A 72089-nucleotide genomic window follows, 5' to 3' on the forward strand; every position below is an offset into this window, starting at 1 on the left:
AACCTGAAAAGAAAATAATGTGGGCAGGATTTCTGTTGGAAATCTTCACAATTTGGTTTCTAATGTTTTTCTTCTTCTTCTGTTGGATGCAAAAACAAACAAACAAATAAATAAACAGACAAACAAACAAACAAACAAACTAATAAATAAATAAATACATAAATAAATAAAACGGATCTGCCAGAACAAAACATTTCTAGTAGGACTGTATAGATTTTAATAGTACAGTAATGTTTTAGGACATTAACAGAAATGTAAAGGAAATCTGTACAATATGACTAAAGCTGTGATTAGGATTATGCAATATCCGAAAAGAAAGGTGTTTAATAATCATACACACACACACACACACACAAACCCAATTCCAAAAAGGTTGGGACACTGTACAAACTGTGAATAAAACCAGAATGCAATGATGTGGAAGTTTCAAATTTCAATATTTTATTCAGGATACAACATAGATGACATATCAAATGTTTAAACTGAGAAAATGTTTCATTTTGAGGGTAAAATAAGTTGATTTTAAATTTCATGGCATCAATACATCTCAAAAAAGTTGGGACAAGGCCATGTTTACCACTGTGTGGCATCCCCTCTTCTTTTTATAACAGTCTGCAAATGTCTGGGGACTGAGAAGACAAGTTGCTCAAGTTTAGGAATAGGAATATTGTCCCATTCTTATCTAATACAGGCTTCTAGTAGCACACATATTATTATAAATCATTAACTACAATAATTTGATTTCAAATTAATCTAATGATGATGATGACGATGCTATTATGACTGTGTCTTGTTGTTAGAATGATATGTAATCAGTTGCATGTCGATCATGTTTCTTCTTCTCAGGGATGCTGTCTCCTGGTCTCCCATGATTCTCCACTGCAGTCTCCGCTCTCGGCGCAGTTTGGCTGTATTTGTGAATTTCGGCACAGCTCTCCGTTTCATTTTTGTTCTGCATGCATTTTCCCACAGCCGGCTCCAAATCTATTCTCACACATCAGACCTGCAGCTCCAATCCAATTCTGGTACCTGAAAGTAGAACTGGCAATTCAGTGGTGAGGTATTGATTCCTCTCTGTCGTGATAGCTGCTCGTTGCTCTTAACCTGATATGGCCATCAGAGCTTTACTGCAGGCGTACAGGCGCATCTGGAGAAATCACTATGCTAGCTCGCCTGGAGAAAGCATGATGCCTCACTAGTCTCTAGCTCTGACTCTAGTGGTATCATCCCCACAGAGTAGTAAGCTGTTATATTTGAGAGATTGCTTCAGTTTCGAGTGCTAAAACACACTATAGGCTATGGGTTGGGTTTGGCTGAGTCCCATCACGCAGCACTTTTCTGTAGAACTGATAACCCCAAATGGTAAGCTTTCAGAGAAAACAAGATGTGAATATAGCGACTGGATTGAACTGTGGTCATGCTCTCAGTGAAACTTCTAAGAAACAGCTAAGAGTCCATCAACAATACATCAACACTGCAAAACTATTAAGTTCTTTCTCAGTATTTTTGTCTTATCTTCAAGTAAACATGTCTAAACATTCACAAATCTAGATACATTTACTTGAGAAGCAAAATGACAAGTTAAGTCGTTGACTGAAAAAATAAATAAAACAAAATCTAACGTAAGTGACTTTATGCTTAAAACAAGAAAAAATGGGGTAAATATATATATATATAACATTTACATTTAATCATTTAGCAGACGCTTTTATCCAAAGCGACTTACAAATGAGAACAATAGAAGCAGTTAGGTCAACAAGAGAACAACAACAGTATACAAGTGCCATGACAAGTCTCAGTTAGTCTAGTATAAAATGCATAGCCCGGTTGTTGTTTTTGTTTTGTTTTTTGTTTTTAATTATTGTTATAGATGAAAAGACAAGAAAAGGAAAAGTGTTAGTTGGTTAAGTGCAGGCGAAAAAGATGAGTAGGGCTGTGTAAAGAATCAAATGCGATTTTCATGCACATCTCATCAGTAAAGACGCTCCTTTTATTAGAAGTATTATCTCCAGCACGTGTGTTCAGATCAGGGTTGCCAGGTTTTCACAACAAATCCTGCCCTGTTGCTTCTCAAAACTAATCTTGATTCCAGGAGGTTCCCAGATCACTTTCAAAATCGACAAAGAATCGCCACCGATTTTAAAATCGATTTTGTGTAGATTATCAGTGAATTACAGCTCTGTGTAGTAAATGCCAACCAATGTTGCCAAGTCTGTGGTTGTTTTTCATGTCCGTGGGTCGCTTCGACAATACCAATAACGTGATATTTAGCCTCTAAAATGCGAATTTTAGAGTCTTTGACTCATTGAGATTGTGAGGTCATTCCACCAGCGGGGCACAGTCCAGGAAAAGGTCTGTGAGAGTGATTCTGAACTTCTTTGGGATGGCACCACAAGGCGTCATTCACTTGCGGAACGCAAACTTCTGGAGGGCACATAAGATTTAACCAATGAGTTTAGGTAAGTTGGTGCTGTGCCAGTGGTCGTCTTGTAGGCAAGCATCAGTACCTTGAATTTGATGCGAGCGGCTACTGGTAGCCAGTGTAACCTGATGAGGAGAGGAGTAACGTGAGCTTTTTTGGCTCATTGGAAACAACCCTCGCTGCTGCATTCTGGATCAACTGCAGAGGCTTGACAGTACATGCAGGAAGAGCCAGGAGAGCATTACAATAGTCCAGTCTGGAGAGAACAAGAGCTTGGACAAGAAGTTGGGTTGCTTGCTCTGACAGGAAGGGTCTAAGCTTCCTAATGTTATATACGGCAAACCTGCAGGACCGGGTCGTTGTAGCAATGTGGTCTGTGAAGCTTAACTGATGATCCATCAAAACTCCTAGGTTTCTGGCTGTCCTCGAAGGAGTAATGGTTGATGAGCCCAGCTGTATAGAGAAGTTGTGATGAAGCAATGGGTTAGCTGGAATCACCAGGAGTTCAGTCTTCGTAAGGTTAAGCTGAAGGTGATGGTCATTCATCCAGCTAAAAATGTCACTCAGACAGGCTGAAATGCGAGCAGCTACCTTCGGGTCCTCTGGCTGGAATGAGAAGTAGAGTTGGGTGTCATCAGCATAGCAGTGAAAAGAAAAGCCATGCTTCTAAATGACAGATCCTAATGATGTCATGTAGATGGGGAAGAGTAGTGGTCCAAGTATTGAGCCTTGAGGAACCCCAGTAGCAAGGTGGTGTGACTTTGAAACATCACCCCTCCAAGACACACTGATCTTTCAGAGAGGTAGGATTTTACCCACAGGAGTGCTGTTCCAGAGATGACCATCTTTCTGAGGGTGGACAGGAAAATCTGGTGATTAAAGGTGTCGAAAGCAGCAGACAGGTCCAGTAAGATGAGTACCGAGGATTTTGAAGCTGCTCTTGCTAGTCGCAGGGCTTCAGTAACCTAGAGCAGAGCAGTCTCAGTTGAGTGGCCACTTTTGAAGCCAGATTGGTTGCTGTCCAGGAGGTTGTTCTGTCCAAGGAACATAGAAAGCTGGTTGAACACACACTTATACTTTTTTATTTTATTTTATTTTTATTTTTTGCAGTGTGGACATGCAGAAAGTTCAACACACCTTCAGAAAGGCATTTTTGTCCCTCATTGGCCCATCCTTTCGGGTCAAAAATCAGTCCTCAAATCGTAAAATAATACAACTTAAAGTCTTAAAGAGGCTCATAAATGGCACATGTAATTTCTTCATTAAAATGTACTTATTAGTCTGCAAATAATCTTATGTCTCTAAGCTCTCGTTCAACACATCACTGAAAGGAAATCACACATTTCCAGCTTAAATTTGAACGTCTCATGAAACCAGCCTCGTCTAATTGCTTCTTTCAAGCTTTTTGAAAGAGTTCATGTAATATTTTTGGAACAGAAAATATCTTGCAAAATTATATTTGTTCATCACAGATGTGGAGCTAAAGACCCGCAACAGCTCAGTTATTTGACAGCTAAATCCAGCTTGGAAGATTGTAAACAATGCAGTGATAAAGTGGCCATTAATATCTTTTTTTTTTGGTGGATAAGATGACTCTTACAAAGTGAAAAGAGAAGAAATGCTTCTGGATTTGGATCAGTCTGTGAATGATTCTTGGATTGTCTTGAGGAGCATTGCTCAATAACCATGAACTTTGGTAAACCATCACGTAACATAAGTTCTGGTTGTAAAGCTGTAAATCACAAAAACACCTACTGAGGACTTTAATTTCACAGCTACTTAAAACAGACGGTCCTGCTCTACTCCTCTTCAGTGTGTTCTGACTTCAACTCACGCACAGGACTGAAAAAGGAAGGACATAACAACAGTGAAGGTAGTACAAATAAAATGTTACATTTATTAAAAAATATATATTTTTTATCTTTTATTATATATATATAAATATATATATATATATATATATATATATATATATATATATATATACGATTATTATATTATATATATATATATATATATATATATATATATATATATAGATATATATATATATATATATATATAGATATATATATTATATATATTATATATATATTATATATATTATATAATATATATATATATATATATATTACAGAATTTTTTTTTATAAAAAATTTGTCCACTTATCAGTATATAAGTAATTAACAGTCATTCAATCGTAATATATGGTATATGCATTTAATATAATATTATTTATTTACTAAGATGTTTAATTTATTATATACAATTCATTAATATAATTACTATAACTTATTTTGTTTATAAGATGTTCTTGTATAAGTCTTACAGCTTAAACGCAGTCATGTCTGTTGCTGTAAAAAGATTTTCGATTTTTGTTATCGTGACATGTTTATGACTCTTAATAGGCCATTTGCTGCACATACAAATGTTCAGTTGTTTAGCAAGATGACAATGCTTGCAACATTTTATCTTCATTGGGTTGTTTCACCCCACAAGCTGCTGTGAAAATGAAAAACAATCAATTTAACTCTGAAGGAGTGAAATTAAATTGAGACTGTTTGATCCATAAGAACAATTATGTGGCTTTTCTGTTTTGTCATGTGAGTCTGTTCAAGCGAACATTCTTTTTTTTAAATACGCCAGTGTTTTGTTGAAAAAGACTTGAGTTCAAAGTAAAGATGGAAGACAATATAAAGTGTAGATTATGGTATTATCTGTCTGAAAACAAACAGAATAGATGAATGCAGCATGAAGTTCTTCTTTTTGAATGAATAGAGAAGAAGCATATAAACATGCGAAACACAAATTGGGTAACACACACACGTACAAAATAATACAGTATTGAGAGAAGTACCAAAAATCTTTTGTACATTAGCATTTGCATTTCATACACAGACTCAAGGACATGTGCTTTGTATGTCAGAGATGTGCAGGGAGATGAATTATAGGATGCTTATGATTGTGTGTGTGTTCATCAGATGAGAAAGCGGCACTTCTCAGGGCTGGAGTTTTCCCTGATGGTGTTGTTTTCATTGGTGTTGGTGGTTGCTGTCGCAATGATTGTTTTACTGGCCACTGGGGAACCAGGGACCATGAAAGAAGGTAAGTGACCAGACCCCAATAATTTGACTTCCAACAACTACAGAGGCTCATACATAGACACAAACATGCATTCATAAACTCTGCAGGGATAACAACACATCTGGATGTTAGAAACCTTTGGAAAGACCAATAGGCTAATTTACAAAAGTATTTCTATGTAAATAAGTTTTCTTTGAAAATTAAAATAATAATAATAATAAAGGTTCTAAAAAAGAAGAATAGTATAAAAGTTGTGTATGTTTTTCTTTCTATTTTTTTTTCTTTTACAAATATTGTTCGTCTCTTCTGACTTCTATTTTTTTAAATGTGTTGAGCGTTTGTGAGTTTTTGCTTAAAAACATAGTATTTATATATAATTCAGCTGATTTGTGGTCAGAAGTGCATTTTTATGTTTTAGTAAAGGAAGTCCAGATTGTATTATTCTATAATGACTTTTTCAACATTTTCACATTTTACATAAAAGTATATATATATTTATATATGTACTTATTTTCTTTATGGATTTTTAATTTTTCGGACCCCTTAGCAGATATTTATTCTTGTTTTAAACTTAATTTTTGATTGCTGACAGTGTAGAACTGCTTTAAAAGATAAAAAAACAAAACAACAACAACATTTAAAAAATGAAAATGGTTTAAGATCCACCCTGTCAGAATTATGATTTTATGACAAAAGAAAAACAACCTATCTTATATCCATGTTAACAACATTGTGAGTTTAATCATTTATCCAGAATAGTAGGAATGAATTGTCTAATGTTTAACACAGTTCTATAATAGAATATCAGTTCAACAAAGTTATTTTCATACATTCATACATAAATGCATACATGCATATATTCACCTTATGTTCAGTTAACTGTGATATTGTGACCAAAAAAAAAAAAAAAAACATTTAATAATGTATCCAAAATCGTTTCCTGTATAGAAAGAATGACCTTTCTTATGCTTTACTTAGATATTAAACACAAAATATATTACCTTACTTACTTATATATATATATATATATATATATATATATATATATACTGTATACTTTTATATATATACATAAAAGTGTGGACCAAGGGCAAACATACTGTGGGACTGCAGCTCTTCAGGAGCAGTGTATTACCTAAAAATGAAAAATAAAATAAAACAGCAGCCGCCTCATCAAGGACAGTGAAACATGTGAGTCTTTGATGTTGCACTAAAGTATAAAGAATATGTCCATCCTGATTGTTATCAAGGACACCCAGCAGTGACAAAATAAAACACAGAGTGCAGAGGCACTGGTTAACGGCTCGCACGGGGCACGAGCTCAAGCACGCACAGACTGCCTTATTATGACAGCTGTCACTCTCAATTTCAATTTACCGCCCTGATGTTGGTAAAGTGCTTTTTATTTAAAGGGGACAAATTGAGCCTGGGACAGCTGGTTTGGGTGAGGAGAGTCTCTATGCTTTCAGATGACCTTCTTTTAGGGGTGCAAGGGTACCGATGGAGATCAGGTTAAAAAATGAACAAACTGATTTTTCGAAAACATGTGCAGTAGCATCTTTTTAGGAGAAATGTGGTTGTGTTTAATATATGATTTTGGTCAATGATTACAGAATATTGTCTGTATGATTATGTTATATGTACATTTGAAGAATTCTGGCCTTGTATGTTTATGGTGTATGGCAATAAGCCAGTGTTTGATTACTAGATTGTACAACAGTTAAGGGTTAAGTTTAGGTTAAGTATTGTGTTGAAAGACATTACTGTTAAATAAATCACATATAGTTACCAAGCAACTCGTAGTATTAGTAAAGAATTCATCTGATGTGTGGTCACAAGTGCATTATAGATTTTGATATATATTAAGAAATTAATTCTTTAATTTAGCAAGAATTGATTAACTTGATATATAGATAATATATATATATATATATATAATTCGTATTTTCACCTAAGCCTTTATATTCGAAAAGTAATCCAAAAAAAAAAAAAATATATATATATATATATATATATATATATATATATATATATATATATATATATATATATATATATATATATATATTGTCAATTTCTCCTCAACTTTTGCTTCAGGATCAGATCCAGACATCGTCCCAGAATGTCCCAACATTCCAGAGGGAGAGAGAGTGGACTGTTTCCCAGATGGCAGCGCTTCCCAGGTAAACTGCAGTGGATATGGCCCACATTCCATACAAACTCCCAGCATGCTTTGCTAAATCTTCATATGTGTCCTTACAGCAAAAATGTTTGGAAAGGGGTTGCTGTTGGAGCCCCTTGAGTGAGACAAATGTCCCCTGGTGCTTCTTCTCCAAAAACCACGGCTACAGCGTGATCAGCGAAAGCAAGCCAGACAGCACACGTGAGTTCAGCCTGTACCGATGTCGTAATAAAACATTATGATACGTATCATTGGCTTTTAGATAAGTCTTTTTATTGGCTCTTTTGCCATGAGCCAGTTATTCCAAGATTATTTTGAAGTTGGGAGTGGTGTATTGCCACAAGATATCACCATTGTGCAAGGTTATATCAGGGGAATGGTGTCTTTTAATGATGTTATTATATGGTGAAATTTTGTGAAACTAATTCTACTGGCCATGGTTTTGTAATGAAAAAAAAAATGATAAACTGTTTTCATAGAAATCTTTCAAGGCTTCTTGTTAGCTGCTTTTAATAAGGGTTGGGGATTGCAGTAAATTCTTTATGCAACTTGTACATGTTTTTGTGATGAATATAATGATATATTAATTTGGATTGTCGAGGATAAGTTTGCTTTTACTTTTATGAGCAATCAGACTTACTAAACACATAGCCATTAAATGAGAGTCTCGAGCCATTTCTTTCAGAAAATGTTCAAATCTGCTTTCTATTGTACTTTGAAAAGTTTCCAATTGACCATGTAGCAAGTAGAGCAAACATTTCACAAAGACCTCATGGAAAATGTTTGCTTTGCTGCAGATATTGAGGCCAAGCTGACAAGAATGGATGCTCCATCTCTATTTGGAGCTGATATTAAAGAGTTGACCTTTTCCGCTGAAATGCAGACAGAAAACCGTCTTCGATTTAAGGTCTGTTTACGAACCGACACAAATAGCCGAAGCATCATGTAAACACGTCTATAATGCTGTGCAATGTTCTCTTTGTCTACCAGATCACTGATGCAAATCAAGCAAGGTTCGAGGTTCCTCACGAGCATGTGCAGTCACTTTCCGACACCCCCAGCGGACCCCTAAAATATAGACTGGAGCTGATCCAGAAACCCTTCGGGTTGAAAGTTTGGAGAACAACATCCCCTGAAAAACTTTTGTGAGTGGGGAGCTCCTCGTCTTTTCTCTTCGTTTTCACGCACAGATCATATGTCGACTCTTTGTTGTGAGCTTAGTGCTTTGCTAACAATGCAGCACGAGTGTTTCTTTGACTAAATGAAGAGCAATCACAACACAAAAAGACAGAAATTAGAGGCATAAATAGAATGAGGGAATCCGGCGAGGTCTGAAAGAAGCCTGGAGCAATGCAAGAGAGCTTTTTGTAAAGCAGCCGGTTTTCATCTTGCTGTCTGCGTGCCGTTGATGGAAATTGTTTTGTTTCCTTTTGTTATTGTCTGCCGTCATCTGTGTGTTTTTGTGTACTGTTGAAAAATGTCAGGAAGGTTATGATCATTATCAGGCCTGCTTCATGAATGTTGCATCTGTCACCAAAACAATTTATTTCAGTGACCTTTTAAAGAAATATTAAAGAAATCAGGGTAACACTGCATATTGGATGCATATACACTCTAATAAGCATTTGTCTCAGTTACAGTTTACATCTTTTTATAATGAAATAAATTTTTAACCAACAATCTACATGCAGTTGGAAGAACGTAATTCATAACACATTTGTAAGTCATTTGCTAAAATAATAAGATTTGTTCCAACTAATTACGGTGTGACCCTGTGATAGTTTTACCTCTTTAAAATCAGTACAGTAACCAGCCTAGCATATCCTAAATGTAACTTATTTAGCATGTAAATCTAAAGAATAAGAAATATATTACAGTGTAGTGTTTACCTTACTATTCAGCACAATAAAACCCTTCAACAACAAACTCATAACAGACAATTTCAAAGTTACTACAACTTAATTAAAAACAGTTAATGTAATGATCAACAATAGTATGTCAACAGAACTGAACAAAATAATGTTTGAAAATTGAAAGTTTAAATGTAAACATTTAGAATGTAACTTCAGCATTTAAAAGTCACCGTTAAAGACTGGTAATATACAAAAAAGTTTAAAAGTAATCAGCTAACTGTTAACTAGTGGTGGGAGAAAAGCTCGATGCATCGATGCATCGCGATTCGTTATCTAACGATCCAGAATCGATTCTCAAAAATTCAGAATCGATTCTGTGTTCAATTCAAATGCGAGCGCTGTCAAGACTCACGTGACCAAACAAAAAAGACGGTGATGGACGACCGTTCATATGCTGGTGAATTAGCTTCGTTTAAGATAAAATGGACAAACTACGACTTGCACCATCTCATTTAAAATCGGATGTGTGGCAACATTTTGGATTTTCTGAAGACACCGAAGGTGTCGTTGATAAAAGCCATACTGTGTGCAAAGTCTGTAGCGCCGAATTCAAATATTTTGGCAACACGACTAACATGCAGAAACATATTACGCGGTTCCACTTCCACTCTTCCAATCACGAACACTCCCGGTTACATTCAAAGGACCCTGGATCAAGTAGCAAAGTTTCCTCCGAATTCTGAAAAGGCGAAACGAATTACCCGATCAGTGGCGGGTTTTATTGCCAAAGATCTGCGCCCGTACTCGGTTGTGGAAACCAAGAATTTCGCACGATGTTACAGGTACTTGAGCCACGAAACACTTTGCCCTCACGTCGTTATTTTAGTGAGACGGCTGTCCCCGCACTCTACAGTGAGTGTAAAGATCACATTTTAGAATCCCTAATTTTCCCTGTCATACAAATTGATAACTGTTTATTCTTAATGATTGTTCATTGCAATTGTATGGCTTACCATTCATTCAGAGTTTGTTAATCCTGAAAATAACTTTGTTAATAAATTAAAAGTATTGAAAAAGAAATATTAATAATCATTTTAATTTGGCAATACTGTCAAACAGATATTCTAACTATATACAAAAAGCATAGTAACTCCAATTTTGGTTAAAATAAAAAGTTTAGAGTATTTTTTGCACAGCAGGATAATTAATTAAGAATCGTTTTGGGAATCGGATCGTTCCTCCCAGAATCGGAATCGGATCGAATCGTTAAGTGCCTTAAGATTCCCACCTCTACTGTTAACCTTTGACCTTATGGCTAGTATCAAAGGAAATTCTCAATGTTGTAGCACCCGATTTTCATTATAAAGCAGTTTTGTTTTACATTGAAGCACTAACTGTATGATGGCTTTTGCAATGCTCAAACACTGCAGATGCAAGAGCTTATACATCAAAGATGAACATAATGATCCGAATAAGACACTGATTCCACATGAAATGTTGTCCTTATTAAAACTTTGCCCAATGAGAAGTAGATCTTACTGCCAAAGAAAAGAGCAATTTGCCATATAAAGTACAGAAATTGGGCATTTTTATGAAAATTGTTTTTGCTTCTGTTTTTTAAAGTCATTTCCTTTTACGTGACCATAGTCATATCTTCATGTGTGTTGCAAAACAATCAGTAATCCGTAATCTTTTGTCTGATAAAAAGCCAGATTTAAAAGCCTAATAATGATGTTTTTATTCATGACTAAAGAGGTTTAAGCGTGGACTGATAGATCAGAAGGAGTGGATGTGTAATAAGCTCATTAATCTTATCTGTAGTGATGTTATTTTTAAAATGCCTAGTAGAGTTTTAGATAAGAAGATGCACACGTAACAGAATGATTCACAGCAATAAGTTTAGGTTTTGAGAACAGGAAATTGTTTTCGTGGTTGCAGCAGATGATCTTTAGATGACCCATCTATCAGTGTGTATCATTTATTCTGGTGTGTTCATGTGGTTTTCATGTCTCTATTGGTCAGTGAATATATTCTTGACAGGTTTCATGACATTCACCCACGAACTGAACTGTGCAAAAACTTGTTCTTTACACCATCTCTTCCTCTCTTGCTCTTTCAGGTTTGACACAACCATTGGGCCACTGGTTTTTGCTGATCAGTACCTTCAGCTCTCAGCTAAACTCCCCTCTCACAATATTTATGGCCTTGGAGAGCATGTCCATCAGACCTTTCGACATGACACCAACTGGAGGACCTGGCCAATCTTCACAAGAGATGCTTTTCCCAATGGGGTGAGTCATAACATTTAGATTTTCACTATTCCAAAACAGTATGACTCTTCAGTAAAAATACAAGTTTTTAGGCAAGTTTTTTGAAGAATATCCTGGCCACTCTGTAGAACTGGGGATTTGAAGCTTCAAAAAGAATGCAAAAACATCATAAATATAGTTAATAAAACTCATTAACCAAATTACAAATGCTGAAAAGACATTTGACTGATATTAAAATCCTTATTCTCTGAGAACTGATGCTAAAGAATCATTGAGTCATTGAGTCTGATTCACAAACAAATAATTTAGAAAAACATTACTACTTTTCTGAGGAGGTCTAGGTTCGATTTACAGCGAATAATTACTTAAAATAATGTACTTATTTCAGACAACTTGAAATAGTGCAATATATATTTTATTTATTTATTTATTGTTGTTGTTGTTTTAGAGCTCAACTGCCCTAATTATAGAATTTATTTTAGTTTTTTTTTTTTCATTATTATAATTTTTTCTATAAATGCATGTTAGTGTGTTCCAGAGAAGAAAAAAAATGAAAGAATAACTGATGACAGAAATATTATTTGTAGTGAACTTTTCCTTTAATAGCTATTTCTAACTGATCTGACTTGTATATATTACTTTAGTTTTTTTATAATCCTGTAATCAGATTGACTTTGCCATATTATCTATTATAAACATATCACATGTAGCACTTTTTTTTATACAGTGTAACATCTGTGAGACCAATTTCTGGATAAACTGATTAAAAGATTGAAATTTACCATCACAAACCTTAATGTCTTTTCTTACCGCAGGGCACACACAACCTGTACGGCCATTACCCCTATTTCACATGTCTGGAGGATGCAAGCGGCCAATCCTTTGGTGTTTTCCTCATGAACAGCAATGCTATGGGTAAACAGACCCTCTCTTTTGCATTGTCACTCACAAACCTGAGCTTTGCCGTTGGCTGAAGTCATAATAATCTTTAATAAAATTATCTGTGATGTCTGTGCACAGAACGTATAGTGTGTTTGTGGGTATGGAATGGCTGCTTTTGTTAAAGGTTAGCAAATTAGAGCAATTTAAGTTGTTTAGATCTGTCTGTTCATGGCTGTGTGCAGAAGTGACAGTCCAGCCTGCTCCGGCCGTAACCTTCCGGACTATCGGTGGGGTTCTGGATTTCTACATCCTAGTTGGAGAAACACCGGAAAGAGTGGTGGACGAGTTCACAAAAGTGAGATTTGCGGGCGGATAGAAATAGAAACACTTTGACTCTTGTAGGCAAAGTTGTAAACACTTTAGAAATGTTTTATTTATTTATTTATTTATTTTGTACGATAGAGATGCAGCATGATGGATAGTACTCATGCTAGGACACGGTAAAACTTTTACATGGAGGGAAATCTAATAGAGTCATTTTAATTCCATTCTGGTAATTTCTCCACATTCCAAAAAGATTTAAAGCAAAAATCTTAAAAAATCTTATAAAGTAGTAAAAACACACACAAAAAACACATATATATATATATATATATATATATATATGTATATATATATATATATATATATATATATATATATGTATATATATATATATATATATATATATATATATATACATATATATATATATATATATATATATATATATATATATATATATATATATATATATATATGTATATATATATATATATATATATATATATATATATATATATATATATATATATATGTATAGCTTGTAAAGGAATTTTGACAAAAAAAATAAATAAATAAATAAATAATAATAAAAAAAAAAAAAAAGAAAAACATGTCTGAAATGCTTGATTGTGATTCTGGTCACTTGTGGCATTTTACATTCAAATGTCTTAGTAAAATAATGACTTAAATATTTTAAATTATAAGTTGTAGCAATGATCTATTCTAATCATAAAATATAAAAGAACATTTAAAAATCACATCAATATTTGCTGTCAATTTCAATTTATTTTTGTGAGCAAAAACTAAGCTTAAAACTAAAACCATAATAAAGGACTTTAAATGTGAAACAAAATAAGAGGCAGCTAGTTGCCGAGACATAATTTCTAGATCTGAAATAACTAAAACTAAAATTTACATTTCAATTAATAACAAATATATAAACCTAATTATATATAGATAATATAAAAAAAATACAAATAAAAAATAACAAATATAAAAGACAAATCCCATAATAAATAACTAAATAACTTTCATTTTAATTAAAATAAAAACAGAAAACATAATAATAATAAAAAAACTATTCAAAATATTAAGAAAACAAGGTTTACCACAATTCCACAATAACACAGTTCCATTTATGTATTTATTTATTTACTAGTTAGTAGCCATAATAAGCAGTTATTGATTAAATTTGCTGACAGGGTGATGAGGATCATGCCATGACCAAAACTTTATCAATGCTAATTGCCATTAGCTCTTGCCGAAAGTTGAAGCAAAATCATAAAGGCCTAAATGAGGCTTTCAGATAAGCCTGAGGGGAGCCCTGTGATGTTCAGCGTGTTTAACACTGCTTTATGTGTCTCCAGCTGATTGGCAGGCCTTTCATCCCTCCGTACTGGTCTCTGGGCTTCCAGCTCTCTCGCTGGGACTACGGCAGCCTGGAGGAGGTGAAGAAAGTCGTGGAGAGAAATCGACAGGCCGGCCTTCCGTATGTAAGTGCCAGGAACAGAAGCAGGGTCCTCGCTTTGTTCTACAAAACTTGATTCCACCCAGTACTTCAAAGCCACAATCCAGAACATGGAACCAAGCCTACCGATTCATGAATAATGACTCCACATATGTGCATTTCACCTATACACAGAGTTAGAAGCGTTTAGCACCTTATGGTGAGGCTCTAATTGCCAAAAGATGGACTGAAGCTCAATGTTTGATGTAATTCGAACAAAGAGGGCATTAGGATATTGCATCTCCGCCTGATTAGCATTAGAAAATTACTGGCAGGAGAAACTCACCATCTGCTGATAGTTGAAGGAAGTCAAGCCTTCCAGAAAAATCAAAACAGACAAGAGTGAATCTACAATGTCAGCATGCAAAAGAGGCATTTGCCATCGTAAAGGCTGAAGGTGCTGATTCTAAAGGACAAGACTGCAGTGAAACAAACATTAACAACCTGTTTATGCCTTTAAAAATAATGATTCCAAAAGGTAGTTTTCGTAGCAATGCCATAGAAGAGCCATTTGTTGTTCCTCAAAGGCCTTTCAAGAACTGATTAGTTCTTAAAAGAATCATTATTTTTCTTAGCCTAAATAACATTTTAAGAAACTTTTACACTTTTGTGCAACAGAATGTTAAAAGTTCTTCATAGAACCATCAATGCCAATAAAGAACCTTTATTTTTCCATAATTAGACTTTAAAGTGAGACAGGATACTCAAAGAGTGGGAAAAAAAAATCATGTTATTAGTACTAGGACTGAAAGCTGAATCAGCATCATTTTGTGTTCCAGGACGTCCAGTACACTGATATTGACTACATGGAGAACAAAAAGATCTTCACCTATGATATGGAGAAATTTGCAGAGCTGCCTCAGTTTGCTGACTACATGCATGATAAAGGGCAGAAATACATCGTCATACTGGTGAGCCATTGAGATTGCAGCTTCATTTATGCTGAGATCCAGAGTTTTATAGGTTACCAAGTTAGTTCTGAGTTTTGGATGAGCTTTGAGTCATAAATTTATACAAAACTTTTTCTTCTTGGTAGGATCCTGCCGTATCCACAGGTCAAAGGATAAACGGACCCTATGAAGCACTTGAGAGGGGAAATGCAGCTAAGGCTTGGGTCACTGAACCAGATGGAGAAACACCTTTACTGGGAGAGGTAAGATCCTCAGAAGATACTCCTGATCTTGGCATTACATTGGTTAATTGTTAATAGGGTTAAGGATTGAGAACTGGATAAAAAAAAAAAAATAAAAAATGCTTAACTAAATGATTTACATTCGTTTGGTTTTAGTTATTTTTTTAGGACATCTGAATTTGTACACTGATGTAGACACTGCGTAGTGAATTGCATTGCATTGTCTTTTCTAGTTGAAATACACAGCGTGAAGAGGTAAATCACATACAGTAAAACCTCTTCACGCTGTGTATTTCAATCAATTTACACTGATGTTTTGATCAAATAAATCCAGCCTTTGTGAGCAGAAGGGACATACGTAAGTATAAATAGTTATTTTGAAATGGAAAATTTTTACTACAGTACTTACTAAAAAGAGCTGAAAGACTGGGGTTGAATCAGAATTGGAGCCAGAATCATTACATTCCTTGCAATTCCCAATGACTTTTTTTTTTTTTTTTTCCAATTAAATGTTATGAATTGGCCAGTGTAAATTTATAACATTTAATAAATAACTGTCTCCCAATATAACTTTTGGGAGACAGTTATATTGGACTTAGTGCAGGAATTATCATTGTACTGTATAAAAACTAGAATGAAGCAGATATAAGATAAGAGACATAAGTGAACGATTGAATGAAGAACAGCTGGAGTGATTTGCCATGAGAGAGACCATTAATTTACCATCTGTAACCTTGAGTTAGATCATATGTCAGTCACCCCTCAGGGCAATAAGGCACATATCATATGTCGATAATATCACTTGTGATTATTTAGCCCATTAGGCACAGGCTAATTGCTTTTTTATGGTTTTATTTCAGGTCAGTTTTTGCATTGATTTTGCATTAGAGATTAATATCATGCTTTCATGCAGCTCAGAGCCAGTGAGATCAGAAAAGAACTCACTTAAAAACTTAAAGCCATAAATAACAAGAAGCTTGTAGACAGGCTGGGCTTTTTGCAGCTTTAAATGTCATCTCTGGCCAATTTTGATGTTAGTGAGTGAATCTCTTATTTATTTATTTCATTTTGTATTTGTGTATGTTTTTTGTTTAAACTATTTTCATGACAATTAAGCGTTGTTCTCCCATCTCATGTCACAGGTCTGGCCAGGGGAAACCGTGTTTCCTGATTACACTAACCAGGCTTGCATTGATTGGTGGGTTGATGAAATTTCCCGGTTCCACAAGCAAGTCAAGCATGATGCTCTCTGGATTGTAAGTAACCCGCAGAGATCATTACCCATGAGCAAATATTGAACCTGATCATTTTACGTCTTGGTGTAAAGGTCACGAAAGGTTGTGAAAAATTTTCTGATTCCGATCTCCAACTTCCTAGTCTCCAAAATCAATACTATTTATGCCACTGCATCGATATGCATTAATCATGATATTCGAACAAAGCAAAGCTCTATAAACATCTGATCTAGAATACAATATAAGACGCAAAAGCTTTTAAGTGAGGCTGAAATCAAAATCGACCTTGCTAACAGCAGCACTTCATCAGTCTCCTATTCGATTCGATTATATTCAAGTTCACTTGTATAGCACTTTCACAGTACATATTGTTTCAAAGCAGCTTTACAAAATATGTATGTTACAAATATTACAATCAAAAGAAAAAAAAAAAAACTTATTTTACACCATCCAATCATTTCTTGATTGATAAAATAAAGTCCAGCCCTATGATTCCAATTCAGAAGTGCATCATTTTATGAAAGCAAACGCTTGTGGATGCCATTTCATGTTGACTTTAAAGCCTTCCTAAAGGGTTTTGGTTTCATCTTGAGACAATTAGCCGCCTGAATTAGGGAGCACTGAACTAATTTCTGTTTTATTTATAAGGACATGAATGAGGTGGCCAATTTTGTGAAGGGAGGCATTAAAGGCTGCGCTGATAACAAACTCAACTATCCTCCATTCACCCCAAGTGAGTCTCAAATGCATCTACAGATAGATGTATACTTTCTCTTTAGCGGTCTGGGTTAAAATGCACCCAAGAAACAAGAAGAACAATTTTTTTTTTTTTTAAACACATATTGTTAGTATTAGTTATGTCGTGATGATATGATTCAAGTAATCTAATTTCTAACATTACACTGGATGCGAGCGATGCGATCAGGAGATGCGTCAAAAGAGAGTAGAACCCATTAAGATCCTTGTCATTTAGCATCACTTTTGTAGAGAAGACGTCCGTCCTCATCATTTCTATTCAACTCTACAGGTATCCTCGATGACCTGATGTACAGTAAGACTTTATGCATGGACGCTAAACACAAATGGGGGAACCACTATGATGTCCACAGTCTGTATGGGTACTCTATGGTCCTGGCCACTGACAAGTAAGTGTTGGTTTTTCCGCGTTTTGTATGCAAATGATCTCTGTTATGATTGACAGATGCTGCTTTCAAGTCAGAATGATAACTGCAGATGGATAGTCAAATGTTAATGTGCTCATGGCTGTGACATCATAATCATGATGATTTTGGAATTATGTTTTTGAATCATTTCGTAGTGGTCTGGTTGGCTGAAGAATGTTGTGAATGTTAGTGTATATCTACATATTTTAAAGTACTTTTTATTAAATTCTCTTTAGCCCTCTATTGCACCATGTTGCCTCCGGATTACAAACTCATTTTATCAGTTTTTCCAGCACCTGATTTATTTAAGTTGAAAAATAAATGGTTAATAATGCATGGATTGTTTTTAATAAACCAATAAAAGGATCTTGGTCAGACAACATCCTTGAGGTCATTTTTCTTTTCTTTTTTTCTTTTCTTCTTTTCTTTTCTTTTCTTTTCTTTTCTTTTCTTTTCTACTTCAGGGTGCATATTTTTACTTTGAAGCACTGTGATATGAGCTTCAAGATGCACTAGAGAATATCAGAGTTATGTAATGTTTTCATTTGTTTTTGTATTATGCATTCTTAAACACCCATACCTTTCTTTTTAGTATTTACTTCACATTTAATTCAAAGCTAAGTATTATATGTACAGTATGTATATAAATTATCATTTATAATTTTTATAATCATTTATAATCATTTTTAATCACAATAATAATAATAATAATTATTATTATTATTTTATTCTAATAACAAGATTATTATTATTCAGCAATTTATTTTAATTTCTAAAGAATTTAAAAAAGTTATATAATAATAATAATAATAATAATAATAATAATAATAATAATAATAATAATAATAATAATAAATGAAGTCAGTTGAATGCAAACAATTATTTTTCTTTTTTTCTTTGTGCATGCAGTAGCTGATTAAAAAGACAAACTAAAACAGTTTAGAATTGATGTATTTGATGAATGAGGGACAGCACACGACAGGTTTGAGTCAGTCACAGCATTGGTGACTCAAGCACCGTGACTCAGTGTTTCACTAAAGTATGGCCAGTTTTGTCATATGGCAGGATGTTTTCCTCAAAGGGGGCGAAGAGAGTTATTAAAAGTATTGTGCTTGATCTTTTTTTCCTCTCTTTTCATTTTCAGCAAGAAATGTGTTTTACTCATCTTGTAATTTCTACATCATTGATTTCCTCCACTCTCCTTCCTCTACGCCCCCTCTCTCATTCTGCTTAACTCCCACATTTAACTCCTGCCTGTGTGTTTGTCATCTTTGTGCATTCCTAGGCCACCCAACGGCGTCGTGTCTTTGTTATATTGTGGTGCCAATCCTCCCGATGCATATAATATTGTGTTTCTGATTCCAGGGCATCAAAAGCAACGTTTGGGACGAGCCGTTCCATGGTCTTCACCCGCTCCTCCTTCCCTGGGGTGGGCAAATACTCTGGGCACTGGTTGGGAGATAACGGCGCCAACTGGAATGACATTAAGTGGGCGATACCTGGCATGCTAGAGTTTAACCTCTTCGGAATCCCTTATGTAAGTGGTTTGACTCCAAACTAAATGTCGTTTCCAACATGGGTAATCAATGGCCGACACAACACAACAGCCCCACTGAGAGACATGAACAGTGTTTAGAGAAAGCTTTTGGTTTTGATTGAGTTTCCATGAAATGCAATGAGAAATTGAATGGACATTCAGACTCCGTGTTCAGGTTGAATTGAGTTAACATTGACTGACCGACTCAACAGTCAGATCCAATGAATTTATCATGGGATGGATGATGTAAACATTTATTGCTGCACTATAATACCTAAAGTAATATGCACCATATATGTACTGTTATAATAATAAAAGGGAACAAAAAGTATTAAAATAAAAATAACTTGATTTACCCTAAAATATAAATCACTATTACAGCACATATCTGGTGCATATTGCTTTAGTGTCTTTTAAATATCAGTAGATTCTCATGTTTGGTTCAGTCAAGTATCAACTTTGTTTTAGATGTCATACGTATAAGTAGAATTTGTATAAGTAAAATGGTATAAAATATTATAAATAAAAATGTATAGAAAATATAGAAAAAACTATGTATAAACTATATATATATATATATATATATATATATATATATATATATATATATATATATATATATATTCAAATTTCAACTTAATGAAATTTCCTTGAAATTCAACTAATCACATTATTAAACACACACACACACACACACACACACACACACACACACACACATATGTGTGTGTGTGTGTGTTTAATAATGCGATTAGTTGAATTTCAAGGAAATTTCATTAAATTTAATCTATTTTTCCCTAGTGCATGATTAAAAAATAACTAAATATATTATTGTTATTATTATATTATTATTGCATAATAATAATAATAATAATAATAATTATTATTATTATTATTATTATTATTATTATTATTATTATTATTATTATTATTATTATTATTATTATTATTTAGCTATATCTTCCCAAATAATTTACAATATATATATTATCATTTGAATGCATGACAATTGAATCAAATATTTATTTTGTTCTAGTGCATGCAATAGATGATTAAGAAACAAGTTACCAACTAAAATATATATTTTTTAAATGATTTATGAGAAGATGAGGAGACAGTTTTGACTTTATATATAAAATACTGAGAGCCCATTTGATCTCCATTTAAGTGCCTTGCATTTTTGTGGGGAAATGTTTGAAATAATAAGGAGTGATTTTTTCCTGAATCCCTGAATCTCATGATGTTATTCTGCAGATCGGTGCCGATATCTGTGGGTTCTTTGACGACTCGACAGAGGAGCTTTGCACACGTTGGATGCAAGTGGGCGCATTCTACCCCTTCAGCAGAAACCACAACGCACAAGGTTATGCAGTACGTATTGCCCTTAAATACTCATAAACATCTCAAGGTGTACGAAGCGTCATCCTCTTCAAACATCTCTAGCCCAATGGCAAGGCTCTGAATTACAAACGTGTCCTCTCTCTTTAAATGCTATTTGTAGAAGATTTATTTCTCTAATCATTATTGTGAGATTGGCGTGAGAGAAGCAATCAGACCTCCGGAGCGAGAGTTTGAGAGGCCAAATGAGGATGAATGGAAAATTATATTCTTGGTGAAATTAGATGAATAAGATTTGACCTTTTAGTTGGAGAGTAATCATTCCACGGCTGTCTCTGCGACCGATGGCTCTCCGCCATGATGAACATATTATCAGTATCCACACAGTAAAATCCATTTCTCTCTTTGCTCTTCAGCTTTCTCTCCCTAACTGGTTTTATGTCTCTTTCTAACAGGACCAGGACCCTGCATCATACGGCTTAGACTCTCTCGTGTTGAACACCTCCAGGCATTACCTGAACATTAGATACACGCTCTTGCCGTACCTCTACACTCTGTTCTACAAGGCCCATGTTAACGGAGAGACCGTAGTGCGTCCCATGATGCATGAGTGAGTTTGGACGCACATGCAATGAATCCTAAAGAAAATATTACAGTTTCCATAAAAATTTGAAGCAGCACAACTTATTTTAACATAATTATAATTATCATTTTTTATTATATAATAATAATTATAAGTAATGTTTTTTTTCAAGAAGCAAATCAGCATATTGGAAAGATTTTTGAAGGATCATGTGACACTGAAGGCTGGTGTAATGATGTTTTCATTTTTCAAACGGTTTATAAATAACAAAAAAAAAAAAAAAAAAAAAACAAATCCCAAAATATAGCTTTTTTTTGTCTTGTTTTTTCATGTTCTGTGTTTCGTTTTGTTTTTTTGTCTTGTCTTGGCATTTTTTGTTGTTTTGTTTTGTTTGTTTGTTTCCTTTGTTTTGTTTATTTGATGTAATGTTTTTTGTCTTGTTTTGGCATGTTTTGTTTTGTTTGTTTGATTTATAGTTTTTGTCTTGTTTTGGCATGTTTTGTTTTGTTTGTTTGATTTATAGTTTTTGTCTTGTTTTGGCATGTTTCAAATTCAGATGTCAGGAGCAACTTAAAAACTGTTTCTTGCTCTGCAGGTTTTATTCTGACAGTGAAACCTGGGCAGTGCACAAACAGTTCATGTGGGGAGCACATCTTCTCATCACACCTGTGCTGGATCCGGTGAGTGAACACACACACACACACACACACACACACACACACGCACTGTTATATGACTTCCTGTAATCCCATGTGGATGACCTGCTCTGGGACAAATGTGAGGAAGATGGGACTTTTTCTCTCTCTTTTCATTTCCATCGCCTCCTTTTCTCTCTTTCTAATGAGATCGTCGACCTCATTATGAAGAAATTAGAACTGAATATAGATTGCGGCCATGTGAAAATGTGTGATGAATTGTTTGAAGAGTCTAATGTGGCTTCATGCATTTTATCAAGAATGTGACTGAAACAGACTCTTCATGTTCAAAGAGCTTCCCATGAGATCATGGCAAAAGGCCCATTTTGAGAAAGTTTGATGCACATACGTCAAAAGATGCCTGCTTTGGGGTTTTTCAAATCTTCAGAGAGCGCATGTGATGTAAACACTTTAATCAGCGGCAAAATCCATATGCATCAGCTGCATAAAAGATTATGATAATTACTGGACCATGTGGAACGAAAAAAGTTGTAAGGTGCTATAACAAGTTGAAGGGAAGAAAAACTGCTGTTGTTTTTCATCTTGCAAGAATTAATTTAATGACACCCGACATCTAACTTGCAGATCAGTTGAACTTTGATCTTCTCAACATGGGTTTTGACTAGGGAAATCTATTCCCACCTTCAGATTTTTTTGTCGTCTTAGCCATCTTTTTTAAGTGCTCAAATGTTCTCACTCATTGCGTGCTCTCAATTAAAGAGTCAAGTATGTTGGTGAGCTTCAAAGAGGGAGAAGCCACCGCTGTGTGAAGGTCAGGACTACTTTCAAATAAAAAATAATAATAATAATAATAATAATTATCTTGTTCTCTGTATGACCAGGCACAAAGAAAGACTGACAGGTCTGTGGCTTTGAGAATGACAGAACAGGCTTTATATATTTAAGGCCAGTTTTACTAATTCGGAAAAATATAAGACTAATTATCTGTATTTTCCTATACATTATCGTGCAAAATGTTGGGGTTGGTGTGATTTAATAATAATAATAATAATAATAATAATAATAATAATAATAATAATAATAATAATAATAATAATACATGCATAAAAAGATGCATTCAGTTAATCAAAAAGGATAGTAAAGGCATTTATTTACCAAATTTTTATTGTTCGTACAGGTATAAATATTGTTTTCTGCGAAATATTACCGTATTTTCCAGACTGTAAGTCGCACTTTTTTTTCATAGTTTGGCTGGTCCTGCAACTTATAGTCAGGTGCGACTTATTTATCAAAATTAATTTGGCATTAAGAGACATGAACCAAGAGAAAACATTACCGTCTCCAGCCATGAGAGGGCTCTCTATGTTGCTCAGCGCTCCTGTAGTCTACACTGAAACCATAGAGCGCCCCCTCGCGGCTGGAGACGGTAATGTTTTCTCTTGGTTCTTGGTTCTAAATAAATGCGACTTATAGTCCAGTGCAACTTATATATGTTTTATTCCTCATTATGATGTATTTTTGGACTGATGCGACTTATACTCAGGTGCGACTTATACTCTGAAAACTACGGTAGGTGGCACAAATGTTTTCAGCAACTGATAATAAAAATAAGCAAATTTTTGAGCAGCAAATCAGCATTTAGAATGATTTCTGAAATATCATGTGAATAAAAATCTTTAAAAATAAATAAAAATAAATAAATAAAAACAATTAATCCCAAACCTTTGAATAGTAGAAAATATGCTTTTTTTTATTTAATTTTTGCCTGTTATCCCTAGGATTAGGTTAAAACAAGCACAAGAAACATCCCTGTGTGTTGTCTGATAATTTATAACAAATATAACAAACCCATGTACAGAAACTAGTAATATATTTATTAACCAATGATTATACTTCTTATATGTTTGTATTTACAACTTCAAACTTGGCTCAGTCAATCAGATTTTAGAGTCTAACTATGCATTTGTATTTTGTATTTTTTTTTAACACACACTTTTGTTTTCTTAAAGTCACTCATGGTCAGGTCTTCGGTGCACAGTGCTTTCAGCTTGATATGAATATCATATTTGAGTGCCACAACCTGAAGTGTACCATGGGTTTTCCCTCAAGCACAGGAATGAATCCTTTTTTTCTTTTGGTTCGTTTGCTGCTTCGCTTTCTGTCAACTTCTTACTCTCCGATATCTCACTCATATTTTCTCTTTCTGAAGCTTGAAAAACAATGACAGGAACACCTAACCTCTCAGAAAAATCCCATCTGAAGATAGTCTGCCCATTAGTTTAATGAAAAATGCAAATGATCAAACCATCAAAATAATCTCTATCTTTATGTACAGCTGATTTTTCTGTGTTTATTATTTTTTTAGGGAGTTGAATTTGTGGAGGCCTATATTCCAGATGCCATCTGGTACAACTTTGAAACGGTAAGACCATCCTCTGGCATGTTAATGTGAATGTTCATTTGTGGGTGAATTATGTCTTTAAATTCAGCTTGAAACCATTGTCTTCTTGTTCCTGCTGTGAGTGTGAGGCAGAGGCTTTCCTTTAAGCATCTCTAGAGTCTGGTTAGTGCTGTAATAGCCAGATTAACTAGCACCGATCAGATCACTGATAGGATCGATCCCTTGCGTCTGTGTGTTGCGCGTCTCAGAACGGGTTGATTACAGAAGCCGTGATTGGCGAAGCAGGGCCCTGGCAGAGCGAGACAGAGTATGAAGGAGAGGAGCGACACGAAGAACCTGATTGGATCTGAAATGACTTATGGAAAGAGCAGAGACTCAGTGTCTGTCTCGTCATCTCGCCATTGACCTAGTCACACAGACAGAGAGAGGTTGTGAGGGGTCTCAAGCTAGAGATAGTGTGTGAGGTGAAAAAACATACTGAAAGTAAATCTTTGTTAAGCTCAGTTACTACTAAAACATAGCGACAACTTGATGATATGAGTGTAAATTATTATGTGATCTCTGTCAAACAATGTAAGAAGCTTTCAGAATGTCCTAGTCACTTTTTATACCGGTGTTTTGTTGTAAGTTTCTAGTTTGGTAGAAACTATAACTCTGTTCCTAAATCCAGCAATCCAAAATATATTCATATCAAAACTTTATATTTTATATTACATATATTTAAATTTTTTTATTACATATATTTTACATATTTACACAATCAGTACAAAAAATTATTAAACAATAATGTATTATGCAATATATTTATAATGTGATTTTTGGTTTGTTTTATAGGGGGAAAAGATTACAGATCGCAAAGCAACAATTCAAATGGCCCTGCCAGAAGATACAATTGGTTTGCATCTGAGAGGTGGAGGCATTCTGCCTGTACAGAGACCAGATGTCACCACTACATACAGGTACAAAAAAAACACCTTTTACTGTATATAGCCTTAAATGATTAAAAAATGCTCATATTAAACTACTACTCTGTCACTAAAGCCTATCCATGAAAATGCAGCCATTAAACACATCTAATGCATCTTATTGTTTTATAGTATTTTGGACAAATACCGCAGGATTCTTTGAATTATCATAGTATATGAATATGACAGCCATTCAGTACTTGGTTCTACACATCACTATAAGATTTAATATTTCAAATTTAGTGTATCATATTGAGAACGGATACATATTTATGGTGCTGTGCTTTTTGCGCACCTGCGTCTGTGTTTCAGACATTTATTATTCCTGTCAGTGGTAGTTCAGTGTTTTCATTCCTGTTCCATGAGGCCTGAGTTTCTATTTAATGCTAGGAAAATTGTTTGAATTGCTCTGTGTTCAATAGCAATTAATTTTATAGTGCTTTTATTTCCCTCTGACTATATGACACCTTCAGCAATGCACTGTATCTTTTAAAGTATCTTTTAGGGTGCGCTAGCATTCAAAGTAGGGGTGATACTCGAACACATCATAAATACAAGGTGAAGTACAAGTTATTTAAAATTCACCCAGGTGTGCTGTACGATGTCTGTGACATTATTCACCAACAAGAATCCCATCTGAACTTCAAAGGATCCAATTTCTATCTGCTTTTCAGTTTTATGGTAAAAAGTTGTGGGTTTGTGTGATGAAAGTTGTGTGTTTCCTCAGCCGGCGTCATCCCATGGGACTGATCGTCGCACTCAATGACAACAAGGCTGCGTCAGGCGAGCTATTTTGGGATGACGGAGACTCTCGAGGTATTTTGGAGGGGCTTGCTATTAATTAAAACATGTTTTTTTCTTTTACAGTTCACAGTCAGAAACAAAAAAAATCTACTTTATACAGGAATGAATAACAAGAATGTTTTCTTTCTAAAAGAACGGTTGAGTCAGAAGTTCAGATTTTTACTTAAAATTCTTTAAATGTTTTCCTTTTTATGTTGAATTACATTTCATTAAAAGTTAATTGATTTTTTTAAGTAATATTTTTAATTTGAAAGAACAGTTATAATTTAACCTTATGATAGGTATAAATTCATGAAACAAATATTTAGCTTGGATGCACCCAAGAATTAGCAACATCAAAATGTTTAATAAATTAACAGTGCAAAGAAAAATTAAATGTTGAATTGGTCACAGGTTCATTCTTATTGTTGCCTCTTATAATAGTCATTTTGAGGAGAAATTATTAGATTAATCCAACTGTTTATTGGAAAAACAAATAATCCTTGTTTGATTTAGGTTGATTGGTCTCTCATAACTTTTCCTTCTTTTTGTTTCTTAGATACTGTTGCATCTGGTGATTACATTCATTACCAGTTTTCCGTGTCTAATGTACGTCATCATAAAGTCACATTTTTGTTTGGTTGCTGTTGTTTTTTTCGATTACATTACATTGCATGTCCATCAATTACAACAATCTTTTTTATTATTGTATTTATTTATTTATTTTTATTTTTTGGCTGGATCAGGATGTTTTGTCAATGCAAGTTGCCCACAATGGATACCGGGATCCAAATAACTTGAAGTTTGAGAACATCACGGTGTTGGGAGTGACTGCAGCTCCTGCTGTTGTGACCGTTTCAGACGGCAACACTGTTATCTCTCTGTCTGACTCCCAGATTCAATATGACAAGCAGGTAATCATAGTTTTAATATTTAGTTTTCTGTTCACCATCAAAGTCAATATTTAAAATAGAACAGGGTATAATGGACATAAATTATAAAGTAGTTAGTGTTATTTTAGTATTACAGAGATATTACACTGAAAAAAAGTTTTTTTTTTTTCTTTTTTTTTAAGGTAATTGGTTGCAAACAATTTATTTTAGCTATATTTAAATATTTGTTTTGAAAGTTATTGAACTAAATTTATTTAAATGTAGCTAAAATAAACATATATATATAGTAACAGTTTAGAATAGGTAACACCTTTTAGTTGCGTTTTACTATAATATTAGCCATGTACTAGTGCTAATTACTAACATATTAATGCCTGATCTTATTCTACATCCCTAATCTTACCCAATACCTAAACCCAACTACCTTACTAACTATTAATAAGCAGCAAATTAAGAATTTATTGAGAGAAATGTCGTAGTTAATAGTTAACAAGTGTTACCAATTCTAAAATGTTACTATATATATATATATATATATATATATATATATATATATATATATATATATATATATATATATATATATATAAATATATATATATATATATATATATATATATATATATATATATATATATATATATATATATATATATATATAATAGTAATATGGTTTGCATACAACAATAACCACCATGAAGTATGCTTAAATTTGCACACTTTCAGTTGTGCACTTTTGTAACGAAAGTAACATTTGTTTTGTTTTTGCATTTTAATAATATATATAAAAAATGTACACAATGTAATAGCATTTTTGCATTACTGTACTAAATTATACAGCAGTATCCAAACATGATGCATTGCAACTGAAGTAAAATAATGAAAGCCAACAGGCAGATAAATTGACAGAAACCTCATTCTAATATTTTTATTAAAGCCAAGGTTTTCTCAGCAAAAAGCCATCTGAAAATAGCAGTCATTCAAAGGGCTTTACAGAATTCTCAGAAATGTATTTGGTAATTTGACATTCGTAGAACATCTCTAAACGAAGTGAAAAATGAAAAAAATACAAATACAAATCACAGCTAAAGTAACGTAATTAGGACTGCGAGCCAGTCCAACAAACCATGTCCACAAAATGAAGCCTGACTTCTGTTTAATACGGACCAGTATTCCCTAGGGTACCAGGAGAGGCCCTGTCATTCCAAGTGAGTGTCCAGGGATGCTCACAGACCAGAGATTGAATTTGTCAGGGCTCTCAAAGCACACAGGCATTAGCCTATGATGAAGGGCATCGCTTTCTCTCAGAGCTCAAGGTCCTGGAATGACAACACGAGGACGTGCAGACTTTGGTCCTAAACTACGCATGACACATTAATGTCAGCTGCTGTAATTTATGGCTCATCCTCCAACTAACTCAAATGCAACAGTGTTTGACATTGTAGTCATCCACATACTTTAACGAAAAGCATCATCTGTGCTTGACATGATTCTGATTTGAATATACCTGCTGTCTTTTGTGTGATATTAATATATGGAAGCCAGATTGGGTCAAAAGTCTATAAAGTTAACGTGAAATTTGACCATGTCAACATGCTGTTTGTCCATGTTAATATGACAACACGTACACCCAGGGGCGTAGCACCAAATTTTGGGCCCTGGGTACAAACAATCTTGCTGGGCCCCCGTACCAAATACCATAGTGATACCAATGGGTGGGATATTTTGAAGAAAGTCGGTAACCAAACGACTGATGGACCCCATTGACTTCCATAGTAGGAAAAAAAATACTATGGAAGTCAATGGGGACCAGCAACTGTTTAATTACCATCCTTCTTTAAAATATCTTCTTTTGTGTTTAAGAGAAGAAAGGAAATCATAGAGGTTTGGAACAACTTGAGGGAGAGTAAATGATGACAATTTTCATTTTTGGGTGAACTATCCCTATTTTGCTTATTTCCTCTAACACTTAATTACTAATTACTAAGTGAGTCTCACTGTCACATAACCCTCACTGTCACTGCTTTCATCTGACCATGATTAGGGGCCTGTTGCTGCAGGGTCTGAAACTGAAATATATGGCTTCAAATGGTTGCTAAAATATCATTTATTGTCACAATACCTTTTTTCAAGTGTAGGCTAAGTACAAGTTAATTGCTGATTATTTGTCTGTTTAAAATAAATGCAGACTATAGAATCACAGGGTACACTAACCACCAAACTAGACATTCAGTCTTTGAATTACGTTTTAAAATAAGTCATTTTCAATCATTAAGATGTGCATTAAATTGAGAACAATCCTGTACTTAATGTAAGAACGTGCGTGAGCTCATTTGCATAACAATTCGGTAAAATAGGCGCTAACGATCTGTGTTTTCGCAGGTGTTAAATTTTGACAATGGAGGGAAATATACAGTGTTTTCATGTAAACTTCTGACTCTGGGTAGAACTCCTCCAAGAGTAGATATTTATGTTAAAACAATGACAGTGCTCGATGAAGCATTTGGAGCTCACCTTTCTTTTAAAAAAAACTGAGTGAGCAACTGCTTGCCTTTCTCTCTTTAATCTTCTTTTCCTTTTTGAGCCCCTGATTTTCCTTTCTTAAGGACAGACATGACTCTTCCCCTGTCTTCCTAGCTCCTTCCTAACTCCAGCTCCTGTCTCATTAACTGATTCACCGCAGGTCCCCAGCAGAAGCACCTGAACTGCGGGTCGTACCATTTACGTTGATTTGAGAGGGGTGGTGGGGCCCTGCACAGCATGAAAATGACTTTTTTTATATACCAAACCAGTGCCTAACTACAAGTTTAGTTTTGCACAGGAACTTTTTTTATTTGTAAATAAATGCTTTACAAATGATAGTGCATGTATATGTATGTATAGAAAACTGACTTCTAAGGCCCCCCCCCCCCCCCCCCCCCCCGGCTCGGGCCCTGGGTACTCAGTACCCTTTACCCCCCCAGTCCGACGCCCCTGCGTACACCAGCCAAGTAAATTTCTGTATTTGAGACTAAATTAGCATATGCAATACAGTGATACATCGTTACATATGTATACAAACATCAGATGGCATGTTTATTAATAAAGGATTTCTTAATGGTACACTGGTATGATTACATGCCTGCAAATATCAGACTTATGTTGTGTATGATGTCAGTCTTGTGTCGTGATTCGTCATGCCCTTTTTATTTGTTTAGTTCGATGATATTTCTCTGGTAGAAAAGTTTTAATTTACATTGTAGCATTGATTAATTTACTCTAGCACAGTAGATATCAGTAAAGCAATGCAGCAATAAATAATTAATATGTGAATATATCTAGAGGTAAATCTAATTTAAAAAGTATTACACATTTGAACATCGTGATGATGTGCCCACATTGAGAGACACATTCAAATTCATTGTCTTAACACAGAAAATTTTGTGTCTTTAAACATTCTAAAGAAACTTACCGAAAACTGATGCCAGAATACACAAACAAAAGAAATGTGTTCATTATTGACGATCACTGTGCCTTGACATGGCCAAATTTTACATATTCTATTTAAAGACATTTAGCCCCATTCACTTTCCATACTAAAGGGGATGCAAAATGGAGAAGCAGATCAAAACTTCTTACGTTCAAAATTGACACAACTTTGTATGTACTCAAGGAGGCGTTCTGGACAACTCATGTATGTCCATCAATCACAAGAGCCATACTGCTGTTAGGTACTTCATTGAGTATTTTTGGTCTTCTAGGTGCTACATCTGAAAAATCTGGAGCTGGAACTAGGGAAGGACTACACAGTCAACTGGGATGTCAAAATCCCTGCAAATATTGATTGCTATCCTGAAGGGGGTGAAGACCAGGCCAAATGTGAAGCCCGCGGCTGCATCTGGGAGGTACGTGAGAGACGATACGCAATATTCAACCCTGTTATTTTCAGATAGACAGTATGTTTTGGTGTCTGTATATGGGAAGTGAATGGCAAATGTGTACTTTTGACTCATTTTATGTAACATAATTGTTTTTCTTAGCTATCAAGTATCCCTCGGTGTTATTACTCCGAGAACCACGGCTACATCACCACCAGTAAGGTTGAGACACTAAGCGGCATCACTGTAGATATAGACCGCAATACTGATTTCCCAAGTCAGCGTTCTCGATCTCGAGACATCAGCAAGCTACGGGTGGAAATCACATACCTGAGTGGAAGAAGCCTACGTTGGAAGGTATGCTTTTCTAAATTTAGGATTAAGACCAAAACAAATACAGAATTAATCCATTTATGAATATATATATATATATATATATATATATATATATATATATATATATATATATATATATATATATATATATATATATATATATAATTGATCAATTCTGTATTTGTTTTGGTATATATATATATATATATATATATATATATATATATATATATATATATATATATATATATATATATATATATATACTGTATATATATATATATATATATATATATATATATATATATATATATATATATATATATATATATATATATATATACATTTAAATTCAGGCATTTGGCCCAAAGAACCTTTCGGTAAATGGGTCTTAGAATAACAATTGATCACATTTACCCTTTTTCCACTATAAAGAACCTTTTGTGCAATAGGAAGGTTCTACGGACATTGTAGGTTATTCATGGGACCATAGATTTCGAACATTTATTTTTAGGGAGCACTGGGAATCGACCCCATAACACCCCATTATTATATATTTTCTTTTTCTTTTTTTTTTCTTTTTTTAAGGAATGGGAATTAAGAAACTTAACATATTTATTGACTGAGATTAAGACTATGACTGATTTTGTTCCTTTTCATCTAGATTTTTGACCCAGAAAATGCACGTTACGAGGTCCCCATTCCCCTTAACCTGCCAGCCGCACCAGAAACACAGGAAAACAACAGACACTATAGGGTTCAAATCAATGACAAACCATTTGGGATCCAAGTGATCAGAAAAGGAACAGAAGAAGTGATGTGAGTAACCTGAATTACTCTGGTAACAGAGTTCAGAGAGATTATTTTGGCAATGATGTGGTAGTTAATACAGTAGGTAACTGCAAGGTAACTACATAGTAAGTTAAGTTATAAGTTATAGTGTGTATTTTATCTGCTGTCACCATGTATTGAGGCTTTTCACTATTTCACCTTATACAATACATTTATATTAATGCATTTAGCAGTTACATTCATGCATTAGACAGATCTAAATCAACTTTGTATTGCATGCAATGATTTTATTTTTAACTTCATATATTTCTTGGAAACTGAGCCCATGACCTTGACATTGCTATGAACATGCTCTACTGTTTAAGTTAAATGAATCAACGTTTTTACATGTTATGCATTTATTTAGAAACTGCATTAAATAAAAATGGAATATACCGTTTATATATTAAATAAAATCCATACATATAATAAATATAAATAAATATACAGTCTACATATTAAAATACATCTTAAATGCATTCATCTAAAAGGAAGACTATTTATTACCCATTCTGGTTGTCCACCTACTGTATGTCAAAGTTCCCAAATGTATTTCAACTACAAATTAATTAGAAGAAGCAACAAAGAAGCAGTGCTGTAAAGGAGTTGAATGCAGAAATAGCTCTGAATAGCGGTGCTGATGGTGCACTTGCAGGGTTTTCTGTGAGCTTTAGGACTATAAAAGCACAGTCAGCCTTCTTGATGAAAGCAACTTGTTCCTCAGAAGACAGAAACATCTTGAGTGTTCTGTTTTGTTGAATCTCCTTCTCTAGATGGGACTCTGCCGTGCCGGGGTTCACTTTCTCCGATCAGTTCCTCCAGATCTCCACACGCCTTCCCACAGAATATGTCTATGGTTTTGGTGAAACAGAGCACCCTACCTATAAACATAGCCTCAACTTCAACAAATACGGCCTGTTTGCGAAAGACCAGCCTCCAGGGGTTAGTGTCAGAACCAGTGGTCATGTTTTGCAAGCCTTCCTGAATGATAAGTTATCTGCACTATACACATCACAGTACAGACGGCCATGTTTATGGTTTGGTCACTCAATACGGCAATCAAAAGCAGTAATGCTATGACAGTTTACCTCAAACATTAAATACATACATACATACATATATAACATAGTTGATGAAACTATGAATTAAGCTTATTTTAGTTTTTAATACATTTTGACATTATTTTTATTTTTATTATCTATTTATGTAATAAAAGCCACCTTTCTCCGAGATGTTTTAAAATCAAATGAATTTAACTAAATGTATAACAAATACTACCATGAAATATGTTTATTCTGAGGAAGTCAATGTTTGCAAGGTGTTTTCTCATCAAAAATAACACATAAAACATGTATGTTTGCAAAGTCACATAAAACATTAAAACATATTCACATTAAAATATATGTGACCTTGGACCACAAAACCAGTCGTAAGTGTACATTTTTATTTTTTATTAAGATTTATACATCATCTGAAAGTTGAATAAATAACTTTGAATAAATAACTCTACTGATGTATGGTTTATTAGGATCAGACAATATTTGGTCGAGATACAACTATTTGAAAATGTGGAATTTGAGGGTGCAAAAAAATCAAATACTGAGAAAACTGCCTTTAAAGTTGTCCAAATGAAGTTCTTAGCAATGAATATTACTAACCAAAAAATATGTTTTTACATATTTATGGTAAGAAATTTACAAAATATCTTCATGGAACGTGATCTTTACTTAATATCATAAAGATTTTTTGGTTGCACTTTATTTTACGTGTACTAACATGCACTTATAGTGTACTTACAGTGTATTTATCTAAGAAAGTTCTGGTAATACAAGGTAACTACATGGGGTAGGGTTAGGTTCAGAGTTAGTACCTAGTTATTACATAGTTATTGTAATTACTATAATAAGTACATAGTATGTACATGAGGAACAGGACTGTAAAATAAAGTGCTACCAATTTTTTGCATAAAAGAAAAATCAATGATTTTGACTTATACAATGTTTTTTTGGTTATTGCTACAAATATACCCCGGCGACTTAAGACTGGTTTTGTGCTCCAGGGTCACATATATTACATATTTACACATTAACAATAAAAAAATTCACAGTACATTATTAAAATAGACTACATTCTCTCTCTCTCTCTCTCTCTCTCTCTCTCTCTCTCTATATATATATATATATATATATATATATCATATATAAAGGATCATGGGACACTGAAGACTGGAGTAATGATGCTTAAAATTTGCAGGGTTCTTTCCTTTAAGCCCAATAAAAATCTCTCATTAACACTTAATTGTCTGTTTAACACTGAGAACAACTGAAATCGCATCACAAACTCAAACTCTAATCTCTTTCTCCCCATCTGCAGTATAAGCTGAACAGTTATGGAGTTCATCCTTTCTATATGGGACTGGAGAAATCCAAAAATGCTCATGGCGTCCTCCTGCTCAACAGCAATGCTATGGGTGAGTGAAACCAAACACACAAAACATTTGTGTTTTACCTGGACCAAAAAAAAAAAAAAACAATTTACCCTGATTTCAGTTTTTTATTTTATTTTATTTATTTTTTATTTTTTTATATATATGGATACTTTGAAATAGAGACAGAGCAGCATATGCATGCTTTTGGTGCAAAATCTGTTCCAACTGGTCAACAGAAATATTATGATGTTGCAAAATACCTAATTTAGATGACAATCACAGAATGCATTGGAGAGAATCGAGAAAAAACTTTTGTAGAACAGAACAAAGACATTCCAGACTTTTCTGTAAGTCAGTTAAGTTGTAAAAAACAAAATTGTATGTGCCCTTCACATTTCTTTTTATGTAAAGGGCAGCACAGTATCTCCGGGAACAATGTTTTTATTGTCTATTTATGAGACTAAATGTCATCAGTCAGCCACTTGCTGCATCTTTAGCATTGGAACAAATAAGTCCATCTTTTACTGGCTCCAATGCTGGCGTGAGTTTTGTCAGCAGGTCTTAAGGTCGTGATTAGAGCGGACGCTATTTATCAGAGGCGAGAGGCTGTCATTGAGCTTTAGTGTGAGGAACGCTTATGCTTATTGCAGGAGTTTCTCTTGAGCTGCTTACATATAATGGTGCTGTTGGATAGGGTTTTTAACAGAATTGTGCTCTCAGAAAGTCTTCTGCATTCAACCGCCGTCTCGCAAACGCTCACACACATTTTAATTCTTACATAAACACAAATGCACAGGCAGTCGAGTAAATCCTGAGCATCCTGAGAACCGCAGCAGGAGAATAGCTTTGATGTGGTTCACTTTACCCAGAGAATTTCAAAGTAGTGCCCTCCGATTTGAATGCAGATGTGTTTAACGCTTCAACGCATACAGAATGACACAGAAATGGAAGTGCTATAGACCTCTGAAATGACTTGAAGGTTTTATTGATTGTGTTGACATTTCTTTTTAGAGCTGTCCCATAATAGTCGACTAGACAGAAGAGGCTTAATCGACCAAAATTTTATTAGTCGCTTAGTCACAGAAAAAATAAAAAAATAAAATCCACATTGGAAAAGTCCACATGGAGATTTTTAATGGCTGTTCTTTGTGCTAGGCTTTACAGGTGGTAAAGTGGTAAAGTCCAATTTGTGGTAGACTGAATTGGACTCAGTGCATGGTCCAAAGTTCTCTCTCCAGGAAAAAAAATGTAGTTTTGCATTTCATTTGGAAATCAAGGTCAGGAGTATGGAGGAAAACTAGGGAGGCACAGAATCCAAGTTGCTTGAATTTTAGGGTGCCATGACTTCTGCTGGTGTTGGTTTATTGTGTTTTATCGAAGTCAATGCAGCTGTCTTCCAGGAGATTTTTGAGCACTTTATGCTTCCATCTGCTGGCAAGCTATGGAGATGCTGATTTATTTTCCCAGCAGGACTTTAGCACCTGCCCAAAGTGCCAAAAACACTTCCAAGTGGTTTTTCTATAGGATATTTTTCAAGAGAAAGATGAGAAACAGTGGATCCGTTCCAATGAGTTTGTCCTAAGGGAACTAAGTATTGAATGCATAAATGAACATACTTTAAAGAACTTGAACTTTTCTGTTTTGCAAATCCTTGTTTTTAATTATTGATTTATGTATTTATTTATTTATTTTTATTTTGTATATTTATTTTTTTTATTTTTGAGTTTCATGAGCTGAAAAAAATAAACTTTTGAAATGTTTTAGTTTACATGTAAGGAATCTAAAATTTTTTTTTTTTTCATTTTTGAAATAAGTTACAAAAAGCTTTTTCAAAAAAATCTAATTTGAGATGCATATGCATACATATATATATATGTGTGTGTGTGTGTGTGTGTGTGTGTGTGTTAAGTTGTAAACATTGTTATAAACTGTGTGCTGTTTGTCATAAAAGCTTAAGAGGGAATCCACTATTGCTGACTGTAAGTGTAGGTGTTTAAACAAATAGTTTTTTTCTTCTTCTTCTTCTTCTTCTTCTTGTTTTGCTTTTAGATGTGACCTTCCAGCCTAATCCCACTCTGACCTACCACACCATCGGAGGTATCTTGGACTTCTACATGGTGATGGGACCCACTCCAGAAGAAGTTGTTCAGCAGTACACTGAGGTGTGTGTGTGTGTGTGTGTGTTTCCTGGCTTGATGAGGTTTAGCAGCTGGAGTCTCTCTGCCTCATTGCCCAAAGTGTACTCAATCTAAGCACACACACAAAATAACATCCAAAAACTCACATGCATAAATGAAATACATAAATATTTATCTAAAGGAAGCTTGCTTGTCACATAGACAGAAGGGGCTATTAGATTCTCTTTAGCCACTTGAATATTTATGTCCTAAAATGTATTTGCATAAAATGTCAAATATTTTTCTCACGGTTTGTGCGTTTTGTCTGACAGATGATCGGCCGCCCGGTTCTTCCAGCCTACTGGTCGCTCGGATTCCAGCTTTGCCGCTACGGCTACTCCAATGATACAGAGATCGCAGATCTTTACAGAGACATGAAAGCAGCTCAAATACCTTATGTAAGAATCTCATCTTGTAGTTTGTGCATGTGTCTTTCTGTCTCCTTCTGAACACAACAATCACACAGTTACGTAACCCTCACGACCTTCAAAACTTGCATTAGAACTTCAGGAATATTGTTTCTCACTTTAAATACCTCAACCGGTTATTTTGCTGGGACGTGCAACCTGAATGATAAAAAATTAACATTCCGTAGCTATAATAAGACTTAAACTGGTAAATGAAGTGAGTCACCGACTCATAAAGTTCATAAAAATGCCTTCATGGTCCTTTTATTAGAAGTTTCTTCTAAGAAAAACACCATTGGTATTTATAATTGCACATAGTTTGTGCTAACAGATTGAACAAACCTCTAAATCTTAGTATTGTACTCGTCTGGAATATGTAGTGTAGGTGTGAAATATATAGGAACTTTATCATCTTGGAACTAAATTACACTTGGCAGCTTATGAATGGACAAAACCAATGATGAAGACACTTTGATAATTAATAAATTAAAGCCAGTTATTTCACAATGAGTTAGTGGGTAGTGTTTTTTTTTTTTTTTATTAATACAAAAATCAGTTATTCATATTACTCATGTTATTTAATTATTTTTTACAATTATTTTTTTTTATAGTTTTAAAATGTAATATTGAGAAACTATTATTTTTTTCTCTATAATTAAAGGAGATGATTCACAATCTTTAAATTTTAAATTTGTGTTTGTGCATACCAATGTGTTTTTAAGATATATAATATTACTTTTTCTTCAGTGTTTTTTTTTTTTTTTTGGCTTAAGAGTTATATAATTGTAGGACTATAAAATATTGTATGCATACATGTGTGTGTGTGTGTGTGTGTGTGTGTGTGTGTGTGTGTGAAATTATCAGTTACATTAATTAGAATCTGATCAGTAATTGTGAACATATTGTGAAAGTATCCCATCCCCAGCACCCAGAACACCTTAGCAAATGCATAGCAGCTGCTTATAACATAATACCATTCATTTTGTTTCTAACCAAAAGGCATTATTTAGTAATTTCTCAGTCACTTCGGAAGTTTACATTTAAGTTTAATAATCATAATAATGAACCCTTGATCCCTTAAAGGATGTGCAATATGCAGACATTGACTACATGGAGAGGCAGATGGATTTTACGCTGGACCAAGAGAATTTTAAAGGACTACCTACTCTGGTGGACCAGATGAGAGCTGAGGGAATGCGTTTCATCTTCATCCTGGTACAAACTATTCTCAATTACTGGGAAAAACAAAGTTGTTTCCATGAAATGGTAACTGTAATGAGAACAGAACGATCGATGTAGTCTGACATCAGTACTGTCTTCTTATTCTAGCCAGAAGCATAGAGAGAAATGTATTCTGTACCAGAACTACATGCTTTGTTTGTTTGTATGTTTCAGGACCCGGCGATAGCGGGCAATGAGACAAAAGGCTCCTACCCTGCATTTGAGACCGGAATTCAAAAAGACGTTTTCATCAAGTGGCCTCCTGAGCTCAGCAATGACATTGTGTGGGGGAAGGTATGACAAACACAAGGAGGAAGAGGAACATATATTGATTCTGAGTAAATGCCTCATAGTTTTGTTGACAGAATATTTTGCTCTGCTCTGCGGCACTAGTTTGAGGCACTTCGTGTTCTGCAGTACATTGAACTTTGAACATTGAACAGTACATCTGTAGCTTGATTTTCTTGTGTTGTTAATTAAAAAAAAGTGTAATGCAATTATCTAAACAATTATCTATGCCTGTTAGCACAGGAATACAGTAAGTTTGCCATTGCTCACTGAGGGTTTGACAGTTAGCAGTTAAAGCATTTTTTGAAGTTGTATATTGTCATACCATTTTACTTTTTTTTTTTTGGGATGTTTTCAGGATGGATGTTTTATAATGAAACAAACCAAATGATACAAAAAAGAAAAACGGCATTGATCATCAAATCAATTGCAAATTCTCAAAACTAATTGTGCTGTTGTTTGCCCTCCAAAAATGATGTCATTGGCAACAAGGATATTGTCATTATGTTTTTTTTTTTTCTAATTTAGTCTTATTAAGGGAATAACTACTGGAAGGTGAATTAATAAATATGTACTTTAGTGAGAAGTTGAACATCATCTCCAAAAGGGTGAATGAAGATTATTTTCAAATTAGATTCTGCACATTTGTAGGATTAAGAGTTGACGTTAAATGAGGTTAAATGTGCAGAATGCAAGTTTTTGAATGCACTAAAGCATAAAATAACATAATATGTTTGCAGAAATTGAGGAAACATGCAAGTTCACATACATTTTTCTTTGAAAAACAGCACATCAGTCGGGTATTCTAATATTAAATGTGACAGAATGTCTGCTTTTCTTTTGGTCTGTGTGACTCTACCCTCTGCCAATGCATCCAATAGTATTTTGGCACCCCAGGTTGCCAGTTGGTGTAAAATAAAGCATACTGCAGTCATGGAAGCCAGCAAACAAACTGGGTCAGAGATTACACATTCTATCCAACCTAAAAAAAAAAAAAACATTGGCATCTGTATAAAAAGCTCTACGAACATAGGCAAATTAAAATGTGTATAAATCAACTCATCAATGTACAGTGTAAGACTTGTCAAAGTCTTCTGTCTGTTATAGGTATGGCCTGACTATCCCAATATCACTGTGGACAATTCTTTGGACTGGGATACTCAAGTAGAGGTATCTGCCTCTCTCACTTCATTATCTCTATAAATCACACTCTTTCTATCTCTCTTTAATCAGTGAACTGGACATCTTTTCTCTTGTCCACCCCATCCAAGTCTATTCATCCAGAAATTATCAGTACAATGGGCTATAATTGCAAACGCAGTCAAGAGAGATGAAGGTGACATCATAGATACGATCAACCAATCAGCATGAAGAAGACACCGCGACCACCGGTCAATTAGCACACAATAGTGTTATACTATATCACCCACTATTATATCAGCCAATCAGCATGTAGAAGACACACCAACAGCCAATGAGAACAGATCAGAAGTGAACCAGCGCATTAATACTTAAACAAATTTGCATTTTGCACTACTGTAATATCCAAAATGCATGTAGTGATCATTAAACCACTGCATCCAACCTGCAGCAATTCTAATAATGTTTGTTTCCTTTCAACTCTCAGCAATTCAGAGCTTTCGCAGCGTTCCCTGATTTCTTCAAGAACAGTACAGCAGAGTGGTGGGGAGAGCAGATTAAAGACTTTTACAACAACATCATAAAGTTCGACGGACTCTGGATCGTGAGTGCTTTGTCTTGTTCATTTTCATGCTGGAGTGAAAAGCAAAGAAATGTAAAGTTATGCTTTATTTCTATTAGACATTCTGATAACTATAGGTAACTAATACATATGCCAACTAACTCTTATGATTTTGCAAATATCAACTAGCTCTCATTAGAAGACTGTTAGAAATATAGTTAGTAATGTAACTTGACATATAGCCTACTTGCAAAGTTACTAACAGTCAATAAAGTGTTGGAGGACCATAAGAATAAAGTGTTAGCAGATATTAACATGTTAGCCAGCACCCCCCATTATGGGATTCACAGGTAAAAGTGCCCTAACTATCGTATTTTCCGGACTATAAGTCACACCTTTTTTCATAGTTTGGCTGGTGCGACTTATACTCGGGTGCGACTTATACTCTGAAAAATACGTTAACTTAAAATTGTAACAGTTCCTTACTTATGTTTGTTACACACATAATTTTGGTGTCTTTGGAAAGAAGACCCTTTGGGCTTTACTTTTTACCAACCAGATTTGATAATCCTCAAACATATTAAAAGTTATAGACACTGAAGTGACTTGAAAACTTTTTTACCGAAATGATTTTTAATATAAGAATACATTAAATCAGTCCTGGAGCAATCTAGAAAATGTTTTGGTTGAAAGTCACATGTCTCATGAGTTTCTATTTCAAATCTGAAGAAGATAACATGAAAAATGAGATTAGTGCAAATATTTTTCTGATACTATGTCTACACCGCCCCCTATATATATATATATATATAAATATTTACCAACTGTATTGAAGGCTTCTACAAACTATTTTTGTCATTAAACATACCACTGCATATTTTGTTTTCAATTATAAAAGATTAGACAGAAACTTCTGTCTAATCATACAGTTTCATGTACCTAATGAAAAATAACTATTTGAAATACATTTATTTCTAACCAAGTATACTACAAAGACATTTAAATATTTAAGTACTTAATAAAATACCCTGCAATTGTACTTTTAGTATACTAAATTGGTATACTTAAAGTCTGTTAAATTGGAAGAACTACTTTTTTTTTTTTTTTTTTTTTTGGAATTAATGCACAACTAAGATATATTGAAGTATATCTGATTGTGCTTAAGTGGAATTATTGCAATTAAATATCTTGAATTTAAAGACATATTTGATATTATTCACAGATCATACAGTCCTCATCAGTAGTGGTAATCCAAATAAGTTTATTTATAATTTTCATATCAGTAAGTCGTGAGTGATACATCAGTAAATATGTTAATAGGTTTAAACTACACTTAGTATTAAAAGAATGCATTTAAATGTATACCTTTTTTACTGGGGGTAAGCAAACAAGTAAGCAGTCAGTTTTATGAAAAAATATTGTAAAATATATTTTTTGAGCACATTTGTGCCATTACATGCCATTGTTGTATATATAAATACCTCAGAATTCTGAGCAAATTGATAGATTCATAGGAATGTTGTTGAAATCTTGTTGATGATTATGGAATATGTCCTATTTGACAAAGTCATGGTAAGCTGTGCAAAAACATTTATGCATTCATTTGCATAAGTTCACAGTTTTCTCCTTTGCATTCTTTGAATCATAACCTTGTCATTGTGTTTTGCTTTCTGTAGGACATGAATGAGCCGGCCAGTTTTGTGCATGGCACCGTTGGAGAAAATTGTCTAGGGAATAAAGATTTAGAAGATCCTCCATACATGCCCCGTAAGTTCCTAATGAGTGCACAATGGGCAACATTTACACTTCTATCTAGCATTTTACATCCAGAATTAATTGGGATGTGCGTGACTTTACCCAGCACTGGAGTCCATGCAGAGAGGTCTAAAGCACAAGACTTTATGCATGAACAGCGAGCAGATCCTGGCTGACGGCACACGCGTCAAACATTATGATGTCCACAACTTGTACGGCTGGGCTCACACAAAACCCACTTATGAGTGAGTTTTCTGTTCCTCTGTATTCAATATTATTTTATTACTTAGTTGTTCTGGAATGATTTTTAAATCCTGATTTATTTTTTATTTTGTATGTGTATTTCCCAGTGCTTTGCTTAGTACAACTGGAAAGAGAGGTGTCATAGTTACCCGTTCAACATACCCGTCTAGTGGACGCTGGGCTGGACATTGGCTGGGAGACAACTACTCCGCCTGGGACCAGCTTCTGAAGTCCATCATAGGTATGTGTTTATTCATTTGTGGGAAGATAAGCATCGCTAGTGCTCATATTCAGTATGCGCTATCGTTCAAATATTTAGGGTAAGTAATTGATTTATAGTGTTTATATAATATATATATACACATACATGGTATCGTATACTTAAAGGGAAAGTTTTGCAATGTAATTTCAATGTATTGGTCTTAAGAGGCATCAAAAATGTTTTGAAATTTTATTTTAAATATGGTGCAAGAGTTAAAGAAAAGAAAGCAGAGATATGCAAGAGGGGATAAAACACAGAAAACCAAGTGCTAAACTGAAAACAACAGAACTTCATCAAATTCAGGACAGCAAGATACATAACCTTGCATCAGATTATTAAAGAGACTTCTTAAAACAGGCCAGTAAAACCAAACTCCTCCCTCTTTCTGTCTTTCAGGCATGATGGAGTTCAGCATATTTGGCATCCCTTACGTAAGTGCATTCCTCGCCCTGCTGCAGCACTTGCTATTGATTTTCAATTTGTGCTTTATTTCCTATCAAACAATGTTTTTAGTTAAATTGGGTACATTACACTAGCACGCAGCCATTATACTGCCTATAGAGTTTATTTATTAATGTTTTGGAGTTGGCTCTTGTGGCCCTGCTTTTACAGAGATCTATATTTGTGTTTCTCTGTCTCTCTATGTCTCTTTTCCATTCTCATTCTGCGTTTTGGCTTGTGTTTCAGACCGGGGCTGATATCTGCGGCTTCTTTAACACTGCTGAATATGAGATGTGCTTGCGCTGGATGCAGCTTGGAGCTTTCTATCCGTTCTCCAGAAATCATAACACCATCAATATGCCAGTAAGAACACAGTTCTAACTATGATGGGCTAGTTTGTAGGGGTATACAATATTATTAGAAAAAAACGTGATTAAAAATTCAAAATATGCATATAAAATAATATAATTATTTGTATTAAAAAAATATTAAACTAAAGATATATTACTACTGTAAAATACAGAAATTAGTGTTTAAGTGAGAGAACAAAAAAATAAATAAATATATATATATATATATATATATATATATATTAATTATTATTATTACTAAGTTAAAATATTAACCTAATAAGAAATTGTACTATTGTAATATTATTATTATTTACAGTTCAACAATTATGACAATTTCACCAAGCAATTTTGATTTTATTAATCCTAATCATGCTCAGAAAGTTGATGGACGTGACAGGGGACATGTGGGGCCATTACAGCAAACAGTGAGAAATGGACCTTAATTGAGCCTTGTATGGTGTTAAGCCTGATAATCAGTGACAGTGAGTGACGGGCATCAAAACACAGGGCGAAACAAGATAATGTCAATGACTGAGCAGTGATGACAACTTCCTACATGAACGCTTGTCTGTATGACGCCCTGAGAGAGTAAAAAAATGATCCCTGATCACTGAGACATACAGTAGCTCCAAAACACACAGCGGCAATTGAAAAGGGCCTCCCACGCGGCCTCTGACTAATATCTGGCATCTGTAGACAGGTGGGCTGTCAGGTATTCACTCCGGCACTTGTTTAAAATGTGACCTTTGCAAGTGCTGGGACCTGTCACAAAAATCCAATAAGCCCGGGGAGTGAGAGAGATCGATATGGTGTGGGGAAAATTCTTCAGTGAGTGGACGTGGCAGCTTCGTTGCTAACAGATATATGTGGGGTATAATTAAATGCTCAAAGTTATTCAGAACCCTCCTGGGCATCAGTCATTTAGAAACGGCTTTGCTAAAAGAGTGATTAAACAAAGGACGGGAAAACAGAAATAGTATTTGGAGTGGAAATGTAGCCTAATAATACTAAAAGAATGTGCACAGATCATTTATTTATTTATTTATTTATTTATTTATTTATTTATTTATTTATTTATTTATTTATTTATTTATTTATTTATTTATTTTTATTTTATTTTATTTTATTTTTATTTAAATTAATCTCAAACAAAATAAACTTAATATAAACGATTAATTAACATATTTAATTTACTATTCATTTAAGTTACAATTTTTTATTTTATTTCATTTTCAGGATTCTTATTTTATTGTATTGGAATTATGTCTGAATTGTTAAAGGAACATTTGTAGAGAAACTGAAGGAACTGTAAAATCCGTCAGTATTTCTGTAAATAACCCTCGCTATCCTTTTATTTTATTTATTTATTTATTTATTTATTTATTTATTTATTTATTTATTTATTTATTTATTTATTTTTCTTGTTGGTAATTATGACAGTCCTTTTGGAAAAGGGTATTGGAAACTAAAAGATCAGGTTTTTGTTTTGTGTTATGTTACAGTCATATGAGAATTTCTATTACAGTCCTTCAGGATTTGCTGCAAATTATGACAGAAATTGGGGTCAAAGACATAGCGTTTGCTATCTGCTCCCTATCATTTAGTTGTCTTTTTCAATAAAACTGGCGAAAAAGCAAAAGCAAAAACATTTGTGCAATATTATATGTGCATATTCCTTTGGGATTTGGGCTAGAATAAAACACAGAAGCAAAAATGCTAATAAAATTGCTTTTAAAATAGCATGAGATGTATTAATTCTGGTATTCGACATGCACTGCCAGAGACCAGGGAATTTAGAGGGCTTTATTAAAACAAAAGTGCAGTGCAGTGTTTGCGCGACATTTTCTGCTGGTGTTCTGCCGAGTCATTCACTTGTTCCGGTGTGGATGTGTCCTCCGCATGTCTCAATGACAGTTTCAATAAGAGACTGTCCTCAGCTGGCCTCTACCCCGCGCCGGACGTGTTTATCCCTGCACGTCCCCTTGCTGCTGTAATTACCCCTCCAAGATGTCATTAGCTTTAATGTGGCTATGCAGGCAAATGGAAGGTCATCCAGAGACAAACGGATGGAGAGTGTCAAGGTGGCCTGTATTTCTAAGGGATAGAGACAAAGACAGGTCCGATAATGAATTACAGAGACTTCATGTAATCAGTTTTGTGTCATCTAGTGTTCTTCTAAAAGTTGAATAAATTTACTTAAAGCATTCAAAGTATTTTGCGGAAAATGAACTAATATTAATAATTACCTTATGTGCTCTGACTAGCACTGGAAGTAGCAAATTATGGTTCATGGCTGTAGTTTTTATTAATTGTATTAATTAATTTCAGCGCTAATTGTAATTATTTTAGTAAATCAAGTAAAATTAAATGAAAGTAAGAAATTATGTTTTGGCAAATAACTAATATATATATATATATATATATATATATATATATATATATATATATATATATATATATATATATATATATATATATATATATATATTTACATTTTACACAGAAATAGTAACAGAAAATATTAAATGAAATAAATTAAATTTAATCAAAACTTAAGTAAATAAATAAAGTAAATAATCTGGAAAATGTTTAATGTTATCAATTTAAATGTAAAAAATTTTGTGTGTGTGTGTGTGTGTGTGTGGTGTGTGTGTGTGTGTGTGTGTGTGTGTGTGTGTGTGTGTGTGTGTGTGTATATATATATATATATATATATATATATATATATATATATATATATATTTACATTTTACACAGAAATAGTAACAGAAAATATTAAATGAAATAAATTAAATTTAATCAAAACTTAAGTAAATAAATAAAGTAAATAATCTGGAAAATGTTTAATGTTATCAATTTAAATGTAAAAAATGTTTGTTGTGTGTGTGTGTGTGTGTGTGTGTGTGTGTGTGTGTGTGTGTGTGTGTGTGTGTGTGTGTGTGTGTGTGTGTGTGTGTGTGTGTGTGTGTGTGTGTGTGTGTATATATATATATATATATATATATATATATATATATATATATATATATATATATATATATATATATATATTGAAATTTATTTGAATAGCATTTTTCATGATTAATATTGTTAAAAAACAGCACTTAAGGTCCAAGCAATTAAAGTTGGTTTCTGTTGAAACAATAAAAAAAGAATTAAATTGTTTAAATTAATTATATTTTCTTAAAAAGTGTCTATGTTTTCCAATTGTAAACAAGATCATTTCCACAAGATCAAGAAATTGACATACTTATGAAAAGTATTTCTTTAGCAGAAGATTTTGCAGAATATTGTGAGATTGTCAGCTCCAACCACCTATTTCATTAAAACTGTGTGTTCAAGTTCAAGTGCAAGACAAACTGGTGGGGGTGTAAATGATAGATGTACAGACAGTGAAAGAAATTCAGAAAGACCACCTTATTTGCTCCTAATATCTGGCAGTCATTTGCCAGTACAAATGTTCTTATGTTCTGCCAGCTGAGAGAGATACAGAGAGAGAAGGGCTTCTGCAGCGTGGCTCATAATTCTTACACTCCAGTCAGAAGGCAGTACATTTGGAATAATTTGGATTTTTGTCTGCGAGCAGCAGTTGGCTCTAACTGGAGGAAGGTCTAGTTTAGTCAAACACGTTAACACAGAGACATTAGATTTCCCCATTACATTAGCAGAAGGGGTTTTCACTATATGAGTGAGAGAGGGGACAATACTAAATATTCTAGAGGTCAGAAGGGTAAGAACAATATAAACCAACAGTATTCAGTCTGTTTGCTTAGGCTGCCATTACTATTATTATTATTATTGTTGCTGGCTGGTGGCAGCATCGTACTGTGGGGCTGTTTTTCAGCAGTGGGGACTGAGGGGCTCCTCAGAGAGAAGAAAAGCTCAGTGAACCAAAATATTGAGAAAGTCTTAATTAAAACCTAGTTCATATCATTAAAAAACCTAAGGTAGACTGTAGGTAGAAAGTTCACCTTCCAACAGGACAATGTCCCTAGAGAGGATTATACACAACTCTGTGAATGTCCATGAGTGGCTCAGCCAGAGCCTGGGCTTGACCCAATCAAATATTTCTGGAATAACCTGAACACGTGTGTCTGCCCCCATCCAACCTGACAGAGCTTGAGAGGTGAGAAGAAGAATGGCAGATCATTTCCAAATGCTGATGTGCAAAGCTTAGTCGTGGTCTAACGGTTAGAGAGTTGGACTCATAATCCTAAGGTTGTTGGTTTGAATCTCGTACTGGCAGGGATTGAAGGTGGGGGGAGTGAGTGTCCAGCGCTCTCTCCTCCTTCAATACCACGACTGAGGTGCGCTTGAGCAAGGCACTGAACTCCCAGCTGCTCCCCAGGCGCTGCAGCATAAATGTCTGCCCACTGCTCCGGGTGTGTGTTCACAGTGTGTGTGTTCACTGCTGCATGTGTGTGCATGTTGGATGGGGTAAATTCAGAGCAGTAATTCCAAGTAAGGGTCACCATACTTGGTAACGTCACTTTCACTTAAAAAGATTTGAAGCTGTAAAAGTGCTTTTGTTTAGTACCGAGTTAAGGATTTGAATATAATTCAATAAGTGGTTTGACTGAACCATTTCCCTTAAATTTCCATTTAGTTTGACGCTTCATGTCGTGGTCCTGATCACTCTGTCGGGTTTATTCTGAGATAACAACCGGCTGGATATACATTTACCCCTTACACACATGTGTATAAGTAATTCAGTATTTGTGTATGTTTGTTTAATAATAATAATACATAAATAAATAAATAAATAAAAATAAACTTGGCTACTTGTTAATATTAATGTTATTTCCTACAAAAATACTTACTATATATAGTCTTGTATTTATTGTATTTATTTTTTTATTTTTTTGAACGCTGAAAGCCTTTAATGCAAAAAATCTTTTTCTTAAAGAGCATCTTTGTGTTTTCCAGTTTTAAGCTCATTTAAATATCATTTGAGCAAGATTAGTTGCATATTATATTAAGGCTAATTTTCAGAAAATTTTGTTTAGAGAGTATTTTATTTTGAGGCAATGACATATATATTATATTATTATTATTATTATTATTTTTTTACTTATTTTAACCATAACCAGGTGAATAACAAGACTAAATATAGTTTTATTCAAGAATCATTCTCTGAAAATAAGGTTTTAATATCTCATTGCAGATTGTTTTAGGGATATTTAGAGGAGCCTTTTTGAGGCCTAAGAATAACATATAGAAACTGAGAGGAGTTCTCACTTCATAAAGTGTTTAGTTCATGTTTAAGTGTTAGCACGCATGCATTAGTGGTCAGACCTGTGAACGTGTGGCACTTGAGAAATAATTATCAGATATAGTTCACCTTTATATCTGTGAGCACATTAACTCTCACCCACGACTCTTAATAGCACTCAGACCCACACACAGGCCACAGCCTCGCTCTGTCTGACAGACGATTAATATTCAGTCTGTACACACAAACACACATGCGCCCGGGCACAGATGATGAACGGGGTGTGCAGTTATGTCTGGATTCAACGGGACACAGCTGTACAGATTTGGATTGTGCAAATAGGAAATATAGTTCAGGGCTAAAGTATTTATTCCCATAGTGTCACAATGCATAATGCAGGACACGTGGTGTTGTTCCAGATCTATCTGCTTGCAGCTAGATCATAAATAAATCAGTTACTGAGATAATGCAAAGTATGAATACCTATTGAAATACTGATAATAACTACCCGTTACATTTCTAATGCTTATATATACTCCAGAAAAAAAAACATATATATTGATCCTGTAGCTCAGTTGAGCATTGCTTTATCAAGCGCAAGGTTGTGGGTTCGATTCCCCGGGAACACATGATAGGTAAAAATTGATAGCCTGGATTCACTGTAAGTTGCTTTGGATAAAAGCGTCTTCTAAATGCATAAATTTCTAAATATATGTGTGTGTGTGTGTGTGTGTGTGTGTGTGTGCGTGTGTGTGTGATAAGTATGCTATTATTGTTATTATTAATTTTTTTTTTTTCAATAAATGCTAATTTATTTAATCCAATCACTTCAAATTTACATTATAAATATTGTTGAAAAGCAACTGTATATAAAATAGTTCCATACAATTATTGAGCAGGCTCAAAACTAAACTTTTTAAAATATATATTACAATAAATAATAAAACTATCCTAGCATTTACATAGCAAGGAAGGAGGAGTGATCTTTGCATGAGAACTCAGGTTTTCTTCAACAGTGTTGAATGAGTGTGATGTGATGAGTTTTGTGATGTTTGACAGAGACAGGATCCCGTGGCCTGGGGACCGAAGTTTGCTGAGGTGTCTCGTGATGTGCTGAACATTCGCTACACCCTCCTGCCATATTTGTACACACTGATGTATGAAGCCCACGTGCACGGAAACACTGTGGTCAGACCCATGCTGCACGAGTAAGTGTCCATCATTTAGTTGAACCACCAATGAAAATCATTTGATCACCCTCATACAATTTCAAAACCATAAAAAAGAAAGAATAGTTTAAAAAATGTAAGTGACTTTGAACATTTTAGAAATGTTTCTTCTCGGTTATGCAAACATTAAGGGAACATTCCATTTTAGAATTTTGCAAACATTGTGCGAATGTTACTTTTGAATGTTCATTTAAAAACTCAGAAAAATTCTACTAAAACATGAAAAATGTGTATGAGTCAAATATGAGATGTCACATTTTTTTTAGATTGCATCAAATACATTAAGAAAAAAGGGATTATTATAAATGCAGACAGCATCTTAAATCATGTAAAGTGTCTACTTTAATGTTTCAAATAACTTTTGTGGAGATAACATGTCCAAATATGGAAGAAATAATGTTCCACTGCATTCAGCATAACAAACATATGTATATACAAATGAAACAACATCTTTATTCTGATCTTCACATGTTAAAATACATTTATAAAAAATAACAGTAATAATAATCAGTGAACATATCAAATTTATTATATTGTAAATTATTAAAAACTTGCTGCTGACAAATGGGTCAGACCTAGTGAATGCTCAGAAAAATAAATAAATGAAATTAAACAGGGTGCATTCTAATGTCTGAAAAAAATAAATAAAGCTGTGTTATACTTTTATTGTTTTGATGCTTGAGAACCCTTTTTCATCTTTGAGTCATACAATGTTTTTCGGTAACATTTAGAGAACATTATTAAATACAACACAGATTTAAACAAACATTCTATTGACGTTACTTAAAGAAATTGTTTGTAACTATGAGAGAACTTTGCCAGAACGTTAAGGAAGTTCTGTGAATGTAACGAGGTCTGGGAGTAAATGATGACAGAAGTTTCCTTTTTGTGTGAAACATCTCTTTAAGACCTTCATTCATGTCCTGCTCCTTCCAAATATATCTTCATTACACGATATTTTCTTTCTGACACTATTTTAAGTCCATCCTCTCGTTTCAATTACATTTCCCTTAAAGCATCATGGGAATGACTAATCAGAACTTGGAGCAAATGCTCTGTGTCTGTATTGGACTTATATTACTGTATCTCGATATCACTACTCTGACCCGTCTAACCTTCATCTTCCGGAATCATCTATTTTGTTCAGCATCTCAACCTCTACATGTTTTCATTTCTTTCTCTATATCTCCCTGCTCCTCATTTTTTGTTCTCTCCCTCATGAACTGTACAGTGTTGAGTGGATGATGTTCTCAGCACTGTGTTCTGTACTGTAGGTTTGTCACAGATGAAAAAACCTGGGGCATTGACAAACAGTTCCTCTGGGGTCCCGCTCTTCTAATCACACCTGCTCTGGACCCGGTATGAAACACCCTGGCTATATTACATATATAATGTAAATTTATTATTATTTATTATGTTGTGCATATACTAATATTATACTACATAATTAATGCATTTCAATTATATTACTTATTTTAATATCAAAATAGTTTTTTTTAAACATAGTTAAAAGTATGTTTGTATTTTAGTATTCATATTATTTCGTGTGTGTATGTATATTCAGCCAGTTAGGATATACTAAGAAATAGTTCTTATTATTGTTTGGGTTATTATTTATGATTTTTTTTTTCTCATTCATTTTGTTTTGTGAAGGGCGTCACTGTGGTCAAGGGATACCTGCCAAATGGCGTCTGGTACGATTACCACACGGTAAGCATTTTACCAACATGCAAGTAAGCATTTTATTAGTAAGCTTTCAATTCAGTTTAACAACCAGTCATAATGAAACTAGCTTCTGAAACAAATTCAGCCTGCGGTACATTGTCCTCTATATATTGGAGCTTCTTATCTGCTTGTATGTGATTTATCATCCAGGGTAAAGCTATAAGAACAGTAGGAGAGTTTGTGGATATGGATACGCCGTTAGAGAAAATTAACCTACATGTGAGAGCAGGCTACATTCTTCCCTGGCAGAAACCAGAGAACAACACGCACTACAGGTGAAGCGATGCTGCATCTGTGTTAATACCTCTTCAATGGGCCGTTTTGCTTTACTTGCATAGGCTTCTTGCCCCAAAAACAGTCAAGTTTTCTTTTATATCCCCATTTTCTAATATCTCCTATATTAAGAGTTAACACTGTTGTTTATCAAGATGAGCAAGTGCCTGAACACTGAATAATTAATATTATGTAAATGTGAGTAGTTGTATGTTTGTATAATGTGTTTTTTTTTTTTTTTTTTCTTGTAGTCGTCAGAATACTCTGGGTCTGATTGTTGCACTTAATGATGGAGGTGCAGCAAAGGGATCCCTGTTCTGGGATGATGGAGAGGGAATCGGTGAGTTGTGTGTGGTCGTGTGTCCGTAGGAATGGGAATCATGGGGAATTTAATGGTTTGACTCCGCTTGATGTTTCCAATTCCATTAATGATTTATTTAACACGCTTCACTGGAAATATGTGGGAATACAACAATTACATTGCTTGTTGCAGCATTTTGTTACACTTTAAAAATGAAATGTTCAGGGAGTAGTGCTAAAGCTGCATTCATCATTATCAAAAACATACAAAGCTAACTTTTGCAACATTGGTTCTTGGTTGCACATATTGTGGCAGTTCAGAATTTAAATGTCCAGTAAGTTCCACTAAAAGGTTCATGCTCTGTTGCGTTTGACAACACCTACACTAACACCAAAGTTAAACCTTAATGAAAGTGTTAATAAAATAGATAAAAAACTATTTTTTTATATATATATATACTTAAAATAAAATATTTTGACACTTAACCAGCTCCATATGGATTTGCTGATGTTGTAAACTTGCTCTGTAGCACACCCGGGACAGCATTGCACTCATCATGCACTATGGTAAAAGCATTCTGGGGGTCATGAAATAGTATTGTGCAAAGAAACACATGAAAAATGTCTTGATTTACCATTATTCTGCTCTTGTAACTTGTGTGAAAAATAATAAATGTTGTTAGAGAATTACTGCCAGTGGTTTTCATTTTAGTTCAAAACTGCAGTGAATTCTAAGTATATTATAGTCGTGTTTTTGGAGTTTAGCAAAGAAACCAATGAGCCTGTGTTGGATTTTTTCATTTTAATTTTCTCATAGTTAATACTATCATAGTAACATACAGTATTTTATTTTAAAGTCTAATCAGCAATGCAATCAGTAAAACCCTGTTCTGAAAGCATATATTTATATATTTACCTGTGTATGTTGTTATTTAGTTTTATGTAGATACTTCTAAAACCATTTATCATAGTGGTTCCTCTCCTCTTGTTTATTCTTTCTCCTCACAGATACTGTCCAGAATGGCAAATACCTCTTGACATCTTTCTCTGTGTTTGATGTAAGTTAATATATTTTGAAAAGTGCAGTGTACAGTTCTTCGGGATTTATTTGGACTGTGGTCATTAGAACCAATAGGGAGTCCAAGATTGTCCATCAGACTTGAAGCCAAACATCTGTGGCCACTCTCTATTTATAAACAAATCCAGATCCAAAACTGTTTCATGCTTTAGCAGCTCAAGGCCACTTGGCCCAGGTCAGAGCTCTCTGGACGTCCTGTGGGTTTGATGGCGTACTGTATGTGCTGAGATTATTTGAGCGGTGGGGAAAACACGGCCCTATGGAGTTGAGAACTGTTTGTAAAACGAGGTCAGACTCAGCTAGGTTGAGTTGTCTCGCCGCAGATGTTACATAAATACTGAAACAACGACCTTCTGTTATTATTCATTCTGTTCTAGTAATATCTAAGTGAGAGAATCTTAAGAAATGGGTCATATGTTCATTCAATGTATCAGAATGTTTTAATGTCAGCACTAATTATTTGTAAATGGGCATGTGTGTGTAACAGCTGTGCTGTGTGATTATGTTTATAGCGCACTCTTACCAGTGAGTTTTCTATGAATGGGCTGGCCGAGGCTGACAGACTGACCCTGGGTGTCGTGAGGGTTTGGGGTGTAACAAGCAGTGTCACTCAGGTTACCATGGAGGTGGATGGGAAACCTGATGCAAACTTGGATTTCAAATATAACTCTGAGGTGAGGTGGGGTTCATGCAGACATATACTTTACCATTAATTTACCATTCATGCTGTCAAAACCACTGATACACTTATTAAAAATGGTACCTTTCATGTGGACTACGAAGTGCTGCTATAAAAATATATATGTATTTTATTAGTTTTATTCAATTGAAAATATATAAGTAAATAAATCATGTGACCTTGCAATTTTTAAAAATATAAAATACCAGGTAATTGTATAAATTTTATTTATATATTTTTTTTCATTTAGTCATTTTAAATTGATTGTTCTTGAAGCTATAAATTTGCCCTGTGTTTGCCGAGTACGTCGTATATTACATTTATATGACTATATGAAATGTATAAATGCTTGTTATTTATATTGAAAAATATTTAATTGTAATATTTCTATGAAATATAATTTTCCTAAAAATTAAGAATATTATAAATAATTAAATTATTTAAATGTAAAATAGTTGATATTATATGTAAGATATTTTCCTAGTCCTCCCTAACTTTGCCCATGCACATTAATCTTGATAAAATAGAGAAGTTTACATTCTCCTGGACTGTTTAAAAAAGGTATTTTCAAAGTTGTATGTGCATCGACCGCAGCATTTCTATTAATAAGACTGCAGGCTGGAGCTCCAGAGACTGAGATTTATACGAGTCATGAGAAGAATCGAAGGGGGGGTGACAAACAAACTGTGTGAATGTGAATCTGAATAACTAGTGATCCAGCCCACACCAAATCATTTATCTTTCTTAGTATTTCCAGACTGCATAATAAGTCTGAAAGAGGCAAGGCAGCTCCATCTGTCTCCATGTGTGTGTTTGCCCTCAGCGGCGTATGTCAGATCAGAGGTGGCGTTTCCCAACGATCCGCTCGAACATCTTTTATTTTTCTTCATCATGCTATTATGGGGTCATTGATTGAATTGGTCTGTAATCACACACGCGTTTGCACTCTTAAAGGAATAGTTCACCCAAAAAATGAAAATGTACTGTAAATGTACGCACCATCAGGCTATAAAAAAATGTAGAGGAGTTTGTTTCTTCATGGGAACAGATTTGGAGAAATGTAGCATCCCATAACTTGCTCACCAGTAGATCCTCTGCAGTGAATGGGTGCCGTCAGAATGAGAGTCCAAACTGTTGATAAAAAACATCACAATAATCCACAAATAACACACACCACTTCTTAAGAAGCGAAAAGATGCATGTTTGTAATCCATCAAGACATTTTAACTTCAAACTGTTGTTTCTGGTTAAAATATGTCCATGAAATTGCTTTCTCCAGTGAAAACGTTGCCTCATCTGAATCAGCAGAGAAATATGCACAGATCAACCATCGTCTACAAACAACAAGAGTACGAAACAGATCTGAACGGATGTGCTGGTAGATTTTGATGTGAAAGGAATACAGGAAATTGACTTTATCACTGGAGGAGGAGTTATGGATTATGGACTCATATTTTGGCCAAAAACAAATGTTTTAAGCTAAAACACTTTAACAATGGATTTGTTTTTACAAAAATATGCAGCTTTTGGCTTCACATGATGTACAGGTGTGATGTGGATTACTTGTAGATTATTGTGATGTTTTGGACTTTCATTCTGACGGCACCCATTCACTGCAGATGTTCCATTGCTGAGCAAGAGATGTAAAGCTAAATTTAGCTTTCATTTTGTTTGGAAAAGATGTTTTTTTTTTTTTTTTTGGATTAACTCTCTTTTCCTTTCCCTCAGACTCAGGAGCTGAATATTGACGCATCATCACAATCTCACACCATCAACAACCATTTCAAAATCACCTGGAACACAACTTAGTCATGGACACAAGTCTACAGAGAGCAGCTTGAGACAAGAGCAATCCAATGATTATTTACCTTTTATTTATGAATTTTCAGTCAACTAGTAATTTATTTAACATTTCTGCTGGATGCTTTTTATGGATATCATCTGAATTAAAAAAAAAGGAAATTATTTCTTCTAAAATAAATGTCTGACGTTGTTTTTGATTTAGATCTGATTTTAGAAACTATAAGTGGTTGTGCAACTTCAGGCTGGACTTGGAAGGCTGGATCTATAATGCCAGCATTTGGGGAAGTGGGAATATAATGATAACCCTTAATTATCGACAATCACAGCTTTTTAACGAGAAAACCTCTTAGTGGCGGCTACCTGCCGGGCGTGCTTCACGCATGACTACAGTTTGAAGTAATGATACAATAATCAATTATTCATTCTACAGTAAACATAATGATATCAATTAAGCAATGGAGACTGTAAATTGATTTCTGCTCTAATTGGCAATCATTGCAAGCTAGAGAGATGGACGCCGCAGGGAAGAGGGCAGGAAGGGAGTGCCTTCGATATTTAGACGCTAACCAAAAACAATGATAATTGAGGAGCTTTTTTTATCCAAGTGTGAAACAGGATGCATCCGTTCTGACTGAGACTGTAATTATTTGGGTTTTCTATTATGTGAAAGGGGTTTATCCAGAGCTTGTATTTAATTAGCAGAGAAGAGCGGCCCTGCTTTCCGGGGGTTTTACAAGAAAAAGAGCAGTTTTCCTTCTCTAGTCAGGCAGTGAGGAAACATACAATTATTCATGGAGTTTATACAAAGTTTCAAACTTCAGTGTTATAAAAACATAAGCTGTGTCTGAGTTGGTAGTGTTAATTTTACCATTTGAAGTTCAATACTGTCCATTAAGCGATATATGAAAGAATAATATAGCTGTAACGTGAAGGAAGATTTTAAAACTGCAATAAACTGATTTAAACCTCAGGAAGCCCGTGACTGATTTGACTTGCTGATTTTATGGTAATATTTGCTTCTTTCTTTTGTTTCTTTCCTGCATGCACGCAACGCAATTCAGACATCAGTCAGAAGTCAGGTGCATTAAAACAATCAATCTGATTCAAATAAATCAAAAAAAGACAGCGAATGTTGTCTTGATTTAACCAACCCTCCAAACAAAGACTGGGATTGAGAGAAAAATACTAATGTAAAAAATAAAATATAGGGAAACAACAAAAAGACGACATGAAAGATGAAACACACACTCAAGTGACTTCAAAGCATCAACATGTGATTGTGAGTGTTTCTGACGTCTGTATGCTGGAATACATTAGACAAAACATGGATTAGGGACAAAAGTGCAAAGAAAACATTGACACACGCTGATCCAGAACACTAACCCTTTGTTTTCACGCAGGTTACAGATGTGACATGATAGGATAATGAAGAATATAGACTAACTTAGTTTGGTATCACTTGAATAGCACACAATAATTTAAATGGTGAATTAAATTTAGCAATATATATCCTAAGAGATATATATAATATCTCAATGATATTAAAATGTATACAAATTTTATTGTTTGACTGTTGTTATTGTCAACTAGCCTAAGGGAAAAACCCATAGGCGCAATGGTTTTTATACTGTACAAACTGTATATTCTAGGTCCCTTTACCAACCCTACACCTAACCCTAACCCTCACAGAAAACTTGTGCATTTTTACTTTCTCAAAAAATCTCATTCTGTATGATTTTGAAAAATGGGGACATGGGTTATGTCCTCATAAGTCACCCTCTCCTTGTAATACCTGTGTCATACCCATGTCATTATACAGAGTTGTGTCCTGATATGTCGCAAAAATAAGAGCACACACACACACACACACACACACACACACACACACACACACGTATATATATATATACTGAAATAACACTGGTTCCACAAGCATTAAATTAACAGATGCAATTTTGTAGCATTAGTATTATATATATATATATATATATATATATATATATATATATATATATATATATATATATATATATATTAGAATTAATAAATGCTATAGAAGCTTTGTCTATTGTTTGTCTACTTTAACCTATGTACTTCATTAGCATGTCTGTTTAACAATTCACTTGAATTAACTTTTAGACAGGCATCTTTTAGACAGTGCATCTTGCCAAAAAAAAAAAAAAAAAAACACTCAGTACTAATAGCTTTCCATTATGCTAATTTGCTAGCATTAAAGCTAATAGTTTTCTACAATGGAGGTTTTGTCCTTAAAAATGCATTGTTGGGATTGAAAAAATGAACTGCAGAAGGCTTGGGTTGATCTCAAACACACACACACACACTTGTACTGTCAATCTTAACGCGACACTAAATCGCTGACAGATCCAAAAACAGGCTGCTTCCTCACGAGTCATTTCACCACGTGACACTCGGTGACAGGGCGGCGCGCCCACGCAATTTTCCCTTCACTCGCGCGCCACAGACGACACGGGGCAGAGAGGGACGATACCTTGTAATTGCAGCTGCTTATGCTTCACTTCACACCGGCTGTGACAGGTGTGTGTGTGTGTGTGTGTGTGTGTGTTGAGTCGAACTGAAACAATTTGGTCTGATTTGAAATTTATTTCTGTTTTGCTATGAATTTTGGGGGTAAACACTGTTTGTATGCTTGCGTTTCTCTGCGTTTCCCACATGCGTGCATACTGATTTGTAGTTTGCAATTACAGTAATTTTAAGCAACAAACAGTTTGGCTGTTTCATACTGGATGTTTTTCCCTTTTCACACCATTCTCTGTAAACCCTAGAAATGGTTGTGTGTGAAAATCCAAGTAACTTAGCAGATTGTGAAATACTGAGACCGGCCCGTCTGGCACCAACAACCATGCCACGCTCAGAATTGCTTAAATCACCTTTCTTTCCCATTCTGACATTCAGTTTGGAGATTGTCTTGACCAGGACCACACCTCTAAATGCATTGAAGCAACTGCCATGTGATTGGTTGATTTGATAATTAGGTGAGTGTATATGGACATGGTAACACACGTCCCTCTCACAATATATTGCTTTGAGGATCTATCGCTTTTGCATACATAACTGAACCCTGCTCTTGCCCACCTCTTCCAACCGAGCCATGGACTGCTGAACAGAGTGATCATACTAGTCAAACAAACCAGGCTTTGGGGGTAAAGATTGCCTAGTGCAGTGGTTCTCAATTCCAGTCCTCGCGCCCCACTGCTCTGCATGTATTGCATGTCTCTCTTTGTTAACAGACCTGATTCGAATATCAGTTCGTTAGAAGTGAGCTCCGTGCATGAACTCTGTTCCCTTTGTTCATTGCTCCCTACTCCCTGAGCAGGGGAAATCTGTTGAAGTTTACCTCACTTCGGAACATTCATTCACTGACTTGTGCATGGACAACTGCGACATCATATACATCTGTAAATCAATACAATTTAAATCGACGTCTCACACACTTCAATGCACTTTGAATGGAACATGTACGTTCGTTTCGAACTGGAATCATGGCGTAATATCCTGTGATGTCCACTTGGCAAGACACTTTACATTCGAATAGAACAAACATCTTAAGCGCTAAGAGAAACTTACAAAATGTGCAGAGCAGAGGGGCGTGAGGACTGGAATTGAGAACCGCTGGCCTAGTGTGAGCACACAATAATTATTCTCCGGCATCCCACACACATGAGTCTCTACCCGCACATTAAGTGTTGTCCCGCGATCGTGCAGGTCTCTAAACGAAGGTGCCTGTTATAATGTTATGATCGAGGCTCTGAACTATAACAAACTATAAAATATTTTCTAGAAAAACTGTAATGTCCTGACAGTGACAAATAGCTTGTTATATATTTAATTTAATAACATTAATGTAATAAGTTAATATTTACAAGAAATATTTTAACTAATACTATGTAAAAGGAATATGGCTGTAAAAAAGCACCTTATTTGTTTAAAGGGTTTGCAAATTAAATATTATTGCACTTTTGTTCATCTAGGAGTACTTTTAAATGTAAAAATTGCTTTTGAATGCATTATTAGTTTTGTGCATAACAATGCCATAAATTGCGATTAATCGTAGACAATAATGTGATTAGTCGCGATAATAAAATAAAATCATTGCCCAGCACTAATTGTATTATATTATATTATATTATATTATATTATATTATATTATATTATATTATATTATATTATATTATATTATTATTATATATTATATTATATTATATTATATGTGGAATTATAATCATCTTAATTATATATCATTAAAATATATAATTAATGTTATATAATTTAATTGTGTATATTACATATATTATTATTAAAAAATACAGTTATCAAATATATAATACATAATATTATAAATTATATAAAATGAAAAAAATATATATATAATTTATATAATACTGTATTGCTTAGAATATGAAACAAAAGAATGGTTTAATTTTAACAATAATAACATTTATCAAAAAATACAACTTTTGGTATATTTCTTAATTGAAATAAGACAATATATGACTATATTGTTTTGAAATGAGGCTTTTATCTTCTATTGAGAGAATTCAAGTTTGCACTAAATTTTTAAAAGTGTCTGTTGGTGTCTGTCTCAAACTTAAAACTTTGTATTGATACGGTGTCTCTGTTTGACCCTCCACATTCATTCTGCTGTGATTTTATCTGCTTTTAGTTGGGTGTTTGCCATGGAGAGGTTTGATTTGGAGAACTGTACGACTCCTGAGGACTGATAAGTGTGCTCACAGTCAGGTTATTACCTTTAGCGTTTAGATCCAGCACTGCATGAAGCTTTACATTTCAAACCAGATGTTACACATTTACAAAGTTGATTCTCCTGTAATTCTTTCACTAATTCCCCACAGTGTTAGTTTCTATTCACACTACAAGATTCATTCTTCAACTATTTTTAAACCCTAGCTTGTCTGCCAACTTTCTATAATATGTATATATATATAGTCAGATGATAGAATTGGAATTTATTTTTTTTTTGCAAATAAGAAGTTGAAAAAAGTTATGAACTTCATATCATATTTCACATGATATTACAGATTATTTTTTATATTATAATTATTTTTAATATCCATTTGATCAACCTTCCATTGCAACAAATATTTTTTATTAATATATCTATTACTGTCATGTATTGAGTAGTTTTTTACTTTTCTCTTCTATTCTACTCCATTCTATTCTATTCTATTCTATTCTATTCATTATCAATAATTATAATCATTAATTCGTTTTAATAAAAACATTTTATAGTCTATTTCTATTTATCTTATTTACTTTTTTTTTGAAAATATGCAAACATATAACTATAACTAATAATAATATAACACTTTACTGTGTTATGCAAAATGTATTATTATACCATTATAATAGTTAATTATAATAAACATTCAATGTTTTATTGTTTTATAATAATTATTTTGTATTTTTAAAATATTTTTTAAAATTAAAAAATACATATAATTTAACACATTATTGTATACTACTTTTTAAATTTGAAAAATATATAAAATAATTAAATTATAATATTTTATTATTCATGTTAAATCATTGTATTTTTTGAATAGAATAGAATAGAATAGAATAGTTCATATATATGTAAAATGGCACATGCCTTCCATGAAATGTATTCAAACAGCTTCTGTGAAAAGTTTGCTGAAAGACCAGAGTTCCCCCAATGCAACCATCCATGACCAACCAAATGTGATATGCTGTTTTGTCAGAAATGGTTTTCACTGTTTTCGCTCCACAACAGTCCCTGAGATTGAATGGGATTCCAGTTGGCAGTTTAAATCACAGGGTTTGCCAAGAGACCCATTTCATTAATAAGTGAAGCACAGCACCTGAAATAATGGCACTGAGAGCGTCAGTTAAGAGAGTGTTGCGCAAAGTCAACCGCCGCTGTGGACGGACATCAAGCACACAAGGCCAGAGCTAAACGCTGCTTTAATTAATACACATCTGCTGTCCTCACAGAGCCGCAAGGTGTGTCACAGGTGAGCAATCAGTGTTACCATCATTTCAGCACATTGCACTGTCCATAAACATGAAATATGAATCTTTTAATGGGCCGACATTCACTGGGAGATTTCTAGAGACAATCAGGACAATTTATAGAGCGACGATTCCTGCCAGTTTCTCGCTTCATTTCATGTCCCCCTTCATCCACGTCTAAACTGCGTTTAAGCTTTGGACATGTGAGGTCAATTTGGAGTTATCATTTTTAGGCAGATTTGTGTTGGTATGTGGTTTGCATCTGATTTTGCGAACAAAACTTCAATACAATTTAGAAATGGCACTTTGACAACTGACTGAATTAAAATAACATTAAGTTAAAGTACTAAAATTACTAAAACTAAAAGTGTAATGAATAAATTATTACTGAATAAAATTGAAATACAAATCAATTAAAGCTAAACAGAAATATTTTCAAGTTTAAATTGAAGTACTAGCTAAAATAGAAAAAAATAATCGAAAAATGAATAAGAAATATTTTAAAGTTTAGGTTAAAGTACTAAATAGTGAAAATAATTTAAATTGAAATAGATATTTAAAAAAAAAATTAAAGTAAAAAATAAAGCTACATTTAAAGATTTTGAAATTTAGGTTGAAGTTAGTTAACGTTATAAACTTTAATAAATATTTTTACGTTTAGGCTAACTAAAATAATAAAACTTAAATGGAAATAAAAAGAGATATTTTAAGTTTAAGTTAAAATACTGAAATAACTATATATATATATATATATATATATATATATATATATATATACATACATACATACATACATACATACATACATACACACACACACACACACACACACACACACACACACACACACACACATATATATATATATATATATATATATATATATATATATATATTTAAATCAGTGAAATGAAATCAAAATATTAATAAATACTTTTGTATATAATATAATATAAAATATAGCAGTGGTTTCACAGTGCAATAAGTAAATTCAACATACACCTACTTAAATTAATATTAACTAAGATTAATAAATACTGTAGATTTGACATTATTGTAGTGTTAACATTTAATTTACAATTTATGTGTTGGTCACACCAAAACTCTCTTGAAAAATAAATAAATACATTATTTACATTTAATATTATGATATTTGGCACAAACTGTGTTGCATAATCTTCTTTGTGTTTACTCAATGATCAATATTTTTTTCATGAGATTTTAAATTATTTTATCTAATTTCATCTATTTATTTTTGGTAGCTTTATTAGTGTTGTATTAAAGTTTCTCTGAATGTAGTTTTGTAGATTTGTTTGTGTTTGAAATGAAAAACGCACTGACATCAGTATTTTGAAGGTTAAAGACAGCAACATTGTTTGTTAGATGTGTCAGAAATGTGCAGACAGGACCAATCAAATCAACCCACAACAGAAGCGTAAACACAGAGGCGAACCATTAAATTAAAATATATATTAGTAATGTTAGCTAACTATAACAACCCTGGCTGATTGTGTGTGTGTTTTTAAATATGGTTTAGTTTACTGAAATAACCCCGTCGACTGGTCTAATGTTGAGTTCAGTCCGGCTAATGGATCTGCAAACTTTCAGGTTTAATTTATTTCAGTTGTAATTGAGTCGGAATATGAGCGTCCAGCCACATGCCAGTCATCAGCTTCCAGGAGCTCTTGTTATTCCAGACATGTGCGATAGTGTGATGTATCAGGTGGCTAAGATAATAGTTTTATTCAGGGAAGACATTTTCTTCCCTGATTGTGGAATTGAAATTTATAGTGGTGCTTCTGATAGCAGGATGGAATTGGTGCTTCAGATAAAAGGATATGATTGTAATTTTTATGCATTATGATGAAATTGTATGTGCCATTTAAATAAGCACTGTACACAACACACATTTTATATATAGCATGTATTTTTTCCGGAGGGAAGAGAAAGAGTTGGAGAGAATGAGGAGGAGAATGATGAAACATACTTACAATACACAATTTAGTGATTTTGAATGTGTTCTCGATTGTGGTAATACGTTTTTATGATACTTGTTGGGTTTTATTATATATAAAATGTGTGTGAGTGAATACATTCATACATACATATATTCATTCCGTTATTTTATTATTTAAAAAAAAAAAATCTTCAGTTTTTGCAGCCTCGGATTTAGCGCAGTGAGTCTTTAAACTTAAAAATGGCATTGTTTCCTGTTCATTCATCATAGCGCATTGCATTGTGGGAAACAGTTTATCCTGCAGTGTGCTCTGATTGCATACTACACATGTTGGCAAATGTAGCAAGTCATCTGAGTATTTCATGCAGAAAGTTTGCATACTGTGTGGTGCTTGAGAATGAGGAAGGACTAGATGACATTATGATTGTTTATTAGTTTAAAGGAAGCTTCATGCTGTATGAAGTGTTGGTCCAACAGATTTAATGGAGCATTTAGGCAAGTATAATGACTTGCGCTGTCGAGGCATGCATGACTCAGTAGTATTGGGTATTAGAATTAACTGTGGCTTTGATCAATATGAGATGTATTTGAATCGGCTAAAGGCCACAGATCTCCAAAGAGGCAATTTTTGTTCACGCAAACAAGAAGTGGGAGAGCCTGTTAGATCTGCTCTGACATAATCATCTGTTTTATACAACTAATACAGCCTGTTGTTCAAAAGCCAAAAAGGGGACAGAAACACAGATTTCCTTTCCTTTTAGACTTTCACATCTCAGGTAGTATTTTTAGAATTCATGAAATTGTGATGATTATTGGTGATGGAAAGTTGTGTTACTGTAATGATGAGACAGAGAGGTTCGGATCCATGTGCAGAACTTTTAATGAGAATGGTCAGAAAGGCAATGATCAGCAACGGCATCAGGTATATAGGGATAACCAGAATCGAAAACAGAAACAAGCAGAGATCGGGGGCAGGCAGCAGAGAATCAGAGTCGGTATAAACAATCCAAAGGTCAGGTACAGAGAGATCAAACACAAGGAAAATGCTCGGAAATGACAGACACAGCAAATCAAAACTTCGCAGAGAGTGAGAGTGAGTGTGCTGCTTATATGTGTGTGTAAATGAGGTGCAGGTGTGGCAAGGAGATTGACTGAGGAATGATGTGCAGGTGTGGCAGGGTGATTGTGATGCAGAGACTCATGGGAAATGTAGTTAGGGTGTGGTGCAACAGATGAGAGGTGCTAGAGTCCGAGTGACATCTGGTGGTTAATGTGGAATTGTCCTGATTGGAGTGCCCTCTACAAAAGTTCATGGGCACTCCATGCAATGATCGTGACAGTTACACAGTATATTTTTGCACCTTTAAGAACTTTTTTCTAAATGCTACTATATGCATCAGATATCAGTATGGAAAGGTATTGAAGAATGAGTTGTGTCTGTGCGAGTGGATAATGATCTGTCACAGTCAAGTGTAATTCAGAGCATTGCTTTCCTTCAGCGCACACATGGATGAGATCATCATTTATCTCAGTGGTCATTAAAAACCCAAAGCTCGTACTTACTAATTGTAGGCTAAGTTTAGCTGCTGACCCAAATGTAACTCTGTCATGTACAATCGGTCAAATATGTCCTCCATACTGAGCCACTAATATTGTAAATAATAATAATAATAAATAAATAAAAAAGCAGTACCTATAACTCATTTGGTGTTATTTTGCTTGTTGCACATACAGTCAAAAAAAAAAAAAAAGAAGAGAGAGAATAACATTTAATTTATTGTGCCTCACTTTAAACCCTTTGTCCTGTTTCAATAACATGTAACTCCTTTACATATTTCATTGTTGAGCCGTTGTCAGCTTTCATGTCTCAATTGAAATTTGACCCTCTAAAGCAAAAGAGGACAATTTCATATGCGTCCAACAAATCAACATATGACTAAATTCGGTTCCATATTTTATTCAACAGCAAGCAGTTAGCAAATGAAAGAAGTGATGCGGTTGCAAATGGAAGGGCTGAGAGATTGTGTGCCTTGATTTTAAGCAGCAGTTGTAATGTAATGTCCTCTGGGCCTTGTGCATTATGCAAGTGAACATCTTTTTCCCCTCAATTGGGATGACAGGGACACATAGAGTGGCTAGAAAACATCATTTAAAATATAAAAGACTGTGTGATTTCTCTCTCTCTCTCTCTCTCTCTCTCTCTCTCTCTCTCTCTCTCTCTCTCTCTCTCTCTCTCTCTATATACACACACACACTCACACACACACACACACACGCGCACACACACACATGTTGGTATATGTGGTTTATGGGGACTCTCCATAGGCGTAATGGGTTTTATTCTGTACAAACTGTATTTTCTATTGCCCTACCCCAACCCTACACCTAAACCTAACCCTCACATGAAACTTTGTACATTTTTTTCAAAATAACTACGAGGATACTAAAAATGTCCTCATAAACCACCTCCTCATTGTAATACCTGTGTCATACCTATGTGATTATACAAATTTGTGTCCTTGTTAACCACATAAACAAGCTCAGTTTGTAGTGTTTTCTTTGGATAGACTCTGATTTTGTTTTTCATTACATTAGCATTAAACATTTTCATAATTTTTATTATTTTTATTACAATTAATAAAAATAATTAAAATTAAAATTACAAATACAATATATATATATATATATATATATATATATATGGGTGAATCATATGAATTCTATAAAATTGAACAGAGCATTTATAAATATTTGCATGTCTCTAAAGCTGTAAATATGTGGTTAAAATCTGTCTAAACCCTGAAGTTTGTATATTTAAAAAGAATAATTAGACTTAAACTAATACATACAAATACCAATGTGATCACTTTTATTATACCATTTCCGAAGCATAACTAGACAATAGCAGCAGGCATTTGCCAGTTATTACAGACATGAAGTTTCCTTATGGATCTCTGTGGAGCCTCAGACAGTTTGTTCAGGCATCAGCTCAGAGTGAGGGGGGAGCCGCTGTCCGTGGTGCTGAATTGCCGGTTGTGTTTTCTGTAGTCTAGATTACTTTAAACCCTACTGACTGACTGACTGACTGACTGACTGGCACATATCAAGGTAAGGTGCTGATCTGGCAATCCCAGCCTGCTGAGAAGCTGGAGAATCTCTTTGCCCGTATTGTTGTGTAAGGACAGATATCTGAGTGATCGAGAGCTTTTTGCTATCGCCTGTTGCTCCAATCCACAAAAAAAAAAAAAAAAAAAAAAAAAAACTCTTGTAATCTTCTCCCTTTTTCTCTGTCTCACTCTCTATTTGTACAAGGCCAGCATGCACTGTCAAACTAATCCTCTTTGGTTTTGAAGTTTGCACTTTGTGTGAGTTCTGAAACAACCTCACATTCTGGCATCAGATGCATGCAGAAATAATATGAGAATGTGAGAGGAGAAATGGGCAAAACAGAAGAAATGAAAAGATGACAAGGAGAGGAATATCAATTAACTGTGTGAAGCCAGAAATTGTAAGCAAGCAATAAAGCAAATTAAATTGCATTGAATTTGTAATCATTATTATGATTTATCTTTACAGTAAAGAGACTGACCTTTGGATGATAAATTATTCTTGATTTTAATAAAAAATAATGTCTGATTGCACAATAAATAAATGAATAAATGTAAACTAGTCGGACTAGTAAACTATTTATGTTTGTTTGTTTGTTTGTAGGTTTAAATATATAAATGTACTTCTGAATATATGTAATACTAAAATCCCTTTTAATTCTGACAAACTGACTAATTTCTTAATTTGTGTAAGGAGTGTACATAATTTACACATTTATTTTTTATTTTTTTGTATATATTTTATTTTTTTGTATCATTATTATTGTGAGGGTACAATACTCCAATTAAAACATTATTTGTGCACTGAGATATTGATACTTTACTACATAGTTCATTATAATTTCATGCTACTATCAACATCTTTTCCCTGCAGGCAAATAAAAGGTCTTATATCTTTATCTTTTCTTTAGCTTTTGTGAGATTCACTCAGCTAAAGGTGAGCTCAGGAATCACACGTGAGAGAAAAAAGCAGAGACTGACAATAGCTTGGGAAGCTGTGTTTGCATTATTTCATGCACCAAGTACATTTAATTACCAGCTTCTAATTACTGCTCACTTTTTTGCCACCATGCTCAATCTCGTCCCGGTCTGCTTTTAGCCATCTACCTCTTCCTCACCCCGACAGGCCGAAAAAAATCCTTGCAGATAATTACTGAACATGGAGATCGCTTGCTGTGCGGTTTGGTTTAATTAGCTCTCCTTCCTTCATCTTTGCCTCTTTTCTCATTTTCTTTCCTCCAAGCTGGCCGGCAAGAGAAAGTGTGCGAAATGCCCAAAAGGTCACTGATGATTCATATACGGCCCGTTGAATCTCCCTCCTGTGTATTTTTGGTTGTTTGTAGCATTCTGCTAAACTCCCGGTGGCATTTGAATAAGACACTGAGTTCTGCTGTTAGACCCTCAAAACATATGGATTCACTTCAGCAAATGCCAGGCATTAAATCTGCTGTTATACACTGGGCTTGCGAGCAGATGGTGAAGTGAGACGACAAATATTAGCAATGGTGGAAAACTGAAAATTATCAAGTTAAATATGACAAAAAAAAGGACATTTACTAAAATAGCAGTTTTGTCTTGCGCTAACAATCATTACAATCTGTTCCTCATCATTAGCCGTGTCTGCTCACATATATCCGCATCGAGACGAGGAAAAAGTCAAGGAAAAATATCTCAATTATGGCACACAGAGTGTTGAGTGCAGGAAAAGCAGCATCAATAGTGGATTTTGATTCAGTCAGCACTTACAGCCTTCATTTGAAAACTCAATTTTTCACAGATGACATCTTTCAAACGATGTAATTGAAAAACTGTTTATTTCTGCCTTGCAATTAAATACAGCATAAACAACTCATGAGGCTCTGCAGTATTTCTGTGGAAGAGCTTTTGGGCTTTATTTAGTGTCTGGAATATTGTAGTCAAAATATACACTGATCACAACCATCTGTGTCTGATTAGGCTGTAGTTGTTTGATATGACTTGATTCTTTTTTTAAATGAAAGTATACAAAGTCTCAACTGTAAAAGTCTGTGGTTTGTAAACCGTTTGTGTTTGTTTGTTCATTTATTCATTTATCCTAGGGGTATACCCATGACAGAGTGGGCAATTCAGGGAGCCATTGCTGGACGGCCTCCATGGCCTTGGCACTCCGTCCAGCCCCCTATATATATACATTCTATCAAGAGTTTCCTTGAAGTTCCACAGTTCATTAGAATGTTGGAATGATCAGAAAAAAAGAGGGGGAAAATACAGTAATTTACAGTAATCTGAAGAACCAAATGGGTCAATAACATCAATAACTTTTTCTTGAGGTGCAGCCAAATTGCAACAAAGAACTCTTGAAGATCCTTCATTTTAAGAGAGAGTTTGTGAGATGTAAAAACTCTGACTGAAGTGAGGTGGCTGTTTTGAAGAGGGAGCAGGTGGGTTCTCAATGGGGCAAGCTGTTCTCGAAGATGATTTGCAGGCATGTTGCTCACTTGCTACCTGTCAGAATCGAAAATTATAATTCAGTTTCTGAAGCTTCCAGCTGTGCTGAGTAATTCCCCTCTTACAGGAAAAAAAGTACATAAAAGAAAGACGCTCCAAATGTTTTTAATGGAAAAATGAGTGTCTAATCCATTCAGACAACAATAAAAGAGCGGACAAAGGTTATTCTCCATCCAAAGCATGGAATCAAACTCTCTGTCATTTAATTTCTTCTCACAAACCTTTAAGTAAAATGAGTCACATGTCCTTATGTAATGGAGCTAGGAGATGGACGACCTGCTGTGTGGAGCATTAGTAAGTTGTAAGAAATGAAGGCTTTTACAAGGTTATATCAGGTTTAGATGTCAGGGGAGTTTTGTAAGATAGATGCAAGCTGCATTTTTGGAAGAGGAATGTATGGAGAACTTTAAATGCATGCAAAGTGAAATGTGAAACGATTTATTTAGTTAGTTGTTTAGCTGTTGTGTTAAGTGATTTTAGTATATTGGCCTTGTTGTGAAGCCAAAGACAAATTTCATTTCACTTGCACTTGTACTACCTTTGTAGTCATTGGTATAGAAGCCTGTTTACAGCATTGAATAAATGGGAAATAAACTCTGCCTTTTTTCAGGAATTCTGACTTTTTATTCTCACAATTCATTGCAAGCTTATATCTCGCAATTCTTACTTTATGACACACAACTGCAGCTTATATCATGTGATTCTGAACTTATATCTCACAACTGCAAATGTATATTGTGCAATTCTTTTTAATTTTTATTCAGTGGTGAATTTTTTTTTTTTTTTTTTTTTTTTTTTTGCATTTTAGGCAAACAAATTAATTGAAATGAAAGGACAGGCCATTTAACAAAAATTAAGCATTTGAGTAATTAGATGTTATGTTTAACCCACTCCATGGGAAAACCTCAGCTGAATAAATAAGATTGAGAGACAAATTGTGGATGAACGGCACACCCACTGTTGAGCAGTGGGCAGCAGTATCTCAGTATGTAAGGCGTATGGACAGATGCTCACATTATGAGTGGGGCGGGCGAGGGGCGGATCTGTGCCAGTAAGAGCAGCTGGGGCAAACGCCTGCTGGAGACACTACGACCCCCTTGTGTTCTTCCAATGTACCGTCTGTCTAATTGCGTTAATCTATGACATCAGAGACCTGATCTATCATATAATGATGGCATTATCTTTTTCCCATGAAATTAAATGCATAGAGAGTTATGCTTGTCCAGGATCAGTGCTGCCTCTTTTTGAGGTCTCTGTAACAAATAAAAAACATGCATGTGTGTGTGTGTGTGTGTGTGTGTGTGTTAATACACTGAAAAAAAAGAAAAAAAGTTTAGAAAAAAAAGCACTCATAAATTGCTATTAAAATTCACAATTAATTAATAATAATAAAAAAATGGAAGTAATACAATTAATTAAAATTAGTAGAATGTAGAATGACTGATATAGTATTTCCTTAAAAAAATTAAGGAAATGTGTACAATACACATATCAAAACTTAATTTTTGATTAGTAATATGCATTGCTAAGAATTTCATTTGGACAATTTTACAGGGATAGTTCACCCAAAAATGAAAATTTTGTCAGCAATCTTTAAAATATATTAATTTATGTTCAACATAGGAAAATAACTCATACAGGTTTGGAATTACATGAGGGTGAATAAATGATGACAGAATTTTCATTTTTTGGGTGAACTATCCCCTTTTTTTTGCACCCTCAGATTCCATATTTTCAAATAGTTGTTTCTCGTCCAAGTATTGTCCTATCCTAACATCTAAACAACTATATATCAGTGGAAATCTGATTTAATCAGCTTTCAGATGAGATGTAAATCTCAAATTGACCCTTATGACTGTTTTGTGGTCCGTGGTCACATTTAGCTAAAACTAAAAGTAAAACCCTAAAAATAAATTTACTTAAAGTAAGTAAAATGTATTTTATGTCAAATTAAACTTGATTTAATAAAATTACTGAAACAAAATTAATTAATTACATTAAAATGAAGCATTAATATTGAACACTGATATGCATATATAAACATATGCTTGTGAGTGTGCATGATTTGTTTATTTATTTTTCAGATAAACTAGTTGACCTAGCATCATGGTCTCAAGCTTTGCACGCAAGCACCCAAAACTGCAGTTTGTCCTAGTACTAGGAAATCAAGTGCATTTATTTTTGGCAGCACATCAGCTCAAATTAGTTCACACATGATCTTCACAAATTCCTGCCTACCCTCAGAGAACCAGCTGGGAACACAGCGGTGGCTCTGTGAAATAAAGCATGTGAGCTTACCCATAATGCCTCTAGTGCCGGGAGTATATCAGCACACACTGATATAGCTTGACGTCACTGAGCTCCTGTAGAGGTGCACTGCAGTGAAGAATACACCTTCATTTTGCATTTCAAGGTAATTTTGATGCTCTCTTCCCCCCATTAAATGAGCAAGCACTTGTTTATTTTTGAGCTTGTGTGTGCAATATATTGTCTGGTGCTGGCTGCAACAGTTCCGCCTGCCAAAACAAGCCGTCAGTGTTCAGTATGCATCTCAAATAGCCTGGCTTACATCCAGGAGCCCTGCCAGGACGCTCTCTCACAATCAGCTTATTTCAGTCACCAGAATGCAAAGCACTGACGTCTCCTCAGTGATGCTGTCATTCAGCAAATTATGTTCTGTTTTTAACAACAAAGAACA

At 34.2% G+C, this 72089-nt stretch overlaps 1 protein-coding gene across 1 annotated transcript; it reads left to right on the top strand.

Annotated features, from left to right (window-relative positions):
• The first annotated feature begins 4176 nt into the window (after positions 1-4176).
• Positions 4177-56780, top strand: LOC127977688 (sucrase-isomaltase, intestinal-like). The gene is made up of 48 exons (XM_052582688.1): positions 4177-4295; positions 5404-5527; positions 7604-7689; positions 7769-7889; positions 8486-8595; positions 8679-8833; positions 11661-11832; positions 12627-12726; positions 12936-13048; positions 14385-14510; positions 15304-15435; positions 15561-15677; positions 16799-16912; positions 17540-17624; positions 17919-18036; positions 19420-19591; positions 20846-20962; positions 21385-21539; positions 22108-22192; positions 24534-24590; positions 25404-25528; positions 26262-26350; positions 26877-26926; positions 27064-27231; positions 30951-31094; positions 31230-31424; positions 32068-32222; positions 33008-33176; positions 34608-34704; positions 36712-36824; positions 37112-37237; positions 38330-38461; positions 38642-38761; positions 39863-39925; positions 40383-40499; positions 42134-42224; positions 42319-42457; positions 42563-42696; positions 43114-43148; positions 43405-43521; positions 49783-49931; positions 51227-51311; positions 51606-51662; positions 51828-51952; positions 52202-52290; positions 53259-53308; positions 53841-54002; positions 55736-56780. Exons 2-48 carry the CDS (start codon positions 5404-5406, stop codon positions 55814-55816), a joined length of 5436 nt encoding a protein of 1811 aa, XP_052438648.1. The 5' UTR covers positions 4177-4295; the 3' UTR covers positions 55817-56780.
• Positions 56781-72089: the final 15309 nt, after the last annotated feature.

Source organism: Carassius gibelio, chromosome B18 (genome assembly GCF_023724105.1).
Source record: "Carassius gibelio isolate Cgi1373 ecotype wild population from Czech Republic chromosome B18, carGib1.2-hapl.c, whole genome shotgun sequence".
Lineage (NCBI taxonomy): Eukaryota > Metazoa > Chordata > Actinopteri > Cypriniformes > Cyprinidae > Carassius > Carassius gibelio.

What these genes read in the sequence shown, in the direction of transcription:
- LOC127977688 (XM_052582688.1), top strand. Translation starts at nt 5,404, where the DNA reads ATGAGAAAGCGGCACTTCTCAGGGCTGGAGTTTTCCCTGATGGTGTTG. An exon ending in ATGACATTGTGTGGGGGAAG is followed by an intron (nt 38,762 to 39,862) that starts GTATGACAAACA and finishes TGTCTGTTATAG; the next exon opens with GTATGGCCTGACTATCCCAA. An exon ending in CACACAAAACCCACTTATGA is followed by an intron (nt 42,458 to 42,562) that starts GTGAGTTTTCTG and finishes TGTATTTCCCAG; the next exon opens with TGCTTTGCTTAGTACAACTG.